The sequence below is a fragment of the Artemia franciscana genome, chromosome 19 (genome assembly GCF_032884065.1).
Source record: "Artemia franciscana chromosome 19, ASM3288406v1, whole genome shotgun sequence".
Taxonomy (NCBI): domain Eukaryota; kingdom Metazoa; phylum Arthropoda; class Branchiopoda; order Anostraca; family Artemiidae; genus Artemia; species Artemia franciscana.
Genome location: NC_088881.1, coordinates 17,773,847 through 17,845,935, shown reverse-complemented (window position 1 = coordinate 17,845,935; position 72,089 = coordinate 17,773,847). Strand labels below are relative to the sequence as shown.

Genomic DNA, 72,089 nt, shown 5'->3' with positions numbered 1-72,089 from the left:
AAAAAATGGAATTTTGATACAAATAGACACATCAAAAGGATCAGATTTTTATGTTGGTTTTAAATCTATCGGTTTCATCAAGTTTAGTCCTTCTCATCGAAAGTTATGAGCCCGAGAATATTTGCCTCATTTTCAAAGAAAGGAGGAAACACTCCCTAAAAGTCATATAATCTTAATAAAAATTACACCATCAGATTCAGCGTATCAGAAAACCCTATTGTAGAGGTTTCAAGCTCCTATCGCCACAAATGTCAAATTTTGCCAGACGAAAGATCACGGATGCGTTTTTATTTGTTTGTTTGTTTTTGTCCCCCCAAGGGTGATTGTATCGACCCAATGATCCCAGAATTTCACAAGAGGGCTTATTTGAACGGAAATTAATAGTTCTAGTTCACTTTTTAAGTGGCTAAGAAACTGAAGGTTAACTAGCCCCCCTCCTACGCTCATTTTCTCAAACTCACCGGATCAAAATTTTGAGATGAGCATTTTGTTCAGCATAGTCCAACTGCCTAATAACTATGTCTTTGAGCACGACTTAATCCCCCACAGTCCCCAGGAGAAAGGCTGCAGGTTATGAATTTTGCCCATCTTTTACATATAGTATTCGTTATTGGTAAGTATACAGACGTTTATAGGGGGGATCTCTTCTGGTGGGTGTGGGGGATTTGGGTATTGTGGTAGGATCTTTCCATGGAGGAATTTTTACATGGGTTAAGATAATCTCTATCATGGGGCTGCTGGATATCCTAGCATTATTTAAAAAAAAACGATTGGAAATTCAATTTAAAAAACAAATTTTTCAACCGAAAGTAAGGAGTAACATTAAAACTGAAAACGAACGGAAATTATCACGTATATGAGTGGTTTCTTTCCTTCGTCAACACTTCTTAACTGAAAGTAAGGTGCGACATTAAAACTTAAGACAAACAGAAATATTTCGGTATATGAAAGGGGCTGTCCCCTCCTCAACGCCCCGCTCTTTACGATAAAGTTTCAATTGTTTAAAAAAAGAAGAGTTGTGGCAAAGAGTCAAGCTTTAGCATAAAGAGCGGGGCGTTGAGGAGGGGATAGCCCCTTTCATATACAGAATAATTTCTGTTCGTTTTAAGTTTTAATGTCACTCCTTACTTTCAGTTAAAACACTTGTTTTTTATTTAATTTTTGAACATTTTTGAATTAATGCATGTTTCGACTTTGGCTCTACGCAGATGAATAATTAAAACGAAATTTGCATATTAATTTATTTTTTGGCTAAATGGCTTTCTCATAGTTTTGATCGGGCAATTTTGAGAGTAAAAGAAGCGGGGGAGAAGGATATATATCATTAATATAATTTAATATATATTAATTTATATATATTATATAATATATATATATATATATATATATATATATATATATATATATATATATATATATATATATATTCATTTATATATAATGACTAGCTGTTGGGGTGGCGCTTCGCGCCACCCCAACACCTAGTTGGTGGGGGCGCTTCGCGCCCCCCCCAAGCCCCCCCGCGCGCGTAAGTCGTTACGCGCCATAATAGTTACGCGCCATTGTAGTTGTGTCCCTATGTCCCACCTGTGAATATAGATAGATATATATATATATATATATATATATATATATATATATATATATATATATATATATATATATATATATATATATATATATATATATATATATATATATGGTTTTAACTACGTAAAACTTGCGAATATACAACATTCTTTGCTGTCCCATTGTCTTTGCATATAAATAGATTGTCAGGTTTACCGACTCTTGAACATGCAACATATAATGGTCCATGGGAAAACAATCTGTATTCAGATCTATACCTCATGATTCTAATGATTGCCCTTGAGCTTTGTTGATGGTGATTGCTAATCGACCATTCCCTGTCCCGGTGTCCCGGTCGTCATTTACATCCCCCTGTTTCCCCCGGTGTCCCCGTTGTAGTTGTGTCCCTGTGTCCCGGTCGTCATTTATATTCCCTGTGTCCCGGTCGTCATTTGTATCCCTGTGTCCCGGTCTGTATATACATTCGTTTTTTAGTTTTGTTTTTCTCCTTTATTTTTTTCCTTTTTTTTCTTTTTTAGCTTATTTAGATTTTTAGATTTTTTAATTTTTTTATTAGTTTTTAGTTTTTTTTTCTTTTTAGTTTTTTTGTCCCGGTCGTCATTTATATCCCCCTGTTTCCCCCAGTATCCCCGTTGTAGTTGTGTCCCTGTGTCCCGGTCGTCATTTATATTCCCTGTGTCCCGGTCGTCATTTGTATCCCGGTGTACCGGTCTGTATATACATTCGTTTTTTAGTTTTGTTTTTCTCCTTTATTTTTTTCCTTTTTTTTTCTTTTTTAGTTTATTTAGATTTTTAGATTTTTTAGTTTTTTTATTAGTTTTTAGTTTTTTTTTTCTTTTTAGTTTTTTTGTAGTTTTTACCTTCTTTTTAGTTTTGTTAATTTTTTTTTTTACTTATGTCCTGGTCGTCATTTATACTCCCTGTGTCCCGGTGCTTTGTTGATTGCTAATCGAACATTCCTTTTGTCCTGGTCGCTTTCTCTTTGAGTGTCGTCATTTATTTTTTTCTTTTTTAGTTCTTTTAGTTTTTACCTTTTTTAGTTTTTTTAGTTTTTTAGATGAAATTTTTTTTAGTTTTTTCCTTTTTTCTTTTTAGTTTTTTATTGGTTTTTACCTTTATGTTAGCTTATTTTTCAGTTTTTTCCTTTTTTTTTAGTTTTTTTTTATTTTTTATTTTTTTTAGTTTTTTACCTTTTTTTAGTTTTTTTAGTTTTTTTAGTTTTTTAGCTTTTTTACTTTTTTTATTAGTTTTTAGTTTTTTTTGTAGTTTTTGCCTCTTTTTAGTTTTTTCAGTTTTTTTTTAGTTTTTTATTGGTTTTTACCTTTATTTTAGCTTATTTTTCAGTTTTTTCCTTTTTTTTAGTTTTTTTTAGTTTTTAGTTTTTTTTAGTTTTTTACCTTTTTTTAGTTTTTTTAGTTTTTTTAGTTTTTTAGCTTTTTATTTTTTTTATTAGTTTTTAGTTTTTTTTGTAGTTTTTGCCTTTTTTTAGTTTTTTTAGTTTTTTAGCTTTTTTATTAGTTTTTAGTTTTTTTTGTAGTTTTTGCCTTTTTTTAGTTTTTTTTAGTTTTTTAGCTTTTTTATTTTTTTTATTAGTTTTTAGTTTTTTTTGTAGTTTTTGCCTTTTTTTAGTTTTTTCAGTTTTGACGTCACCTGATCCAGTTTTTTCAGGTGACGTCACCTGATCCACGATCCACAGATCCACAGACAACTTATTTATATATATATAGATAGTTTTTTTTTTTTACTTATGTCCTGGTCGTCATTTATACTCCCTGTGTCCCGGTGCTTTGTTGATTGCTAATCGAACATTCCTTTTGTCCTGGTCGCTTTCTCTTTGAGTTTCGTCTTTTTTTAGTTTTTTCAGTTTTTTTTTAGTTTTTTATTGGTTTTTACCTTTATTTTAGCTTATTTTTCAGTTTTTTCCTTTTTTTTTAGTTTTTTTTTAGTTTTTAGTTTTTTTAGTTTTTTACCTTTTTTTAGTTTTTTTTTAGTTTTTTTAGTTTTTTAGCTTTTTTATTTTTTTTATTAGTTTTTAGTTTTTTTTGTAGTTTTTGCCTTTTTTTAGTTTTTTTAGTTTTTTAGCTTTTTTATTAGTTTTTAGTTTTTTTTGTAGTTTTTGCCTTTTTTTAGTTTTTTTAGTTTTTTAGCTTTTTTATTTTTTTTATTAGTTTTTAGTTTTTTTTGTAGTTTTTGCCTTTTTTTAGTTTTTTCAGTTTTGACGTCACCTGATCCAGTTTTTTCAGGTGACGTCACCTGATCCATCCACAGACAGACAGACGACTTATTTTTATATATATAGATATATATCATTAGGATATATATCATTTAATATATATTCAGGAATGGTATATATGGTTTCGATTAATCGTAATGGGAAAGATTATTGTGAAATCAAATTTAGGGGAAATTTTGAAAGATTACTTGAAACCCTTTGAAAATGGTGTTGGATGCTCCACCATTGGAATAGCTCTTGTCGTATACGCCCATCTAGGAGAGTTACAGCGCCCCACCTTGAACAACAAGGAAAACCACTTTTTTTGCATTTTTTTTTCTCACTGATGTTTCCTTTTTTTCTTGTTTTTTTCCAAACTGCTAGTGGGGTACTGGTACATTATAAAACGCTATTTAAGGACTCATCTGAAATAAGATTGTTATATCTACATATTTCTTATAAGTAACAAAATATAATATTAAATACCAAATACAAGTTTTGACAAAACTGTATCTTCACACAAGATTAGATATTTGAGTGTACGTATTGGATATTTGAGTGACTCTGTTGCCGGATTCCCTGTTGCTCGTTCTTCATTAGATCCAACTAACAAAAAGCTTGATCTTTTTTATTTTCTTCTAAGGAACACGATTAAGCCTTTGGGAGGTGACAGAACCGAATGAAAAGGTGAAATTTACGAAGCCTTGGGTTATATGAATGATTTTATTGTCTTGTATACAAATTTAAGAAAAATGAATGGATTTTTGGAGGTTTCAAGTCGCATAGATTAGGAAATAATTGATAACTTCACTTATCTGGGTAGTAATATTTTTGAATGTGATGGATGCATGTATAGAAGATACAATAGCCTAGGTACTGGCTGTTTTTCCACTGTTGAAAAAAGTTGTGAAGGCTATGAAAACATTCTGAGAACTACGATTAGAATATTGGAAGTCATGGTAATGACAATGGTCATTATGCCTTTGTAACGTTGGTACTTCGAAAGGTCAAGAAAGATTTGCTGAATGTTTTCTAGAGGCATTTTCTACAGATAGTCTTGGGTACTTTTTCGACTGACCGTAATATTAAACAGTAAGCTGTAAGGACAATGTGAATCGACAACAACATCTAGTGCAATAATGAAAAAAATGTTAAGATGGCTAAGAAACGGTTTACAGGATGAAGGATGACAAAATGCCAAAGAGTTTGTTTTTCGGCCATGCGTCTGGTGCCAAACAAAAAAGTAGGTTGTCCCCGAATAGGGGGAGAATGATTTAAAGGAAACGGTAGCTTTATGGGAAAGGGTAAGGGGTGAAGCTTTGAACGGATCTGGGGGGGAGCTTATGCAGCTATGTTAGCGTCTGTCGGCTAGAAAGAGAAGAATATGGATGAAATTTTAAGAAAACAGTAAATTTAATGAAAATATTCTTACAAAAATACGCTTCATTTAATAACCAAAGATACACATTGGGATATATTATTTTACACTGAGTTAATCGACATAATTACAGACGTTCTATTGTAAATCTTTTTGCACACTTGACATTGGTCCTGGGAAATTTTTTCTTCTGCATTCATTGGCTCTAATCCACTCTCTAATTCGTTCCTTCTTGGCTGTGTGGTCCACAGTAGTTTCAATTCCAAACTGTGTCAATGTTCGTAACAGTTTATTCTTTTCTTCTAAACAACTATGAACACTCATGATGGAAAAGTTTACTGACATACCGTCTGGCGTAAGAGTAGCACTGGCATCATAAACACCAAGACTCGAGTACGAGGCTCTGTGTTTAGTAAGCCATTTATCTTCGTAATACTTATGGAACTCCTTGATGGTTGTGCGACGCGTGTCATCTGGTTCAAAAACTTTACGGAAGAATCTTTGTAGTCTGGAGGAAAAATCTTTGAAAGGTGTTGGTATTTTATTGGTCTTTCGTTGTTGCCAATCAAAGAATGATGAATACCTACGGTCATTGGATTGGTCTGCTTTCTGCCATGGCAGCGATCCTGTTAAACACACAAAAATCAGTATCCCAAATTGCCAGATATCGTGGGAGGTATGGACGAAGTATCCTACATTAAACGGAAGTGTTGCAACTTCCGGTGGGCAGTACGTTAATAGTTCATTTTTACGTGCAACTTGTGCTCCAACTTTTTTCATGCTTCCAAAATCACACAGCTTTACAAGTGTAAAGTCAGTACGGAAAACGAGGATGTTATCCATTTTTAAGTCTCTGTGAGCCATGTCTTTGCTGTGGACGAAGTCCAGTGCGGAAGCAATTTGGCATAAAACACGCTTTGAGTTTATCTCGCCTGAAAAATAACCATATTTAAAATTTTAAAGATTTCCTCCTTACTACGAGAATACATTTATTTGGAAAGCTTGACTAAACATATTAACCTATGTTATGCAATAACTGCAAGTACTAGGCACCGAAGTATCGAAGTTTCGGCGATAACTGGTTTCCAATTATAAGCAGTTTGTAGTAATGAAACGTAATATGAAAAATTAAATAATTCCAAAGTTAAACTAACTTAAATAATTGGTTTTGAATGTACTCTTATCCTCAATAACTTAAGTGTACTTGCATAAGAAGAGTACACAGTAAACAATACATATAGCACACTTTAACGAGCCACTAGGAAATGCTCCACAGTTCCCATGCTCCAGAGTTAGGAAACGCTCCAGATTTTCAATATTTATCATTTTAATCATTTATAGATTCGAAGTTTACCTTGAAATCTACCTTTGATTACCTTGAAATCTATTTCCATACATCTTTTTAAGTAAAAAAAAAAAAAAAAAAAAAAAAAGATTGGTTTTAAGAGAAGTTACACACACGATTCTGCTTTAAGAATGAAAGTCACATCCTTCTTCTAAAATAAATCCTAATATCACTTTAGTTTAGTAGCAAACTTAGAAAATTTGGAAGTTCGAATTTACACATTCTTTTTTTAAGTAAACCTCTACTTATTTTTTTACTCTGATATGTGGATATGGATATTGTACTCATTTAAAGGAGTTTTGGTGGTGATGGTGATGACACCAAAAGGATAAGGAACAACTGAACGGTTTCCATGGATTTTGCCAAGGAACAGTCTTGGATACTCATCTGACTGACCGTATACAAAGCAGCAAGCTTTGCAAAAGGTATGTTTTCGTCCCAATTTATAGGCTAGCACATTTTACGGATTCCTGGCAGGGGGCTAAGAGTGAACCATTGAAATGATTAGAAGAACTTTTAGGAATACTGTATATTCCATGTATTATAATACCAGAATACCATGTTTTATGGAATACATGGTATTCCATTAAGTAATACCATGTCTCGCGTATTTATTTTTGATTGATTCAGTATTACTCATTTTTGGAGATGAAAGTTTCTTGCTTTGAAATAAAATAATCCCCATAGATAGTCCTCCAGTTTCTGATCTTAACGGAAGTTTTTTATTAACCTTTTTCTCTGAAAGCTAATTTATTTCTGGATTCTTGTGTGTTTGTGTTGTTTTTTTGTTTTTTGTTCTTTTTGTTTGAAACCGTAAGCGTTCAACGTTTAGCTCGCTATATTATTCATATTTATTTCTATTATTGTAATTCTACTACACTAGGTCTCAAAGACCCACGACCCACTGAAGGCGTTTGGGTGTTTGTGGGAAACTGCAAGTAGTGAAACTTGTTCTCTAACCCATTGTTGAAGCTGTTGGTCAATGATTCTTAACAAATGGTCAATAATGCCTCATTAAAGTGTATTGGAACTACTGGAAAGTAAAAGCATATAAAGAACTTAGAGCAATGATTCAGAGCAAATTTTTATCCAAAAGCCTAATAACTTCATTATTTTTCTATTTGCCCTAAGTATAAGAGATATATAGATAAATGCGATATCGAAGATGTTTTACAGTGACAGGACCTAAAATACCTTCATTTAGCTTTTATGGAGGTATCCCTGGTTTAAATCGCACTTTATCCATCAAAATTAAAGCTGAACTAATCTGATTCAGTGGCACCAATAAAGTGGAAAGATTTGCACCCATCTCTTTGTATTTTGAAAATACCTTTTTGTGGTATTTTGATCGAAAAATGCCCTTGTTTGGAATTTCCACAGAGAAAATAAAAAATAAAATTGCCTTTGTAGATTGTGAAAAATAAATCCCCCTCCCCCAAAATTTTAGTTAATTGGTGTCCCTAACCTGATTAGCAAGATTGATAAATAATAATTAAAATGAAGACAACATAAGAAGAAAGCTGCTTAACCCAACATAAATTTTGAGTTGCACTTATAAATAAGATTTAAATGACGTTAACTATTTCTGAGACTACAGTGGCTAGTCGCGATAAAATGAAAACATGTAGAACAATGAAAAAAATAGGACCGTGAAAAACAAGAAAAATGAAATCTTTTTTGACCAAAATTTGTTTTGTTCAAATATAAAAAAAAATGAAAAAAAAGTTCTTGTGGACAAGGTACAAGGCGAACTTAAAAAAATCGCTAATTAAAAAGGAAAAAGCTGTCTCTGAAGTAGATTTCTACTCACCGTAACTTGAAGAAAGGTCTCTGATTTATATTTTTGAACAAAATTCGATTTTTCAAGTTTTTTGAATATGTACATTTCAGGTTAACTAAATTTCAGGCAAATAGGTTAGAAAATTTTCATATACATAATTCTTAAGCTGAGTATGCGTGAATCAGAGAAGATAAAATGAAGTTCTGGAAATATTGAGTTTGAAATGGTATAATTGGACCACAGGATGCTATTCCAGTTATGAAAGATATACCAAATTAGGACTAGGGGGAAATATCCTCAAATACAATTTTGGGCTTGCAAGAAATATAAATATTTCATTATTGCTGCTAGTTCTGAGGGTGAAACCTATGTTAAAGGTTGGATATACGTAGCCAAATATCAATACAAGGAGACCTAAAAAAATAGCAAAGATTTTTGTTACACGTTTTTTTCTGCTTTTTAGCATCTATTTGACAAAGAAGCTTTAATTTTTCTCACCGTCCTCACTATTCTGATGAAAATGTCTTTACAATTGTCCAATCTACGGTCTGTGATTTCTGTCTTTTTTTCTTCGAAGAAATAGGAGTGAAGTTAGGCAGAAGCTGGTCAATGTCCATGGTCAATGTCAATGTCCAGTTAAGAGATGTCCATGATGATCGCTTATGAAAATTCTCGCTGAATCAGTGTCGCTTATTTTTAATGCTGTTTTTGGCAGAAAATGAGAAAATCCTGTGTTTACTTTGCCTACGTCTGTTCAGCTTGGTTTGTCGGGTTAATCCTTCCAGAGATGGATTCTATCCGTTGGCAGATTGTTTACCTCCTAATGCAGAAATAAACAATCAGATGATAAGAACAGTTGAATAGATTCTTGTTCTTGTTGACTATGTGTGTATAACGAGACAATCACACAAGCTTCCTTGCTGAAACCAATCGACTTTTTAATTGAAGGATAGCTGTTTTTAATAGGAAATTATTTAGGCTTGGCCCAACACATTTGTTTCATCTTTCTCAGAAAAACTGTCAATCCTTTTCTGTAGTTTCGTAAGCAGAGAACTAAGCTTTTGGTCTCAATTCTTAAGACCTGTTGAATTTAAGCATGTAATTTTAAGTAGATGTGCATCTGTTTTGGATTTATCTACTACCTTTTTATAAATCATTCAAATTTTCAATTATTTTCTTGGTCTAGTTAATTTTAATGGTACGTAAATTCAGTAAATATAGCATACAAGACATCATGATTTCGAGATTGATTATAATCTAAATTGAGAAAACAAACACAGTGAAATTGTATTGGCAAAAGTTTCACGGGGTCTGAAGCTGCTTCATAGATTTAAGCATGTTTTTGCTGTTTCAGTTTTGAAAGTTTTATGTAATTCACTTGTTCATCCTTACATTGTTTAAGGTTGCTCTGTTTTGGCTAGGAATTGTGTTGTTAATTGAAGCGGATAAAGATTATGCATAATAAAGCGTTGCGCTTCTTCAGGGATTTTGAAGCATGTGAACATACAACGAACTGTTATTGCCGTTTTAATATATTAAATGGTGGACAGTTGAGAGATTATCGGACTGGTATTTTGGTGTATCGGTATTTAATGAAATTAGCACCTGATTATTTTCGAGATCTTCTTACAGCGAATTCCTTGTACCATTCTTATGCTACAAGGAAATCCCGCCACAAACAAATTTGTATAGACTTTCCCGAGAAAATCTGTTTTTTTTTGTCAATCCAGTCGTTAATTAAAATATTTTTTCTTTTATAAGAAAAAGGTTAAATGAAATCATTGGTTCAGAAAGAAGAGTCAAATGCTCACAGCTGCTTAATGACCAGTGTTTCAACATCAAAAACAGTTTGCTTTTCCCTAAAGGACAGTGTGCAACTTCATTTTTGTGTTTCCATGCCATTTTTTCATATAGCCTTTTGATCATAGAACATGCTACTGGTGAGGTGTTTCCGTGGAGCAGGCAATAACTTGATTGTAGAATAAGTATTTTTTCCGCTCATGCGCTTAAAAATTTATGTCTGAATTAAAAAGGGTATAACAAAGTTTTATGCTATTAGATATGCAATTATTCTACCGTTTTTACTTACCCAAGCCATTTTCTCCTATGTTTGATGTTAAGTCACCGAGAGGTGCATACTCTTGAGCAAAAATATAATGTGTCCTTGTTTCAAAAGCAACATCATATGTATCAATCACATTGGGGTGTGGGCTAAAGAAATAACTATAGTGTAATTCTCGGAAGAAATCTTTCCTGGAAGTCGTATCCTTTTGCAAGGCCTTGAGAACAATTTCCTGGCGAGTTTTCTTATGTTCTGAGAGATATACTTTGGCAAACCACCCGGCTCCAATTGTTTGTATGACGTCATATTCATCCTCAAGTTCCACCTAGAAATCAGATGGATTGTTAATCTGGAACAGTCGAAGCGTTTATAAGTCCACAATTGGAAAAAAAAATAACAGGCTTGGGGTTATTATGTTTAAGTGTCTTCGGAACAAGTTGATAACTGTTTACCATAGAAGAAATACTCCAAAAATATTAGAAAAACCTTACCCACCACTTACGATAAATTTGGCCAGGTTTGTTTAACTTTCGTATTGGAAAATTAAGATGGTAAAGTGCATCAATAAGAGCCAGATAAAGTCTAAGAAAAAAAGTTTTATTTATGGATAATAGTTTTATTTAAGACAGTTTTAATTAGGGAAGAATTTATGATGTCTCTTCAAAAAGCGACAACAATCTTTTTTAGGCTATAAGATTTTCGAGATGGAAAGAAGATTACAGTCCTATACTAAAGCTTTATTTTAGCAACACCTCCAGTTTTTTGGAAAGTCTGCAGATGAGCAACAGTGGTTTACATAAGACCCACGGAACATGTTTTCTTTAGGCTTGTAAAGGGAGACTGAACTTAAACAAGTTACTTCGTGTCTTACTAAAAATTTTAGAGCGTGCAGCATATTGAGCGAACTAGAATTTGAAAATATTTTGTTAATCCGTTGAGTTTGATATTTTGTGAGTACCATTAAACTTCATCCTCATTGCGCTGAATTATTTTCGAGTTTCTGGCAAAACTGTTGGTATTATTTCTCACTTTCAATAAAGCACAAATAACGGGTCAGGAGATTTCTGGTCTCCTTTTGCGTTTTGACTCTTTATTTACTCAAATTTTTAACTAAGCATCCTATCTCTTTCTGTTTTGTTTGTGCTCAATGGTGTCAATTCACAAAATTTGGGAGGGAAAATGCGAAGTGATTTTTATTTTCAAAATCTATATATTTTGTTCAATACCAAAGAAAAAAAATTGTCAATGAAAATACAAAAATGGTATTGTTAGAAATTTAAGGATGGGGGACAAAGCTAGGGAGAGGGGTTAACTGACCCCTATTTTCGTGCTGTTTTTCCCCAGAATAGAACAAACTTACACTCTGTTCTGATGCTGTCTTTTTCCCTTTTCATAGTTTTTCTTTAAACAACAGAACGAAGTAGGGTAGCCAATTTAACTTACCCGAGCAGTTCTTTTTATCTGTGAATTGGAAAATCAAAACATTAGTTGAAATTTACAATTAGACATTTAATGAAACTTAAAGCTAACAGTCGATTAAAAAAAATAAGCCCTTTCAACTGAAAGTAAAGAGGAATATTAAACTCAAAACGAACAGAAATTATTCCGCATATGAAGGGATTTCCCCCTCCTCAATACTTTGCTCTTCATGCAAAACTTCTTAGTACTTTTAGAAAAGCTTCCTATTCTAATTAAACGGCCCTTGTTTTTCAGGAGTAATTCTAAAGAAATTGGGACAAACTGCCAAACTTTAGCGTAAAAACCAAAGCTTTTTATTCCGTTATGAAGAAGCAACCCCTTCATAAACGGAATTATTTCTGTTCGTTTCAACCTTTAATGTTGCCCCTTGCTTTCCGTTTATAAAAAGTTGTTTTCTTTATTTAATTTCTAATCGTTTTTCAAATAATGCCGGTAAATATAGCACATCCTCCATGAAAAACTCCCTCTCTTCAAAGTCCTCCGTGGAAAATTGCTCGCACGTAAAATACACCCCCCCATAATATTCCTTCCTGGCAATTCCAACCTCGCTGAAACCCCCTCCCCCACTCTGTTAAATTCCTTGCAGAAGATTCAGCCTAAAAAATTCTTCTTAGCATACTTTCATGTGAAAAAGGCTTTGAGTTCCAATTGTTTTCTCGATCACTCCAGAAATCCTATTTCCGTGGAAATTGTTTCCCGGAAATTAAAACTCACTGAAAATTTCCCTCGGTCAATTCCCCTGGAACATATCGACTTGCAAAATGATTGAGTGAAGAGAAATAAGACAAATAAAAAGAATTTCGCTTAGGAACTCTGTCGAATCTCCCCAGTTTATAATTTACTCAGGAAAGTTCACTCCCGGAAATTTTCCTCTATACGGAAAATTTTCCCCATGAAAAATAAACCGATACACAAAATCACCCCCTATCTCCCCTATCACCCACAATATCTCCAAAGGCATTGTTTCGGGACTTTTCGACTATACTGAACAAAATCTTCAAATTTTGATGTGAGGATTTGGAGAAAAAAGTGATGTGCGAGGGTGGCTAGTTGCCCTCCAATCTTTTGGTCACTTAAATGGGGCACTAGAAAATTTAATTTCCATTGAAATGAACCCTCTTCCCATGTTCTAGGACCATTGGTTCGATAAGATCACCCATCGGGAAAAAAAACGAAAAAAAGTAATAAACGCGCATGTGTCATCTTTCTTACAAAAAAAATACAAAAGTCTACATTTTTGCAGTTAGGAGCTTAAAACTTCTACAGTAGGGCTGTCTAATGCGGTGAATGTGATCGTGTGATTTTCATAAAGATTTTTTTACTTTTACTGGGGGTTTTCTCCCTTTTTAGAAAATCCGGCAAATTATCTCAGGCTCTTAGCCTTTCATGGGTAACACTAAATTAAATGAGTCTTATATTTTTAGAATCAGCTTAACAAGCCAATCCTTTTAATGCCTCTATTGACATCGAAAATCTGTATTTTCGAGTTTCGGTTACTATTGAGCTGTGTCACTCCTTGCTTACAGATCGTTTCCAGGAACTGTTTGATGCGAAGGTTGTTAATGCGAAGGTTGAGCTGTTTCTTGACTATTCAAGTTCCGTGTCTTAGAACAGTAAAAATCAAACCATTAGTGATAATAAACTGCGATTGAGAGCAACCCTATTCACTTCCAATCCAAAAAAAGAAAACAAACAAACAATAGCTATTAGCATTTATTGCGAAGTTTTAAAAAAGGGGAGATAGCCCACCCAAATGAAGTATAATCTTGATGCAAACTAAACAGTCGAGCTCACCATGTTTGATATCCTAGAACAAATGCCTTAGAAAATATTACTTTTCTGTCTATAATTAAAATGAAATGAATCAAATAGTTCGCGGTAACGAAGTGTAAATAAAGAGGCAATTGGCTCAATAGTAACCGAACTTCTGAAAAGAAAGACTAAAGAAAATAAAAATAAATACACCAAAAGAATCAGCTCATTATGCTGATTCTAAATATATAAGATTCTTCAAGCTTAATGTTATCCATCAAAAGCTAAAGGCCTCAGAAAATTTGCCATATTTTCAAAAAAAATGAAGAAACACCCTCCCCCCCCCCCAAAAAAAAAGCCAAGGAATCTTAATGAAAATCACATCGTTGGATTCAGTGTATCAAAGAACTACACTTCAGAAGTTTCGAGCTCCTAAATACAAAATATTTGGAATTTTGCATTTTTTTAAACAGTTCGTGGTAACGAACTGTAGAAAGGAGCGACCTGGCTCAATAGTAACCGAAAGTCTAAAAAACAGAATTTTGATACGAATAGTTACAACAAAAGAATCATTTTAATGCTGATTTTAAATATACAAGTTTCATCAAGTTTAGTTTTACCTATCAAGAGTTACGAGCCTGAGAAAATTTACCTTATTCTAGAAAATATGGGGAAACACTCCTTAAAAGCGATAGAGTCTTAACTAAAATCACGTATGTCAGAGAATCCTACTGTAGAAGTTTCAAGCTCCTATCTACAAAAATGTGGAATTTTGCATTTTTTGCCACAAGACAGATCACGGATGCGCGCTTATTTGTATTTTTTTTTCAGGGGTGATCGTGTCGACCCAGTACTTCAAGAATGCCACGAGAGGGCTCATTCTGACGAAAATTGAAGTTCTAGTGCCCTTTTTAAGTGACCGAAAAATTGGAGGGCACCTAGGCCCCCTCCCATGCTCTTTTTTCCGAAAGTCACCAGATAAAAATTCTGAGATAGCCATTTTATTCAGCATAGTCGTAAAATCCAAAAGCTATGTCTTTGGGGACGACTTACTTCCCCCGAGTTTCTGTGGGAAGGGCTGCAAGTTATAAACATTTCAGGGGGAAAACGTTACAAACGTTTTTAGGGAAATTTTTAGCTGGATGGAGGGGGTTGAGGGGAGGGGGTTATGTCGGGGGAACTTTCTATGGAGGAAATTATCATGGGGAAAGAGAATTTCCATAAAGGGAGCGCATGGTTTCTTAGCATTAAAAAAAATGAAAAATTTAATATGAGAAAGTTTTTTCAACTGAAAGTATGGAGCAGCATTAAAACTTAACGGCTTTTGTGTTTCAGGGATTGGGATAAAATTTAAATTTTAGTGTAAAGAGCGAGGTATTGACGAGGGGATGAACCCCCTCATATACGTAGTAAAAACATACGAATACAGAAGTTCGCTACGGAAGCTAATTCGTAAGTTACTTGCATTTTTACTAATAAAAACGTTCGTAAAAAATAAAAGTTTTAGTTGCCTTTCTAGATAACAAAATAATTCGGGGGTAACTAGGCCTCCTCTTCCGCTTCTTTTACTCTCAAAATCGTCCGATCAAAACTATGAGAAAGCCATTTAGCCAAAAAAAATTAATATGCAAATTTTCTTTTAATTATTCATGTGCGTGGAGCCAAAGTCGAAACATGCATTAATTCAAAAACATTCAGAAATTAAATAAATAAAGTTTTTTAACTGAAAGCAAGGCGTGATATTAAAACAAAACAAACAGAAATTAATCCGTATATGAAATGGGCTATTCAAATGTGCCCTCCTCAATGCCTCGCTCTTTACGCTAAAGTTTTTTGCTGTTTTAAAGAGCAGAGTTGAGAGAAAGAGTCAAATTTTAGCGTATAGAGTGGCGCGTTGAGGAGGGAACATCCCATTAAATACACATAGTAAATTCTGTTCGTTTTAAGTTTTGATGTCACACCTTACTTTCAGTTAAAAAACTTGTTTTTTTTTAATTACCGAAGGAACATGACGCATGGGTGTTTATAAGCTTTTTTCATTTTTTTTCCATGTTGATCGTACCGAACCATTGGTCCAAGAACATCGAGAGAGGGCTCATTTGAACGGAAATTCAATGTTCTAGTGCCCCATTTAAGCGACCAAAAGACTGGAAAGTAACTATCCCCTTTCCCATGCCTCTTTCCCCCAAAACCCGTCATATAAAAATTCAAAGATAGCAATTTTGTTCAGCATAGTTGAAAGATCCAATGACCATGTCTTTAGGGGTAACATGAATCTCCACAGTCCGTGGGGATAGGACTTTCAGCTATAAAAACTTACCCATTGTTTACGTATAGTGTTTGTTATTTGGAAGTATACAGAAAGTTTTTGGGAAGGGGGAATTTTTCCCTTGGGGTGGGTTCCCATGAATGGTGGGTTGATTTTTTTTGTCTTACTTTTTCTTTGCCAACTCATTTTTTCATGTGGAGATGTTCTGGGGGAATTATCCTGGGGCTTTTTTTTGCGTGTTTATATTTTCGGCAAAATATTTCTATGGACGAGGGATTACTAAAGCCATCCAAAAAACAAATAGAAATTAAAGTTATTTTTTTTTTCAAATGGAAGTATACTAAGGAGAATATTTTGGGCTAAATGGTCGACAAAAAATTTTACGGGGGGGGGGATTTCCACTGGAAATGGAACTGTCCAGAGGGAATTTTATGAAGGGGTTAGGTGTATCTTACTTGGGAGGAAATTTCCAAGAAGCAGTTTCCCGTAAGAAGGGGAATTTTTCAAGGATGACGTGCCAGATTTACCAGTATTATTTGAAAAACAACCAGAAATAAAAATAAAAAGATATGTTTTTTAACTGAAAGTAAGGAGCAGATTAAAACTCAAAACGAACAGTAATTGTTCTGTAAATGAAAGGATTGTCCTCCTTCTCAATATCTTGTTCTTTACGCTTAAGTCTGTTTTTTATCCCATATTTTTAAACGGCTGCTGAATAGGAATAGACTTAATTAGATTAGGACGCTTATTTCAAGGAGCTAAAAGCTTTAACGTAAAGAGCAGGTTGTTGAGGAGGGGGCAACCTCTTCATCTACGGAGTAATTTCTGTTCGTTTTGAGTTTTAATGTTGCTCCTTGCTTTCGGTTAAAAATAAACATGTTTATAGATTTAATCTGGGTTGCAGTGGTAGCAAGCAATCAAACAATTTGTGGGAACAAACTGTAGTCAGGAGCGACCCGGCTCAATAGTAACCGAAACTCTTGAAAATGGAATTTTGATACCAATAGTTATATCATAAGAATCGCATTTTAATGCTGATTTTAATGCTTTTACATTATGGTTAATTAAATAGTTCATGGTATCAAACTGTAGTAAGGAGCGACTGGGCTCAATAGTAACCGAAACTCTAAAAAAACGGTATTTTGATACCAATAGTTATATCACAAGAATTGCATTTTAATGCTGATTTTAAATATATAAGTTTCATCAAGATCAGTTATACCCATCAAAAGTTACGAACCTGAGAAATTTTGCCTCATTTTAGAAAATAGGGGGAAACACCCCCTACAAGTCATACAATCTTAACGAAAATCACACCATAAGATTCAGCGTATCAGAGAACCGTATTGTAGAAGTTTCAAACTCCTATCTACAGAATGTGGAATTTTGCATTTTTTGCCAGAAGACAGATCACGGATTTGTTTTTTTTTTGTTTGTTTTTTTTTTGTTTTTTTCCCAGGGGTGATCGTATCAACTCAGTTGTCATAGAATGTTGCGAGAGGGCTGATTCTAGTGGAAATTAAAAGTTCTAGTTTAAGTGACCAAAAAAACTGGAGGGCCTCTAGGCCCCCTCCCACGCTCATATTTCCCCAAAGTCATCGGATCAAAATCCTGAGATAGCCATTTTATTCACCAAAGTCGAAAACCTAATAACTATATCTTTAGGGACGACTTACTCCCCCGCAGTCCCCGTGGGAGTGGCTGCAAGTTACAAACTTTGACCTGTGTTTACATATACATATTACATATACTGGGAAGTGTATAGACGTTTTCAGGTTTTTTTGGTTTAGGGAGGAGAGTTGAGGGGGGGGGGCTACGTGGGAGGATATTTCCATGGAGAAACTTCTCATGGGGTAAGATAATTTCATTGAAGGGGGCGCAGGGTTTTCTAGTATCATTTGAAAAAAACAATGAAAAAATAAATATGAAAAGTTTTTTCTACTGAAAGTAAGGAGCAGCATTAAAACTTAAAACAAACAAAAATTATTACGCATATGAGGGGTTTACCTCCTCGTTATACCTCACTCTTTACGCTAAAGTATTTTTAGTAATTTCTGCTATTTATTCTACGGCCTTTGTGATTCAGAGGTCATTCTTAAGGAATTGGGACAAAATTTAAGCTTTAGTGTAAAGAGCGAGGTATCGACGAGGGTTGAACCCCCTCATATACGCACTAAAAACATACGAATATAGAAGTTCGTTACGCAAGTTAATTCGTATGTTACGTATGTTTTTTACCAATGAAAACGTTTGTAAAAAATTAAAAGTTCTAGTTGCTGTTTTAAGTAATCAAAAAATTGGAGGGCAACTTGGCCTCCTCCCTCGCTCATTTTTTCTCAAACTGTTCCGATTAATTGCAATTAATAAATATGCAAATTTCGTATTAATTATTTATGTGCGGAGAGCCAAGATCAAAACATGCATTAATTCAAAAACGTCCAGAAATTAAATAAAAAAACAAGTTTTTTTAAATGAAAGTAAGGAGCAATATTAAAACTTAAAACGAACAGAAATTACTCCGTGTATGAAAGGGGCTTTTCCTCCTCAACGCCCCGCTCTTTACGCTGAAGTTTCTTACTGTTTTAAAAATAGAGTTTAGAGAAAGAGTCAAATATATACGGAGTAATTTCTGTTCGTTTTAAGTTTTAATGTTGCTCCTTACTCTCATTTTAAAAAAAAAAACTAGTTTTTATTATTTAAATCTAATAAGAAACGATCATGTCCCATAGTAGAAAACAAAATAGCCCATAATCCCTAAGACTAGAGTCAGATCAGAAAAATGGAGCTTTATCAGTGCCTTTTGTAATTGAAAGTAAAATAGTTTTTAAAATAGAATTAATTTTTATGAAAAAGTGCATTTTCCTATAGCGCTTTAATACCAAATATTATCATCATTATATTGCAAAGGAAGATCAAAATATAATATAATTAAGAACGAATTCTAGCTAAGAGTAAAATAAATCATCATATACCTTATTTTAGACTCGAGCTATTAACCCTACGATTATGAAACCTACGCTCTGCCGACTGAGTTACCGTGGCTTTTACATTATGGTTAATTAAACAGTTCGTGGTAACAAACTGTAGTAAGGAGCGACCGGGCTCAATAGTAACCGAAACTCTAAAAAGCGGAATTTTAATATCAATAGTTGCATCAAAAGAATTGCATTTTAATGTTGATTTCAGATCGGATTCAGCGTATAAGAAAACCCTACTGTAGAAGTTTGAAGCTTCTGTTTATTTGTTTTTTTTCCAGGGGTGAGCGTATCGATCCAATGATCCTAGAATTTCGTGAGAGTGCTCGTTTTAACAATAACTAAAAGTTCTAGTGCCCTTTTTAAGTGACAAGAAATTGAAATGCACCTAGGCCCCCTCCCAAGCTCATTTTTCCCAAAGTCACTCTGGTCATTCTGACCAATTAGTCATTCTAATACAAATGGTCATTCTGTTCAGCTTAGTCGAAAGCCTATTAAGCATGTCTTTGGGGATGACTTAATCCCCTACAATCTCCGGGGGAGGAAATGCAAGTTACTAACTTTGACCATTGTTTACATATTACATATTGGAATTTAAACTTAAAATGAAAAGAAATTATTCCGTATATGAAACGGGTTGTCCCCTCCTCAATGCCTTGCTCTTTACGCTAAATTTTTATTGCTTTAAAAAGCAGAGCTATGCCAAATAGTCAAACTTTAGCGTAAAGAGCGAGGCGTTGAGGAGGGAACAACCCCTTTCATAGACAGAAAAATTTCTATTCGTTTGAAGTTTTAATGTCACTCCTAACTTGCAGTTTAAAAAAAAACTTGTTTTTTTTTTATTTAATCAAACAGTTCGTGGTAACGAACTGTAGTAAGGAGCGACCCGGCTCAATAGTAAAAGAAACTATAAAAGGCGGAATTTTGATACTAATAGATATATTTAAAAAATCGGATTTTTATGCTGATTTTGAATATATAAGTTTCATCACATTTTGTCTTACTAATCAAAAGTTAAGAGCCTGAAAAAATTTGCCTTGTTTTGGAAAATAGAGGAAAACACTCCGTAAAAGTCATAGGAGATCCACGAAAATCAAACCATCGCATTCAGCGTATCAGAGAACCCTACTCTAGAAGTTTGAAGCTCCTATCTACAAAAATGTGGAACTTAGTATTTTTTGCCAGAAGACCGATCACGAGTGCGTGTTTATTTGTTTGTTTGTTAGTTTGTTTGTTTTCTTTGTTTTTTTCCCAGGGGTGATCTTATCGACCAAGCGGTCCTATAATGTCGTGAGAGGGCTCATTCTAACGGACATTACAAGTTCTAGTGCCCTTTTTAAGTGACACAAAAAACTGGAGGGCACCTAGGCCCCCTGCCACGCTCATTTTTTTCCAAAAGTCAACGGATCAAAACTTTGAGATAGCCATTTTGTTCAGCATAGTCGAAAAAATAATAACTTTGTCTTGGGGCTGACTTACTCCACACAGTCCCCGTGGGATTTAATTATTCATTTGTAGAGAGCCAAAATCAACAAGCATTAATTCAAAAACGTTCAGAAACTAAATAAAAAAAAAAGTTTTTTTAACTGAAAGTAAGGTGTTTATGATTCAGGGGTTCAAAAGAGCTATCTATTCTAACTAAACGGCCTTTGTGATTCAGGGGGTCATTCTTATAGAATTGGAACAAAATTTTAACTTTAGAATGAAGAGTAAGGTATTGACAAGGGGGCGAACAAAAACCAAAACTCAAAACGAACAAAAATTAACATGAGTACGGCTTATAACCTCTATGCCTTCTCAATGCCAGAACACAATTTGCACTTTGCTCAAAATTAAATTAAAAAAATTTTTTGTTAACTGAAAGTAAGGAGCGACATTAAAACTTAAAACGAACAGAAATTACTCCGTGTATGAAAGGAGCGGTTTCCTCCTCAACGTCCCGCTCTTTACGCTAAAGTTATTTAATATTTATAAAGTAGGATTGAGAGAAAGAGTCAAACTTTAGCATAAAGAGCGGGATGAAATATAAGTCATGAAATATAAGTTACATATATATTATTAAAGAGAGGCAAAACTTTTAACAAGGCACTGAATTTGAAAGACAATTTTTTTTTTTTTTTATTTATCTTCATCAAATACAAAACCAAAACACATCTTTCACAAAATGCTGACATACCAAGAAAAAATTTACAGTTTTAAAGACGTACGGCAATAACAAGTAAAAATATACATTCCATTAAAAATCACAACATAACCATAATCAACTCAAACTTCAAATCAATCTCTCTTATTAAAAAAAAGGAAACACAATATTTATTCACCACCACCCCTCCCCCAATGACTTTTTTTCTTGTTATTTATCTAGGGGTGATCGTATCTGGCCATTGTAGCTCAATATCACATGTGGGGGAATTTTACAAGGTATTAAATGTCCACAGGAGAAATTTTTTGCTCGGGCAACTTTCGGGGGGGGCGTCTATGGGGTAATTAACTGGACGTCTCATGTACTATTTTTTATCATTTGGTAGAAAAGCGGAATTTGTACTCTAGAATTCTTTGTCCAACAAGGTTATGATCAGTGTCAAGTACATTAAGCAACAAAATGATATTTATTTTCGTTAGAGCTTCACTAGAATATTTCTGTATTTTTGAAACATATCAGGGCTTCGTTATTGCTTTTTATCTTCTTTTGGTAATGATCTTAGACATTGGCCCTGAGATAAATCGGATATTGGAAATACTATCTTTTGATGTTGAAAGAGTGTCAATGACGTCACCCTGTGACGCCAGGAGCTTTAATTAATTACAGCCTTATGCATAGAAGCTTCTTTCGCAACAAACAAGGACGCCAGAAAAGTTTTCTTGGAAATATTAGTTTCTATGGAGATGATGAATCTCTATGACACATAATGAGCAAGATGTGCTATGACATAGAAGGATGAACATATTGCCTGTAATAGCACAATTAGTTAATTCGCTCTGTTTCAGTCTTATAGATAAAAAAAATAAAACATAATCTCTTCCTACCACTTTGATAGTGCTTAGAAAAAGCTCAAATAATCCTGCTGAAAAATTGGTTACACTAGGGGTCCTTTATGATCTACTACTACTACTACTACTACCACTGCTAACTCACCGCAGCTTCAAGCTGCCTGAGGTCAACACAGCTACTCATGTCCCTCCTCCATCTCAATCTATTCAAAGCCTCCCTCTTTATACCCTCCCACGAAGTTCCCATTTCCATTATATCTTCCTTTACGACATTCTCTCATCCTGACGGTGGACGACCTTCTTTCTTCGTTTACCCTTAGACTATTGGCCGAAAAGAACAATCTTTGGTAGTCTGTCATCCTTCATCCGCAAAATGTGCACTAGCTATCTCAACCTTAATCTCGTTACGACCCAAGAAAGCGGGATTGAACCACACTTTTCTTAGAGCCTACTGTTTCTTGATCTACTTCTACAAAAAAAAATCGGACAGGGATTTTATGACATAATACCGTGTTTGTGTGGGTGCAGTTGTGCAATGATTATTGTGCATTCAAAATTGAGCGAAACTACTCAAGATGGAAGAATCAAAACTAACCAAGAACAACTTGGAAACAAGAAAATATTCATAGACTAGATAGATTGCAGAATGATATTTATTTTGTAATCTTTTACTCAATCAAGAAAGTAATAATCGCCGTTTTTGTCAGGTAAATAGGTACATACTTTCCATGATTTGGACACGAAGCTATATTAGCAAGAGCCAAACAAATGTTTGCCTCGTTGTCTAACAAAGGGACCTCTTCCGATTTTGAACTTTTTGTTGTTTCGTCATTGAAAAGACAGTGTTTTCTCGAAAAAAAATACCAACGTCGTATATATAGGGATCACAGGCCAACTGTAGATTCAGTAACATTTCATTTGCAATTAGAGGAACAGAACATAAATTAAGCAACATTTCATTTTTAATTAGAAGAAAAAAGGATTGCACCACCTTCATTAAAATTCAATGCAGTACTAAAGAAGGTCAGTTAATGAACCCTCTAAATCAAGCGACTGGAAACTTTTAGTGACCCGAAAGTTATTATTTTGTTCAGTACAAATATAATTTGTTTTAATTCTAATATTTCAGCATCCCTACGATGAGATGACTGACTATGTCATCGAAATATTTAGAGCTTTTGTATATATCTGTTTCACTGTCTAATTAAAGGAGCTATCCCTATTTGGAACTCTTGTTTATTTCGTCATAGAAAAGGCAGTGTGATCTTAAAAAAAATCCAAAGGTAATATCTGCACACTAGAACTATTACTACTGCTGCTACTACTACTACCACTACTATGAATATTACCGCTACTGCTACTACTACCACTACAACTATACTGCTTCTGTAGCAAATATTACCAAGGCTGAGGGTATTGAAGGAAAATTTGAGAGAATACAAAGGGGAAAGATGCACAATATACTATATGTGCATCCAGATTTTTGAAAGGGTGACAGGAACTGGTAAGGTATTTAGTTGGAACTTCCAGAAAATGCCTAAAAGGGAAGATCAGCTAGCCAAAGGGCCGTGTGTGCACGAAACTACCAAAACTACTACTACTGCTACTACTAGTAGTACAACTAATCCAACTACTACTTCTATTGTAACCACTGCTAGCTCTATGAGTATTTAGATGAAAGTTTCAGGAAGGGTTGAGGAGAAAGTTCAACTAAACTAAAACACACAATGGATATACAGCCGTTTTGATATGCCGCCCTTTGAAGAACCGTTTTCTTCAAAACAGTCATAAGTACTAACAACTATGACTCTGGAGATGCCATACCCCCACAGGCCCCAGCGCAAGGAAAAAAAATTGTAATTTGTCAATTTTTTACATACAGGATTTTTACATGAGGAATGTTTACAGTCGATGTGTCTGAGAAGTCTAAGGGTGTATAGGTCAAATTTCTGGGAATGCTGTGGGGTGTTTTGACCTAAATCAAAAGAAACTGTGTGTATCCAGGTCATCAAAAAGACATATCTGCAATATCGAAAGGACTACTCATGACTGTGACTGGGATTACTTGTGACTGTGACTAATGTTATTTGCAACTATTTCGGAGAATTTTAAGGGGGGAATTGAACAAAATCAAAACAAAGTGTATTTGTGGTAATTGTCCAAAGGGTGTATCAGTAACATCTCAGGACGGCTAAAGGTATCAAGCTGTAACTTTCAAGGCATGTTCAGGGGTTAATCAAAAGTAATCAAAGGGCGTGTATCCCCTCCTCCAACCCTCTTATATGTGCCGTCCCCAACACTGTTCTAGACTTTGGAAACAATTTTATTCAAAATAGTTAAAAGGTTTAGTAACTCTTGCTCACTTTAGAAACAATTTAATTTAAAATAGTCAAAAGGTCTACAACCCTTGCACGGAGCAAGGGTTATTAGACCTTGTAATTTAAGAATGCCTAATATTTTAAGAATGGCTAAGGGTATTAAATTGAAAGTTTCAGGGCCGCTACTACTAATAACACAACTTATGTAGGTGTGACTACGATTGTGACTACTCGTCACTGCGACAACTTACGACTATGACTGCAACCACTCGTGAATACGCATACTTCTAATTATGGCTACTTTCAGTAACCTTTGTGAGCTAGTTGGACAAATTCAAATACACTATGTGCAGGCTGACTGTCAAAAAGGTGCATCAATAATTTGTAGGGAAGGGCTGAGGGTATTAAATTGAAACTTTCAGGGCATATTGAACAGTGCTTGGAGGGTAAAGGACATTTTTCGTCTTTTCTAGGTGCCCCCTTCAATGATGATCTAAGCTCCAAAATAACCACTCTTATTCAAATCGGTCAAAAGATCTAATAACTATGCATTTGAGGATGCCATGCCCCCCACAGTCCAGGGACAATGACTGTAAATTATGCCATATGCCTATTGTTTACAAGCATCATTTATCAGAGATAAAGAGCCAATATTTATAATAGTAAAGAGCCATCAGGGTTCAGTGTTCTATTTTTTCCAGAGGCACTTTATATGGGAAAGGGGTGCTCATATAAACTTTTTAGGGGGCTCAATTTATTGGAAGTTCTAGTATCCTTATTAAGAATCAAGAGTCATCAGACGACAACAAGCCTCCCTTCTTTATACCCTCTTTTCCCCAAATGTGTCCAATAAATTTTTGAGATAGCCATTTTATTCAAAATTGCCCAAAGGTTAAATAAAAATACCTCCGAGGTTGAAACCCCTCCCCCCCCAAGCCTAGAGACAAGGGTTGTAAGTTATGTAAGTTGTCATTTGTTAGCATTTAAGGTTTTTACGGGAAGGGTGGCCGCATATATTTCGAGTAAGGCTAATTTCATTTGAAACTGAAAGTTGTAGTTCCCTTCTAAAGAGTCAAAATTGATCGGAGGGCCACCTGACCCACCCCACACCCTTTTTTTCCCGAATGCTTCTGACCAAAACTTTGGGATAGGCATTTCGTTTGAATCAGTGCGAAGGTCAAATAACTAAGCTTCCAGATTTAACACACACACCCCCCCTCTCACTCCACAGGAAAAGTGCTCTAAGTAATGCAAGTTGCTCAGTGTTAGCATGTAAGATTTTTATGAAAGTGATTGTCGTAAAAACTTTGGAGGAAACTCGTTTGGTTGGAAATCAGAAGTTTTAATGCCGTTTTTAAGAGTTAAAAGTGATTTCACAAGGTAACCAGCCCCTCCCCACGCCCTTTTGCCCAAACCTATGTAATTAAAATTATAATACACTCCTTTTTTAAAATAGTCGAAAGGAAAAATGAGTATGCCTCTTGAGTTGAAAAAACCGTCCACAACTCCCAGGGCAAGGGCTGTAGGTTAGTCAAGTTGCCCATTGTTAATATGTAAGGTTTTTATGGAAGCAGAGGTTGTGTAAGCTTCGGAAGAGACCCATTTAGTTTGAAATTGAAAGTTCTAGTTCCTTTTTAAAGAATTAAAAGGGATTGGAGGGCAGCCAGCTACCCCCAGCGTCTTTTCCCTCCAATAGCATCTAATCGAAATATTGAGATAGTTATTTTATTCAAAATATCCTGAAGGTAAGATAATACTGTCCTGGATTTGAAACCCTCCCCTTACAACCTTGGCAAGGTCTGTGATTTACGCAAGTTGTTTATTGTTAACATATAAGGTTTTTATGGAAGATGGGATCGTGAACACTTTGGAGGAGGCCCATTTGACCGGAAATCAAAAGGTTTAGTGCCCTTTCTAAGACTCGAAAGCGATCAGAGGGCAACCAGCCAACCACACAGCTTTTGTTTCCCCAAATACATCAGATCAAAATTTTTGAATATTCATTTTGTTCAAAGTAGGTAAATTGTATAATTTGCGATTATGATAATGATGATTATGTTTTTGCCCCCTCATACAAAAAAAAGAGCGAGCGGGATAATAAAAAAGTAGCAAAGGAAAAACAAAACGCTTCAGCACCAAAGAATAAAATGAAACAATAGTTTCTCCATTCCCACTTGTTGAATAGATGTAGAAAGAAAACTCAAAACAATGTCTTAAGACGCCTTTTTTCTGCACTGTTATCATTAGATGGCACAACGACAATTTGGTATACCATTACAGAGATCTGAATTTTAGTCTATCAGTTTGTGTAAGCTAATCCCATAGCGGTGATGCATAAAGAAAGTGATAGAGAGCAGACGCTGCATAAATTTTTGCAAGAATCTACCTGTTCAAGGTAAATTTTAGAGAGACAAGCTTCCCGTAGCTTGAGTAGACATTGAGGGTAATTTTCTCACTTATTAGTAAACTGGAACCTCTGATAACATAATCGTGTGTTATTCCCAGGTACTGCGTGGATTTTTCTGGGAAAATTTTCAGTCATATATGTATGATCACTACAATGCTACTTGCATGCCAAGGAAGAAAATCCCAATGGCTTCATCTTTAATGCAGTGAGTCTCAGACCGACACATTCGTATTCAGTTAACAGGTGGTCAGTATTGTCTTGTAGAAAAGCAATGGTACAGCTTAACGTCAGCAGGTCGTCAGCTTGCGAAAGCAGGCTGGGGTCGCACGGATTGATACTGAATTCTCCTGGAATTTTTTTTGTATTCTTTATTTTAGGGTATTAAACAGGGTAGGATTTAACACAGATCCCTGCTGAAGGCCTCACATGAGTCTAATTGGTTTGCTAAGGTGATCTACTGTCAGTCTAACTTTCACAAAACTGGCCGAATACCAGAAAAACAAAAGGTCTACGACGTGAGTTTTCACATTAAAATCGAATAATTTCAGGACAACATGTTTTTCAATTGAAAAAAATTCTTATTTTCAAAGGTTTTGTTTTTCAGTGATTCCATTTCTTTTCTATTTGCAGATGAAGAGGCCGCAATCACATTCATGCTGATTTTAAATATATAAGTTTCATCAAGTTTAGTCGTACCCATCAAAAAGTTATGAACCTGAGAAGATTTGCCTTATTTTCAAAAAAAAAGAGGGAGGGTTACGTGGAAGGATCTTTCCATGGAGGAATTTGCATGGGGGAAGAGAAAAATATAGATGCCTCAAAATTTTGTTTGGATGTTTGTTTTGAGAAATGACGGGCGTGGGAGGCTGGATGCCTTCAAGTCACTTTTTATTCTTAAAAAGGGCACTATAACTTTCAATTTCAAATTAAATGAGCGCCATTTAAAGCTTATCCGACCACCCAATCCATAAGGACCTTAAATGTCCCCAAGACATAATTTATAATCCTTTCCTTAGGGCTATGGGGGTTGTGTCAATCCTGAAGGCACTGCTATATGTTCTAAGGACTATTTTGAACAAAACGGCTATCTCATCATTCTAGTCAGATGTGTTAGGTGAAAAGATGGGTAGTCAAGGGGCCTAGCTCTGTTACATTCCTTTTTTTGACTATAGCAACGAAATTTGTTGTGTAGCACGCACATTTGCGCAATTGTGGCACTTTGGAAACTGACCGTAGTGGCATTCCTGGTTAGGCATTGCCCCCACGAAACATGTAAAGATCACCAAATAGGATCCAATCGCCAAAGAGCAATTGAGTTTTGAAAATTAGGGGAAAACTCAGAATCATTGACCTACCTAGAGAGACATGGCTTTGATTTTGGCACCAAAACTGGATTGTTTATCAACAACTGGTTAAAAAGATTGATGACTTGACATTCTTTACTAAAAATCAGAACTTGTTAATTGGAACCACATGTTTTTGAGCCTAACACATTAATTCATAGGAAAAGTGTAAACTGTTAAGCAGGTTGGTTGAAAAAAAGGGAAAGAATGGAAACAGATTCACGCCTTAGATGTAATTCGTAAACAAAGTTTGTCTATGCTAACATGCTAATTGCTTATTCAAGAACAGGCTTAGACACAAGAATTAACGTCTGGAGGAAGATTGAAGTAAATAAAAAAATTACATAATTTGTATGAAAATGATGATAAATTATTGGAGATATACAAACAATTTCGAGACTTCAGGGCGGCAAATGGTCCCAAAGGTGTCCCTCCAATAGCCTACGAGTTAAGTAAAAACTAACAGTTGGGGCCCGATCCTCTTGATCATCACATAAATATCAATTTCCTCTTATATATAGATTAACCTAGAAAATCACTTCATTTACACGTTAAACTCTTGTAAAGGCTAGCCTGTTTTCAAAGTAGTAATTTCGCAAAAGGGAATCAACTGGTTTGTACCGAAGTTACTTTTATTTTTTAATGGGCTAGCTAAATCTTACATTAAAATATAATTTACGGGCAAAGCAAATTCAATTTTGGGTCCCCTTTGATTTTATTGGCCAACGGCGTTACGTGACGGTGAAAGAGGCAACCTTACCTTTTTTATTATTATAATTTTTTCCCCAGACCCTCAATATTATATGGACGGGACCGTCTTAGAAACTTCGGAGGGGGCTCTTTTTATTGAAAATTAAAGAGTTTAATTGTGATTTTTAAGAATGATATCTAATGAAGGGCACGTACCCCCAAACACTTTTTAGCTGCCCTTCCCCAAAGACATCCAAATAAAATTTGAGTTTGCCATCTTGCTCAAAATATTTTACAGGTCCAATAATTAGGCCTCGTGGGATGAAGATACCTCTCCCCCTGATAAAATGGAGCAACGGCTGTAAGTTAAGATAGTTTCGCATGTTGAGATATAGGTTACGTCATTGGGAAAGCTGAGTATATCTGATGATGGGTTTCCAAAAATGCTAAGGGTATTAAGATGAAAGATTCAGATAATGCTGAGAGATATGTTGAAATGAGCCAAAACAAACTATTTACATACAGGTTCTCAAAAGGGCATGTCACAGTATCAGTGTAAGGGACATATCTATAGTAAAGGCCACACGGCTCCAATATTTTATTATTCATTATTTGTTTATCTATTTTTCCCAGAGGCACTTTAAATGGAAGGAGTCGTTGCATAAACTTCGGAGGGACTCATTTGATTGGAAATCGGAAGTTCTAGTGCCCTTTCTACAAGTCAAAACTGATAGGAGGGCAACTAGTCCTCCTGTACCCTTTTTTTACAAATGCATCTGACAAAAATTTTGAGATAGCCATTTTGTTAAAACTAGTTCAAAGATCATATAACAAAACTCTGGTGTCAACACAACCCCTCAGCGTCCGAGGGTAGGCGTTGCAAGTCATGTCCATGGGGCGTATAAGGTTCTTATTAAAGGGATTAAACAAAAAAAAACAAGTTTTTTTTAAATGAAAGTACGGAGCGACATTAAAACTTAAAACGAACAGAAATTACTCCGTATTTGAAAGGGGCTTTTCCTCCTCAACGCCCCGCTCTTTACTGTTTTAAAATGTAGAGTTAAGAAAAAGAGTCAAACTTTAGCGTAAAGAGCGGAGCGTTAAAAGGCCGTAGAATAAATAGTTGAAATTACTAAAAATACTTTAGCATAAAGACGAGGTATTTATCTCCTCCTAAATACCTCACTCTTTATGCTAAAGTATTTTTAGAACCCATCATATGCGTAATAATCTCTGTTCGTTTTAAATTTCAATGCTATTCCTTACTTTCAATTGAAAAAAACTTTTCATGTTTATTTTTCCATTGTTTTTTTTATAGTAATGCAAGAAAATCCTGCGCCCTTTTCATAGAATTTTTCTTCCCCCATGACATATTCCTCCAAGGATTCATCCTCCCACATAGCCCCATCCCATCAATCTCACCCCCCAAACCAAAAAAAATCCCCCTGAAAACGTCTGTACACTTCCCAATAACCATTACTATATGTAAACACTGGTCAAAGTTTGTAACTTCCAGCCCCTCCCCCAGGGATTGTGGGGGAGTAAGTCATTCCCAAAGACACAGTTACTATGGTTTTCGACTATGCGGAACAAAATGGCTATCTCAAAATTTTAATCCGTTGACTTTTGGAAAAAAATGAGCGTGGGAGGGGGCCTAGGTCCCCTCCAATTTTTTGATCACTTAAAAAGGGCACTAGAACTTTTCATTTCCGTAAGAATGAGCCCTCTTGCGACGCTCTAGGACCACTTGGTCGATACGATGACCCCTGGGAAAAAAAACAAAAAAAAAACAAACAAACAAACAAATAAACACGCACCCGTGATTTGTCTTCTGGCAAAAAATACGAAATTCCACATTTTTTTTAGATAGGAGCTTGAAATTTTTGCTTAGGGGTTCTCTGATACGCCGAATGCGATGGTGTGATTTTCGTTAAGATTATATGACTTTTAGGGGATGTTTCCCCCTATTTTCCAAAATAAGGCAAATTTTGTCAGACTCGTAACTTTGGATGAAAAAGACTAAATTAATTGAAACTTATATATTTAGAATCAGCGTGAAAATTCGATTCTTTTGATGTATCTTTTAGCATCAATATTCCGTTTTTTTAGAGTTTCGTTTACTATTGAGCCGGGTCGCTCCTTACTACATTTCGTTACCACGAACTGTTTGAACACAGGGCAAAGTTTGTAACTTGCAGCCCCTCCCACGGAACTGCGCGGGAGTAATTCCCCAAAGACATAGTTATTGGATTTTTTGACTATGGTGAATAAAATGACAATCTCAGAATTTTTATCTGGTGACTTTGGGGAAAAACTGAGCGTGGGAGGGGGCCTAGGTGCTCTCCATTTTTTTGGTCACTCAAAAAGGGCACTAGAACTTTTAATTTCAGTTAGAATGGGCCCTTTTGTGAAATTATAGGACCACTGAGTCGATATGATCACCCCTGGGGGAAAAAAATAAACAAATAAACACGCATCCTTGATTTGTCTTCTGGCAAAAAATGCAAAATTCCACATTTTTGTAGATAGGGGCTTGAAACTCCTACAATAAGGTTTCCTGATACGATGAATCTGATGGTGTGATTTTCGTTAAGATCGTACGACTTTTAGGGGGTGTTTCCCCCTATTTTCTAAAATGAGGCAAATTTTCTCAGGCTCGTAACTTTCGATGGGTAAAACTAATCTTGATGAAACTTATATGTTTAAAATCAGCATTAAAATTCGATTCTTTTGATGTAACTATTGGTATCAAAATTCCATTTTTTATAGTTTCGGTTACTATTGAGCCTTCATACAGTTCGTTACCACGAACTGTTTGATGCTCGTATAAACATCAGAGAGGGCTCATTTTGTTGGAAATTGAAAATTCTAGTTAACTTTTTAAGAGTCAAAAGAGATCGGAGGGTATCTAGCCCCCCCCCCCAAGCCCTTTTAACTAAGAACCATCTGATAAGAACTTTCAGATAGCCATTAAAAAAATGGTTCAAAGTTTATATAATGAAAACTCCATGATCAATACAATTCCTCAGGGCCCCGTGGCAGCCGTTTTAAGTTATGCCGTGGGGGTATATATGGTTTTTTGAAGGGGTGCTCGTACAAACTTCAGAGAAGGCTCATTTGATTGAAAATTGAAAGCTCTAGTTCAGTTTTTGAGAGTCAAAGGAGATTGAAAGGCAACTAGTCCTTCCCTCCCCCATACCCCTTTTCCACTAAATCCATCCGATAGAAATTTTGAGATTATCATTTTGTTAAAAATAGTTCAAAGGTCAGAAAACAAAAACTAAGGTATCAATACATCCCCCCAGGGTCCTGGGGCACGCGTTGTAAGTTATACCCTTGGGGCGTATATGGTTCTTATGCAAGGGATACTGTATAAACTTCAGAGAAGGCTCACTTGGTTGGAAACTGAAAGTTCTAGTTCCCTTTTTAAGATTCATAAGAGATCTGAGGGCAACTATCCCTTTCCCTCCCTTCTTCACACATCTTTTTTCTCCAAGCCCTTCCGAAAAATATTCGAGATAGCCATTTTGTTTAAAATAGTTCAAAGGCCAGATAAGAAAAACTGCAGTGGCAATACAACCCTCCAGGGCCCATAGGCCAGGCGTTGTATGTTATGTCCCGGGAGGTATATGGTTCTTATGAAAGGGGTGATCGTATAAACTTCAGAGAGGGCTCATTTGATTGAAAATTGAAAGTTGTAGTTAACTTTTTAAGTTTCAAAAGAGACCTGAGAGCGATTAGCCCCTCTACGTCCTTTTTTCCCAACCCCATCGATAAAATTTTAAGATAGCCATTTTTTAAAAATAGTTCATAGGTCAGATAAGAAAAATTCTTGTGTAGAGACAATCCCCCAGGGCTCGGGGACAGGCATTGTAAGTTATGACCTGGGGGCGTATATGGTTCTTGTGGAAGGAATGTTCGGATAAACTTCAGAGAGGGTTCAGTTGATAGGAAACTGAAAGTTGTAGTTCACTTTCTAAGAATAAAAAGAGATCCAAGGACAACTAGCCCACCCCCACACTCTTGTTTTCCCCCAACCCATTCAACAAAATTTTGACATAGCTATTTTGCTAAAAATAGTTCAAAGGTAAGATAATAGAAACTCCAATGTCATCACAATCCCCAAGGGCCCGGCGGCAGGCGTTGTATCCTGGGCGTAATATCCTGGTGGTGTCAATGGTTCTTATGAAAGGATTGCTCGTATAAGCCTCAGAGAGGGCTTTTATGATTGGAAATTGAAAGTTCGAGTTAAAAGAGATCAGAGGGCAACTAGCCCCTCTGCGCCCTTTTTTTCCTCAAACCCATCCGATAAAAATTTCGATATAGCAATTTTGTTAAAAATAGTTCAAAAGTCAGATAAAGAAAATCCTGGTATCGACACAGCCCCCCAGGGCCCGGGGCAAGTGTTGTAAGTTATGTTCTGGTGGCATATATGGTTCGTATGGAAGGAATACTTGTATAAACTTCGGATAGGGCTCATTTGATTGCAAATAGAAAGTTCTAATTCAGTTTTTAAGAGTGGAAAAGAATTTGAGGGCAAGTAGCCCCCCTAGCCCTTTTCCCCCGAACCAATCCGATAGAAATTTTGAGATAGCCATTTTTTTTTTAAATAAAATAGTTCAAACATCAGATAACAAATACTCCGGGGTCGATAAAACCCCCAGAGCCCGGAGGTAAGTGTTTTAAGTTATGCCCTGGAGGTTTACAAGGTTTTTATGTAAGGGGTGGTCGTATAAAATTCGAAGGTGGCTCATTTGATTGGAAATTGAAAGTTGGAAGACGATTGACCGAAAAGAACAATCTTTGGCAATCTGTCATCCTTCATCCGCAAAATGTGTCCTAGCTATCTCAATCTTAATCTCGTTACGGCCCAAGAAAGTGGGATTGAACCACACTTTGCTTAGAGCCTACTGTTTCTTGATCTATTTCTATAAAAAAAAAATGGACAGGGATTACATAATACCGTGTGTGTGTTGGTGCATTTGTGCAACGACTATTGTGCATTTAAAATTGAGCGAAACTACTTAAGACGGAAGAAACAAAACTAACCAAGAACAACTCGGAAACAAGAAAATATAGATAGACTAGATAGATTGCAGAATCATATTTGTTTTGTAATCTTTTACTCAATCAAGAAAGTAATGATCGCCGTTTTTGTCAGGTAAATAGGTACATTATTTCCATGATTTACTAAGTACCGCACCTCAAGTGCACTTTATAGGTAAAAAGTATATATATCTACCATGATAGGGCATATAATAATGTGTTCTCAGAAAACGCTACTATAATTGAAGTAATACTTGGTAAAATGGTAGTTGTCAGGGATGATAAATTAATTGAACAAATAATGGGAAAAAAATCAATCTTCAGAAAAAAACTATATTCTTTTCAATGTTGAGAATTTCACTGGGGTGGTAAAAGGTCCTTTAGGGTTAGCCTTGCCCAATCGTACCCCCTGCTGACCATGCCCATGCCCGAGCAAACGGAGGGACACAAAGAAAACCGACGAAGCCAGCTCACTCAAAGATAAGATAAATTAGTCTTTATATTTTACACAGAATATTTTTGAACTATAAAACATGCATTTGCTTTACAAATCCGAAAAAGATAGAGAGAGAAAAAAACATAATGAACAAACGGAAATGTTACTTGATGATACCATGCGTGGGACACGAAGCTATATTAGCAAGAGCCAAACAAATGTTTGTTTCCCTGTCTAACAAAAGGACCTTTTCCTATTTGGAATTAAATAAAAAAAAACAAGTTTTTTTTAAATGAAAGTAAGGAGCAACATTAAAACTTAAAACGAACAGAAATTACTCCGTATATGAAAGGGGCGTTTCCTCCTCAACGTCCCGCTCTTTACGCTAAAGTTTGACTCTTTCTCTTAACTCTACTTTTTAAAACAGCAAAAAACTTTAGCGTAAAGAGCGGGACGTTGAGGGGGAAAAGTATCAGGGGAAAAACCCCTGATCCTGGGGGACCGAGGGTCCTGGGGGGTTGTATTGATACCTTAGTTTTTGTTTTCTGACCTTTGAACTATATTTAACAAAATCATAATCTCAGAATTTTATCGGATGGATTTAGTGGAAAAGGGGTGTGGGGGAGGGAAGGGCTAGTTGCCTTTCAATCTCTTTTGACTCTCAAAAACTGAACTAGAGCTTTCAATTTTCAATCAAATGAGCCTTCTCTGAAGTTTATACAAGCATCCCTCCAATAAGAACCATATATACCCCCAGGGCATAACCTAAAACGGCTGCCACAGGGCCCTGGGGGATTGTATTGATCCTGGAGTTTTCATTCTATAAACTTTGAACCATTTTTTTTTTAATGGCTATCTGAAAGTTCTTATCGCATAATGTTTAGTAAAAAGGGCTTGGGGGTGGCTAGCTACCCTCCGATATCTTTTGACTCTTAAAAAGTTAACTAGAATTTTCAATTTCCAAAAAATGAGCCCTATCTGATGTTTATACGAGCATCCCTTTCATAAGAACCTTATACGGCCCATGGATATGACTTGCAACGCCTGCCCTCGGACCCTGCGGGGCTGTGTTGACACCAGAGTTTTTGTTATATGATCTTTGAACTAATTTTAAAAAATGGTGCAGGAGGGCTAGTTGCCCTCCTATCAGTTTTGAATTGTAAAAAGGGAACTAGAACTTCCGATTTCCAATCAAATGAGCCCCCCCAAAGTTTATGCAACGACTCCTTCCATTTAAAGTGCCTCTGGGAAAATGGGAAAACTGATACTGTGACATGTCCTTTTGAGAACCTGTATGTAAATAGTTTGTTTTGGCTCATTTCAACATATCTCTCAGCATTTTTGGAAACCCATCATCAGATATACTCCGCTTCCCCGATGACGTAACCTATATGTCAACATGGGAAACTATCCTAACTTACAGCCGTTGCTCCATTTTATCAGGGGGAGGGGTCTCGTCACCCCAGGAGGCCTGATTATTGGACCTTTCAAATATTTTGAGCAAGATGGCTAACTCAAATTTTAATCGGATGTCTTTGGGGGAAGGGATGCTAAAAAGTGTGTGGAGGGTACGTGCCCTTCATTAGATATGATTCCTAAAAATCACAATTAAACTCTTTAATTTTCAATAAAAAGAGCCCCCTCCGAAGTTTCTAAGACGGTTCCTTCCATACAATATTGCTTAGAGAAAAGGAATAATGCATTGAAGCCTTGCTATTCTTTACATATGCAGCGCTATTGCGCTACCTGTAATAATTGCGAGTCAGTGGCTAAAATAATAGGTTCAACTTTTTTAATTTATTTTTAAGTATTGTTCAAGGATTAAAAACTCATTTTTTAATATTCCAATGACTAACTAACTAATAGCTCTCGCACGAATAGTGATTCATGAAACGTCTTTTTTTAATGAATCGCTCAATCGTCTAAAATCGCTTGAGTAGTTTCATGAATCGTAAAATAATTTTGTTTCTAGGAAGAGTGTTTCAAACCATGACCAAAATGTGTTGGATCTGTTTGGACTCAAACTCTACCTGTGTCACCTGAGTTAACCAGTAGATTACAAGCCCCTGACATCTCATATAAGGGTTCTGTTGCTCTTTCCTCTTCGGATTATTAGAAATCATTACCTGTCGTAATGGGAATTCTCGGACTCTGTGAATACTGCTATTCCTTCGAGACAATGTCCCCATGATTTCAGATTCAGTCCGTAGGATACCAGAATTTATACTAAGATACTTGGTTCTCTCCAAGCATAGGAAAATCGCACGGAAAATTCAGATGTGCACATGCGTTTTTCCTTGTGTCTTAAAAATGATACATGAGTTTTCGGGATTGTTAGAATATATTTTTGTGTGAATGCACTGGTAATGAGCATGTTAAACTACAACGTCTGTACTTGTGCTAAATTTTTGCTTTCTAATGTATAAAAAAAAGTATTTTTTTAATGAAACTTTTGTTTGTTTATTCAGATTTTGAAATTTTCCTTCTAGATTTCAACCGATTTAAAGACTTTCAAACAGCTGGATCTGTCCATCCCTAGTGAGGTTAGGTCTCAAACTAAAAATGATAAATTGTTAGGGTTATAGCTAACACATTAATTTTCTTGCTTAGCTTAAAATTAAAACAAACGACAATCCAAGCGCACAGAATAATTTTCTTCAGGGTTTGGTAATCTTACTCCTTATAATTATTAAGTGGGAAATACTCGTAGCCAATGACTCATCTACGTGATGTTTTGCAGAGATTACCTATAACGAGCGCTCCTCCCCTATAGCCTACAATTGGAACAAGGAGGTTTCAAATCCTTACAAGAGAGCAAAATTTTTTTTCTTGTTTCACCTGTTATCTAACAGGCCCTGCTATAAGCAGGATATACTTCTGCCAAAAGATACTTTTGTATTTCTAAGAACCCCATCGGGATTTCTTTTATAACGAACAGTTAACCAAGCATTAGCTAAGATAAAAAAGTAACAACTAAATTTGGTTAATGGCAAAAAGGGAACCCTATGAGAGGTGGTACGCACAATACGAATCTAATCGTAACAAATACTTTGTATATATTTTTTTTTTTTTTGTATCTGAAGTACGCAATTGCTATATTATGTTGTCTAATGGTTTCTATTGCAATAAAAGCAAAAACCAAGATCCAGTGAGGAAGAGAAACTGAAACGAGAACAGAATCGGATCTAAAAAATTTCTAGGTTTAAATGTAAATGGACTGACGCAAAAAAAGAGAGACAACAGCTTTTAAGAGAATTCTTTATGAAAGAAAGTAAAGAGTTACAAATAGATAATAAATGCTTGAAATAGTGTCGGTAGTGTAACAGTGGTATAGAAACCTCAGTTTGAGCCAATAAAAGTTAGAATCGAAGAAGAAGGAAGCATCATCAGTTGCAAGATAAACAGAAGAACATAACTCAATGTATATACTCTATACGGATCCCAAAACAAGAAAAGCAGAGTGCAATTTTTCCGGTAAGATATTGCTGTATTTATCCCCCAAAAATACTGACGAATTGATACTGCTTGGAGATTTTAACTGCATAACAAGTAAGAAAGAGTCCATAGTCCATGGTTGAGCTAATAAATGGACTAGAACTGGTGTATGTCTAGGAAGAACTTAAGAATATAAATATCTTTGCAAGAATGAACTAGATACGGGAACGTGAAAGTGGAGCAATACTTGATAGAGATTACGGATTAAAAATACCTGTACAAAGCACGACAAGCACAGAACCCAAGATTCACTGCCAACAACGCAGTGTTAGTGAGAAATGCAAGGAAGAGAAAGAAATTTATATTGAAAATGAATACTGCAATTCAAAGAAGTGGTGAATTTAAGTCAAAATAGGGAAAATACTGAATTCGATGAAGGGAAAAAATACCGACTTTCTACCAGAATACTGAAAACGCACAGTAAAGTTTAAAATTACGCAAAAGGATTATCGAAAACTGACGACGACACTTATTTGCAAAGAGGAAAAGGGAAACCAATCAAAAGAAACGAGTCTTAAAAGAATAAAAAATAAAAACGAGGAAATAACTGAGAAAATTGAAGATATCCTGGAAGAAGTAAAATTCTTCCACAAGAATGTATTTGCAAGAGAGACGGAAGAAGAAAAAGAAAGAGTGAATGAATTTTATCAGAAGATTGAATATAATCAACCGAAAAAGGAAGATAATGTTAAACTAACGGCTAAAATAAGAACAGGAAAAGTGAAAAAAGCTATAATGGAGACGGATCACTGCATTGCCTGTAGTAAAAGCAATAGGGCTTCAATGTTTCATTTTCCTTTTCCCTTGAGGCTTTTCATATCGAAGGGGTGGTCGTATAAACTTTGGAAGGGGCTCATACGATTGGAAATTTGAAGTTCTAGGGCCATTTTTAAGAATCAAAGGTGATCGTAAGGCAACGCCCCCCTCCCTTGCCCTCTTTTCCTCAAATCCATCTAATCGCTATTTTATAATAGTAATTTTGTTCTAAATAATCCAAAGATAAAATAACAGAAACTCTGGAGTCAACACAACCCTCCAGAACCCAGGGGCAAGTATTATAAGTTATAACCAGAGAGAAACAAGATTTTTATGGACGGATTGTAGCATAAACTATGCTGGAAGCTCATTTAATCGAAAATTGGAAATTCTAGTGCTTTTTTTAAGATTCAATATTGATCGGAGGACAACTAGCCCCCCTCTCAACGCCGTCTTCTCTCTAAATGCATCCAATCGATATTTTGAGACTGCCATTTTGTTCAAAATAGTCTAAAAACCACATAACAATAGGGTTGACTCGGCCCCTCAGAGCCCCTGGACTATTGTTTCAAGTTGTACTCCGGGGCATATGGGGTTTTATCAAAGGGATGGTGTATAAACTGAGTGTGTGTATATACACACTCACAAGGGGGCTCTCATTCACACACACAAACACTCATAATTATTCACTCGCACTTATTCAGTCACTCACGCACTCAGACTCATGCACTCTCTCACACTCGCTCCCTCACACTAGCACTCACACCCAGATGGAAGAAATGGTTGCATAAAACTTCGGAACTGGCTCATTCAATTGTAAATCGGAAGTTTTAGCGTTCTTTTAAGAGTCAAAAGTGATCACAGAGCAACTAAGCCCCCCCACACACACACGCCCTCTTTTCTCCAATTACATCCGATCAAATTTTTAACTAGTCGTTTTGTTTTAAATAGTTCAGATATCAGATAACAAAACTCCAGAGTTGGCACAACCTTCAGAGCCCGGGGGCCTAAAAGATATTTATGGAAGGGGTGTTCGTATAAACTTTGGTTGAGCTTCATTTGGATGTTAATTGATAGTTCTGGTTTCCTTTTAAGAGTTAAAAATGATCGGAGGACAACACCCCCCCCCCAACCCAAACGCATTCTGTTCCCCAAATGAATCCCGTTATAATTTTTAGACAGCCATTTTGCTCAAAATAATTGACAGATTATTCTACATCGCCTCCGGGGTTAACAAAGCCCCCCCCCTCCCATCCAGCCGGGGAACAAGGGTTGTAAATTGTACCCTGAGGACAAATAGAGTTTTCATGGAAGGGGTGGTTCTATAAAATTCGGACGAGGCTTATTTTATTGGAAATTGAAAGTTCTAGTTCCTTTTTAAGAGTAAAAAGTGATTGGAGTTCAACTAACGGCTTTCCCCACACACTCTTTTCTCCAAATGCATTCAATCAGAATTTTTGATAGCCAGTTCAAAATTTCCCGCAGGAGTATATAGCATAGGGTCATTCTCCAACAGAATTCCAGGTGGTCTCTAAGTCTTGTTCTATGGTTATGCAGGGTTTCTTAGGGTCTTACACGGCATTTTCAGGAGATTACTCTCCACTTGGTGCACCTTTAGAGCATTTCATATGGAACCAATTTTCAGGGGGCTACTCGCCAAATGGTGTGCATATACTGAATTTTCTTGGGTCTTATCATGCATTGTCAGGGTGTTACTCGTCGCTCTGTATACCTTTAAAGCATCACCTATGGAACCCATTTTTAGGAGGCTACTCACCATGGCGTACCTACACTCAATCTCCTAGCGATCGTGTACTGCATTTTCAGGGGGTTACTTGACGAATGGTGTACATGTATTGAATTTTCTAGGGGTGCTACTTTGCATTTTTCAGGGGGGTACTCACCATATGGTGTACCTTTAGAGCATTTCCTAGGCACCCTATAAAGCATTTATAAGGGTTATTCTTCAACATTGTACCTATTATGAAGTTTTTAGAGACTCAACGTTGAAGAAAATAGGCGTCGACAATGAATAAACCAAAAATAAATAGACTGCCTACCCCATACAGACATTAAAAAATATTACCTGACCCCTGACCTTTCTTTTTAAGATGTCAATCCTTCTTGGAGAGATATTGAATTACAGGTTTATTGAAAGTAACTGGAGATATTTTGTTTTTTTTTCAATTATTAAGTTTTAACGGATTATTTCTTATAATTTTATGATTTTGAGATTTCGTCTTTTTAAAGCGAAGTCCCTAGGTCCATATTTTTGGGGTACTGACCATTTCAAGGTTTGAGGCCTGCCATGCTGTTCGAATTTCTTTAATTCACGCTTTTCTGCTCATATCTTACCATTTATCAGCTATTTAATGTTTTTTTACCGTTTAGTAGGTTTTAGCTTCTCATTTTTAGTACTTTTATAATTTTAGCGCTTGGAATTTGGTTTTTTTTAGTTTAAGTTTCTTGTTTCCTTATATTTTCAAAAAAGGTATTTAAAATCTAGTTTTTTCAAAAATTAGTGTTTTAATTTTGCTTTGTTATTTCAACTTTTATATTCCATCTTTTTTTTTCTTTTTTGAAATATTTTATGTTCTTTCGGGGGTATACAGAGAGTTTGACAGTTTTGGAACTCACATTGCTTACTTTTCTAGGTTTACGGAGGGTCTTCCCTTCACTTAATTTCAAAGGAATTGGGGCTAAAAGTGCTTTTTGACTTATTTAATTCAAGCCTTTTTGCTTATATTTTACCATTCGTCCACTTTTTAACGTTTTGTTTTCCATTCAATAACTTTTACGTGTTTGTTTTCCATTCAGTAACTTTTACGTGTTTGTTTTCTGTAATTTTCACGATATTAACATTTCGTCTCTATAAGGGGAAATCCTAGGTCAACGTTTTCAGGGTTCTGACCCTTATAGATTCGAAGCCTACCGTATTGGAATACGGTAATACGGTTCTTTCGGGGGTATACAGAGAGTTTGACAGTTTTGGAACTCACATTGCTTACTTTTCTAGGTTTACGGAGGGTCTTCCCTTCACTTAATTTCAAAGGAATTGGGGCTAAAAGTGCTTTTTGACTTATTTAATTCAAGCCTTTTTGCTTATATTTTACCATTCGTCCACTTTTTAACGTTTTGTTTTCCATTCAATAACTTTTACGTGTTTGTTTTCCATTCAGTAACTTTTACGTGTTTGTTTTCTGTAATTTTCACGATATTAACATTTCGTCTCTATAAGGGGAAATTCTAGGTCAACGTTTTCAGGGTTCTGACCCTTATAGATTCGAAGCCTACCGTATTGGCTCACTTTATTTAATTTAGGCCTCAGATTTCACTGACAAATTTCACGGCACCTTGTAGTTAACATAGCACAAAACTACCCAAAGACCTGGAGAAACAGGTTTGAATATGACATTATTATTGTGATTTTTGCTCGACACACGGCAGGGCAAAAGAACAATTGTTAATTCTGCTCATTTTAACATGAACTTGCATTAAAATATTAAAATATGTGAAGTGGACAAAATGGTTAAAATTACCAAGGATCAAAAAGATGCAGCTAGAAAGTATAATAGTAAAATAACGTACTGTCATGTTTATAAATTGAGAGGGAGTAGTTTATCCGAAATTATCCCAGATAAAGATCAGAAAGGTGCCACATTTAGTGATAGAGAAAGAGCTAAGGAGAGATGGGCAGAACATTTTTAAAATGTGCCAGACCAAGATAGAGTTGTAGAAAAAGATTCAGAGGAAAATTAAAAGTTTGTGATACATTGGATGTCAAAGAAGATTTTTTGTGTGGGATTGGCAAGAGTACTAAAAGAATTAAGAAACAATAAGGCCCCAGGTGCTGATAGCGTGGTAAATTATTTTTTAAATGTGGTGGCTCTGCAGTTAGAAATAAGTAACTTAAGATTACGAATATGATTTTTAAAAAAGAAGTACCTAGCATAGCAACTTTTGGAAAACCCTAATTAAACCATTGTAAAAAAAAAATGTGATAAGAGTGAGTGTGGTAACTACAGAGGCATTAGCCTGGTCTCTGTAGGTAGCGAATATTTTAGCAATGTGATACATTTTAAACTGAGGGATGCTGTAGGTTAGAGAGAGAGAGAGAGAGAGAGAGAGAGAGAGAGAGAGAGAGAGAGAGAGAGAGAGAGAGAGAGAGAGAGAGAGAGAGAGAGAGAGAGAGAGAGAGAGAGAGAGATAGGTTTATTTAAGCAACATCGTAGCTAACAGCTAATTTGCGTTGCTTCACTATGCTAAATAACAATTTAACACAAAAAAAAAAGAAAAAAAAGAAGAAAAATAACAGTGGCGAATAACAGCTTCAAAATCTTCTGTTTTGTTGCACAGCGATCTAGTGTTGCAAACGAGGAAGTCAGGAAGGCCACGACGAGCGTTGAAAGTAACAGGTCTTAGGATGGGAGGCGGCTCATTGGCATAGTCGTTAATGGGCAAACTGTCGAAGCGTTCGATTACGGGTAAGTCTTGATACTCGATTCAGTCGGTCTGCCTACATTGGCGCGGGTGTCACTTAGAGCGGATAAGTTACTCGGTTCCACTAGGGGATTCCTCCTCTCAGAGACGCGTTTACCACTTCTGCAACCGCGACTCGTTTTAATGGGAGTCTTAGAAGTAGCTCTCTGTGAACAGTGCTGGCATCTATTAGAAGATTAAAAGTCACCAAGTTTGAAAAAGTAGATAGCGCCACCGCATACAGGGGTGAAGAGGAGAAAAGTGCAATTTTAGGAATGGTTGAGGATGTGTCGAACAAATTTTCTCTCTTAGTGTAATAATTAAGAAGTGCCTGAGTTATCAGACACCTTTAGTCCTCAGTTTTATAGATTATGAGCAAATGTTTGCTTCTGTTGCTAGAAGTGCTTTAGCGAAAGTCTTATTCTTGCTTGGTATTTCGTAAAGATTAATTAAAGTGATTAGTGTTATGTACGAGAATAATACTGCTACGGATGAAGTACGAAATTAGGTTAGCAGCTGGTTGTATATTAAACCAGGAGTTAAGCAGGGTTGCACTATATCTCCCTTTCTATGGATCATTTTGATGGACTTTGTCCTAAGGCACACAGGAATGACAGTGAGAGAGCTTGGAATCTAATGGGAAAATAAACTTTTCCTGGAATCAGGTTATGCTAATGATTTCAGCATCCTAAATGAAATTGTGAGCAAAATAAATAAACTTTTAGAGGTTTTGCGAGTTCAGGATGCTAGAGCAGGTTCGAAAATTAATGTTAGCAAGACAAAGTCACTAAATCTAGGAATAAGTGAAGATTCAAAAGTGACGTTGGGTAGTGAAAATATTGATGAAGTACACTTAGCTTGGTAGTATTATTAATAGAGACGATGGGAGCAGAGAAGATGTTAAAAGTAGTTTTTTTTAAAGGCGATAAGTCTAGACTGCTTTTCCTGCTTTCCGTTTTCCATTGAAATTTTTCAGAAAAAGTTTGGTATGACTGCGCTATAGACTTATAAAATGTAATTTAACAATGTGTCTCGCATCAATATATATGTTTTAATATTTTTACGCATTAAAATAATCTAAATACTTTTAAATATGTGCTGTGCACACACAGTTTCTCATTCAGCGTTCCGATCAGCTCAAGATACATTTTGTTTTCTTTTTACAATAAAAGAAAAAATTAACATAAAAACAAATCAGCATCCTTAAAAGGACTGTGCAAGCGTCATGGCGAAAGCCATGGTGCGCCCAAAAATGTTTTCGAATGAGGCAAAGAAAATCGCCGAGTAGAATACAAATTTCGGCAATCGTGGCATTCTAGCAATCGAAATGGCAACCGTATTTATGACGAAGAAGAAAATTAAATCTAAAAAATCTTCTAAAAAATGAGCAAAATCTGACAGGTTAGTATTAATCTATGGCTTACAATAAATCATCTAGACTTTTTTGTGTTCCAGCATACTATATATTAAACTTTTTGTAAGCTTTAATTTTCTATACATTATTCAGTAAAAGATTGGACTAAACAAAGCTTAGGCCTAATTATGACACAGTCTTAGTTATAGTCTAGCTTAGAAATTTATTTTTGGCTATCTGAGAAATTGCTTAGTCAATTTTCCTATTACCTGAACAATTGTTTTGGGTCATGAAAAATATTGTTAATAGATGCATTTCGACTTTTTGAACATCTTTTCTCTCTTGCAAAACTACCACAAACTCACTGTTATGGAGTTATTATATACTTGCACATTAGGAAGGGGTGGGGGGGGGGTAAAGCATAGCATATTTTGGTAAAATTCTAGTCCATTGACTTCTTGCTATCTTTGAAAGTTGTTGGGCTAGTGAATTAAAACTTTCAGGGATGTGTCTACAGGCTAAAATATGTCCCAGGAAGTTATTTTGAAGTCCCTAACTATACCCCTTCCCCCCTCCTCTATATAATGCAGCTTTTTGTGCAATACAGCTTATATTTTGGTCAAATTTGATCCTATATTACTATTAAAAGTATAAATCCTTGCTTAGCTTAGAAAAATTCAATTTTTCACTGTTTTAAGCTACTATATTCTATAATTTGTTCACCAGCATTGAAAAACAATTATTACCTTTTATTGTATAGTTCAAGATGGAATGTAGGCATTTAAACAAACCCCATGTTTGAAATGTCTTATCTTTAAATGGCTTTACACAGGGGTAATAGACATAAGACATTGAACTTTAAGGGATTTCTCACTCAAAATTATGATTATTTGCTACAATTGGGTATAGCTTATGTTACATGTGTGTCAATAACATCTATTTTGTAAATCATAACAGCATAGAGAAAGTCAATTTCTTCAAGAAGGCCCAATAATGATTCTTGGAAACCTGAAGAGAGGCAAAACAGAAATTTAGTGGGAAAAAAGCACAAGTCCTAAGTACATGATTGACATAACTGTAACAGATATGCTCTCTTTGGGGGAGTTTGTGGGGCAGGTAGTTCAAAAAATTAGAAAGATGTATTTGTAACTTACAAACAGGCAATCAGATCTTAATGAAGTTTGATATTTAGAAGAATCTTGTGCTTCAGAGCTCTTATTTTAAATCCTGACCAGATCCAGTGACATTGAGGGGAGTTTGATGGGGAAACCAGAAATCTTGGAAGACATGAAAATTGAGGTATCTTTATCTTGCAAATGGGTGTTTAGATCTTAATGAAACTTGATATATAGAAAGATCTTATATCTGAGATGCTTATACAGAAATTACTCCATATATGAAAGGGGTTTTTCCTCTTCAATGCCCCACTTTTTATGCTAAAGTTTGACTCTTTCTGCTAACTTTACTTTTTAAAACAGTAAAATATTTTAGCTTAAAGAGCAGGTTGTTGAGGAGGAAAAAAACCCTTTCATATGGAAAATCCTTCAATTGCTCCAAGTTGTAATTTAAGGTAAGGTATACAGAGTAATTTCTGTTCAGTTTAAGTTTTAATGTTGCTCCTTACTTTCAGTTAAAAAAAACTTGTTTTTTATTTAATTTATACCATAGTTTTATATATATATATATTTAAAATTAGCAAAATAAACCAAAATTAAGCCCTTAATAAACATTAATTACAACATAACTATCCAGAAAAGAAGTTTTACAAAGGAAATTAGAGAACCATATTGAACTTAAGACAAGCATCAATACATTCCTATAATATTTAAAGCTCAATGTTTTGTGAGAAACTAGGAAAGGAAAAGATATAATTAATGAGAAAAATCAAATAGTTGAGAAACTGAGAATTTTGTCAACCAGTAGCAAAGCATGAAGACAAAAATCAAGCAAATATTTCAACAAGGACCTCTGAATAATGGAAGTGTTTTCAAACAAAATGAAGTGGTGAGGGTTATTGTGCATGTGTTGGGCCAAGGCAGAATCAAAATTCTTGGGTCTTTGGTGTAAACTATGACTTTGTTGATTGAATATTTGTGTTTCAACAACCCCTTCTCCCAATTGTTGGCGTTTTACCAATATAGAAGATTTGGAAATGTTACACACCCTTAAAATTTGAGAACTGGTATCTTTCATAGGGTGGTATCCAGGAAATTTTCATGGGGGAAGAGGTATTAAAGATTTTTTGAGGAATGTTTATAAAAAAAAAACTATGAAATGCATGAAAGACTTGTTTATATTCTTTTTGTTATGTTTTTATGAGTTGGAGAAAGATTTTGGACTTCCTACCCTTTAGCCCTCCTGGATAGGGCTTGTTTTTTCCTAGCCTATTTGAATTTAAAGGGAAAAGATTGTATTAATTTTCTCACAATCTCCCACATATTTACATTCTCATTCAAACAAATGGTCTTCTCAATATTTGAACTCCACTTTAATTACTCTTTTGAATACCAAATGACACATGGAAAGGTAATTACAAGTGACATAACAATTCCCCTGGAAACCAGAACAGCTTTTCAGGATCTGAAAGGAGCTTTTGATGAAGGTATAAGGTAATTTAGCATTCTTATTTTTAATCGTCACCTGGAACAGATGGAATTCCATTCAAAGCATGGAAGTAGTGTAGGGTGAGTACCACTCCAATTTTGAGTTTAATATTTTTGGAATTGTTGTGTAAACCTAATTGACCTGTAGATTGGTCTAGATCTATTTTAGTTCTATTTTATAAAAAAGGTGATAGGGCATTGTACAGTAGTTATAGAGGAACTAATTTAGGTTGCAGAGTAAGTAAGCTTTTTAGCAAGAAATTGTGTTCTAGGTTAGACAAATGGTTAGATTCACAAAGTAATATGATAGATATTCAGGCAGGGCTCAGGAAGGTTTATATTTCAATAGATTTCAATTGCTATTTATATTGCAAGTGTTGTTTGAAAAATATACCAGAGGCATGACAAATAGGCTATTTGTAGCTTTCCGGGATCTGAAAGGAGCTTTTGATGAAGTTGTAAGGTATTTTAGCATTCTTATTTTTAATATATTTGTGAAAAATTTAAAAAAATTTAACGTTACTTCTTTGTTTTCACTTGAATAATCCGTTTTTATGGCACTTGATATTAACCAAGTGACTTATAGCAATTGCAAATTCTGTTGTTTTGTCAATTGCAAATTCTGTTGTTTTGTCAATTGCACTCAATAATGACTCTCAAAAACCTGAAGAGAGGCAAAACAGAAATATGAGACCAGTGGTGTCAATTACAGGAGGGACAAGGGAACCACCCCATACTCCCCCTCTAGATTTTTTTATATTTTCATTGAAAATGCCTTTATTTGTGTTTTCTTTGAAAAAGAACAACAAATCCCCCCCTGCTATATTTTCAAAATGCATTTTACACCTCCTAAATTTTGTGATTTGACACTGTCTTAGACAGGATCTCTCAATTCAACAAACACAAAGAAGACTTATGAACAACTTACAGATTTGTTAGCAATCTTTAATGATTTTTCCATCATTATAAATTTTTCACAAATATATTAAAAATAAGAATGCTAAATTACATTATAACTTCATCAAAAGCTCTTTTCAGATCCCAGAAAGCTGTTCCAGCTTCCAGGGGAATTGTTATGTCACTCGTAATTACCTTTCCATGTGTCATCTGGTATTCAAAAGAGTAATTAATGTGGAGTTCAAATATTGATGTGTCTACAGGCTAAAGCATGTCCTGGGAAGGTATTTTGAAGTACCTACCTCTACTCCTTCTCTGTCTAGAGGGTCCCGAAATTTGCCCACATGACAGGTATATAGCTATTGAAATTTTGACAGCACAGCATTTTACCTTAATTTTCAGTTATCATTTTTTTCTCTGACTTCAGTTCTGAAAATGCAATTCTTGTTATTTGAGTAGAATTTTAAGCCATATCAATGTTTTTTTCAAAGTTTAGGAAATGTATTTGCACATCTTTAAAACCTTATAAATTGGGATTGAGGAAAGTTGTGAAGCTGAAAACAATTTTGTTGTACTTAATTTAAGTAGAAGATCTATTTTGCAAGGTTTCACTTATATAACACAAATTTTAAAGGTCAGAGCAAGAAAGAGTAGAGGTATGTATTTCAAAATTCCTTCCTGAGACATATTTTGGCCTGTAAACCCATCCCTGAAAGTTTCATTTTCTCAACCTAACCCTTTTCCAAGATAGCCAAAAGTAGCTAAAGTAGAATTTTGCCAAATTTTGTTTTTTCAAAGTATCAGTAGGCAAATTTCTAAGACTTAGAAATCAGAATATTGTTAATATAGAAGCTTAGCAATATCTTCCCAGAGTATGATTTTAACCCTGGATGCATTACTGAAAGTTTCATTTTTCCTAACCTAACCCCCTTTCCAAGATAGCAAAAAGTAGCTAATCTAGAATTTTACCAAATTCAGAATGGAAAAAAGAAGTGGTTAAATTCTCCATTTAAAGTTCTTGATTCTGGGCTACTTGATTCCTATAATAATAATAATCATATACCACATGCCTTGTAATAATAACCAATTCACTTTCCTAATAACAATTACTTTTTCTCAGAAGGGAATACAGTAAAATTCTGAAAACAACTTTTAAAAATTATACAATACATATGTATGAATCACTCCTACAAGAACTTAACTCTATTTTACCCCTTCTCTTCCCCTAGTATGGAAATATATGGCTCTTATTATGGTATCAGTGAATAATTGGGCTGTTATGAAAGAAACTTCTGAAAACGGGCTCAAAAAATCCTAAAATACTTATACCATTCCTAAATGCCCTTCACTTTATTGCCCCACCCTCAACCTAATATGCAAATACATAGGTCAAATTATGAATTTCCCATGTATTTTGTCACACATCACTCTTTAGTTTCATATTAATAGGCCCACTTGTAAATAGAATCAATATTGACAAAACTAAGAAGCAGAAAATGCATAAGAAATGTATAATCTGGGCTATACATTTGCACTTTAGGGGCAGGTGGTAAAGTGAATTGGTTTTTGTGAGTGACATAGTGTAAGTAAGTAATCTAGGGTTTTTACAAGTTTATTTTCTTTTTTATCATTGATACCTAAATTATATATTTTTCATGTGTTCTCCATGTGTAACTCTTTTCTTCAAATAGATTTAATGGCCCATATATAGTTCAATAGATATATAAAACCTTAAGGAAAATACTGAAACAATGAAACTTACTTTTAGGATGACTTTATTAGTCAGTTTGCATTGTTTCCTTCCATTATTATACACCTTTTGAAATAATTTCAAAACTATTTTGGTAAATTGCACACTCAGTGACACATGAAGATAAATTGAACACTGAGAAGATAACCAGTTTAATATAAGGGTCTATAATGTAAGACTAGATTGGTGTAATTGAAAAATACATTACTAGGGCTGTATATAGAGCCATCAGGAAGAGGGAGGGATCATTTGTGAGTGATTTCATCAGTATGTTTTGAAAGAGCATAAAAAAGGAATCAGTTTGTGTGACCTCCTTGTCCCTGTGTCAGTTATGAAATATTATACATATTTACTATGTTGTTTAGAAACCCCACCACATCCAGTAATCTATATTTTATAATCATTTTTAAGTAATAAATTTATCCAATAATTCTACTGAAAGCTCTTAGACAGAGTTGTCTTCATGGGTCAAAAATGAAGCAAATGCATTTTAACTAAAAGACTTGATGCTCCTCAGAATGATAAACAACAAAAAATATATTGTTTTGGCCATATCTGGGTCAATCAAGGAGGGTACAGTGTATTGTCTGAAGAGCAACCATGATATTTGGATGGTTTCTAGGTCTCTTTCCTTCTATTCCAATTCCTCCTAGACATTTTCCACCCAGAAAATCCCTCAAAAGACAGTTCCCCAGGAAACCCTCCTCCCCCCTATAATATTTATATTATAGAAAGAAATGTTGGACGAGGTTTTAAGAAAGGTTGGGCAGGTTTTTTTTTGTAAATCAGTCCATTAAATCATGGAACATGTTACCTGACTATGTTGTTTCAAGAATAAATGTTACAGCTTTGGTTGGAGTCTCTTTTTAGGAAAGGCAATATGTAGAACCATAATATTTATGGCATTTGTAAAAGCTGCTTTACTAAGTGCCCCTAAGAAGTGTGTCATGATTTTGTCTCTTTGTGCATTCTGTTGTTTTTGCTTATCTCTATAATGTGCTCAGCCTATGGAATTTATTTCTTATTGTGGTACCAGTATGTGGATTGTATAACTAACGAGATAGATGAAGTTAAGGCAGTCATGGCCCTAAAGCCTGAACTGGATATATTTGCCTTTACTGAAGTAAAGCCTAAGTGGACATCAACTCCTCTGACAGAGATGCAAATACATCTACCTGGTTTCAAACTTCTTACAATTTTTGCAAAACAGGAAAGTAGAGGAGTTGCCATTTATGCAAAAGTATCCCTTCAAGCAGTCTGCACTTTTGATATAAATGGTGAGTATGAACCATGGGTAGAAGATGTATGGGTAACAATTAACCTGCATGATAGCCAACTTGTAATAGGATTTCTGTACAGGAGCCTTAGTGCCACCTGCCAATTGAAATCAATAAAAGCACTAACCAGCTCTGTTGACCAGATTATGAGGATCAATAATGAAAATGTAATCATAACATGATACTTTAATATGTCCCAGGTGCAATTGCCATAGGGTTATGCTTTAGATTAAGAAGCTGGTCTTATTAACCCATTCCTTACATGCCTACAAAATAACTTGTTGTACCAGGCAGTTAATTTTCCAACTATTTATAACCATGGGCAAATCTAACTGTTTTTTTACCTTGTATTAGTAAGAGACTCAGGAGCCTGAACTGTCATTTGGAGCAAATGGTCATATTGCTATTGCTTGGCAGCTTTGGTTGTTTTCTAAGAAAATCAGTATGTAAGACATGTGTATACAAACTACAACCAAGTTAGGCAAGAATCATCAAAAGAAGATTGTTCATTCATTGAGAGTACAGATCCTCCTGAATCATGGAGTAAAGTGAAAGAGATTCTTTTATTATCTTGTGACAAACATGCTACAACTATGTGACAAGAGCTCTTCCGTTTCTTACCCATGATATTAAACAAGTGATCAAGAAAAAGAAAAAGCAGTGGAAGAAATATAAAGATATGCCAACACAGGAAAATTATGATAAGTTTCAGCAACTCTATAATAAGGCTCAACAGCTTTCAAGAAAACACACGAGTCTGAAGAAGTAATTGCAGATTATTCCAAATCAAATTCCAAGAAATTTTGGAGTTATGCTTTCTTGCAAAAACCCAGAAGATAGTTAGTAACTGAGCTTTCTGTTGATGGAATATCTATTACCAGCCCTAAAGACATAGCTGAGGCACTATTGAAATTCATAAAAGTTGTAAAACAAGTGTCTCACCTGTCCTGATGCACCTCATCAATCTTTCTCTGATCTTGGAGTCTTCCCAGAAGCACGACAGATTGCATGACTGGTTTCTCGTCATAAAGGAGGGAAAAAAGATGGCCCATCGAATCAAAGACCTATTTCTATTCTTCCATTTTTCTGTTATATGAGAAAGTGGCAGATGCCCAGCTGAGCTTTTATATTGAAAAGAATAAAATTCTAATGGAAAACCAATTTGGGTTCAGAAAAGGGTTATCTACAGATATGGCAGTTCTGAAATTGGTTGATTGGATTAATGATGCATTTGAAGCTGATCTCATAACTGGAGCCGTGTTTTTGAATATGAAAAAAGCGTTTGATATGGTAGACCACTCAGAGCTTATTCAAGCTCTTGACTTGAATGGGGTGAAGGGTTCAAGCCTGGAGTGGTTTTCATTTATCTGCACAATTGGTAACATATAGTTCAGATCAGAACGGATCATTTTTATCTTCAAAAAGGAATAAAAGAGTGCAGGGTCCCACAAGGGCCAATTCTGGGACCCCTCCTTTTCATCATTTTCACTGATTGAATTTTCACTGAATTTCTAACTTTTTCTCAGTAAAAATTGTTAATCCTAAACTTTTCTAAAACTTGTTTCATGATATTTTCTAGATTTTGGTCAAGTGCTGGAAATTATCAAATCATGGTTTGAGCAAATGTGATAAAAAGAGTAGCAGCAACAAAGTATTTGGGGGTTTTAATGGAGGAAAACCTGTCGTAGAAAAACTATTCAAGTGCAATAGCTGAAAAATTAAGCAGAGGCCTTGGAGGGATGCAAAGAATTAAAAATCTTAATTTTCCAACTAGGTATAACCATGGGCAAACCCAACAGTTTTTGACCTTGTATTTGTAGGAGGCTCAGAAGCCTGAACTGTCATTTGGAGCCAGTGATCATATTGCAATTGCTTGGCAGCTTAGATTGCTCACAATAAATATTCATGCTATATTTAGAATGATACAATTCTTTTCTTCCTCGAAATAATCATATTAAATTTTAAGTACTTTTCTTTTAGCCTACTTAGCTAAATAGAAGCTTAACACACCAATGGATGTGCCTCTTTTTAAATTTGCTAATTGCTTCCCTAACAAATTTTATCTTGAGCCCTTAAAGTGACATTGTCTATCGTATTAGAAAATGGTACAAGAAATTCTAAACCTATATCTATCCACTCTATTTATTCTGATTATAGTTTTCAGTTGCACGACCCTTTTCTTCAATATTATGTCACAGCAAACATTAATCAATCAGCAAAATGAAAAAAGTCGTGCAATTCTTAAAAGTACTGTTAAAATTTGTAGTGAGATGTATATTTATCTGTCTTGGGGGGGGGGGGGTAAAGAAGTAATTCGCTTTTATTTTTGAGATAATTAATATCTACGATTGTTTTAGTTTCCAGAATTTTCATTACATATTCTCTACTCAAAAATAATAAAGAACAAGGGACCACTTTAAGGGTCCTTTTCAGGCCTTTAATAAAATTAGCAAAGGACATTAGTATATTTTGGAACAGTATAAAACAATGCTTAGTGGCGTGTTCCTACCCCACCTAGCTCAGTCAAAATTCAAAATTTACAAATGAGGAAGTATTCATGATTATCTTAAGGTAGTTTTTCATAATTTCCCATGAATGCCCAGACTAGGATAGGCTGGGTGGGGTCTCTGTTCTGTCATAAGCTCCTTTCTCTGTTTGTATCCCCAAAAGAGAAATCCTGTTTGCATAGTGGTGTCAGGGTGGACCTTTACCAAGTTTGCCTAACCAGAACCATGACTGCAGACAGCACTGCAGGGCAGTGGTATCGCTTGGGGAATGGGTAAGGGGGGCAGTTGCCTCCAATAATTTGGAGAAGAAATATTATGTAGAAGATGCCCCTTGACTCTCTGGATGTGGGCCCCTCTTGCCCCTCCCCCCAATAAAAATGCTGGAGCCACGCCCCTACTGCAGGGTGCCCTTGAGGATGAGAAACCTCTTCCTTGCTAAGTTCTCTATTATGGGCTGCCTCCCCATAGTAGTATAATATTTGTTGGCATGGACATATAATGAGTCGAGGAGAATAGACTGGATTGTGCAGGGTTTTAACTCTTGTTGAGAGAAGAACATCAACAAGTTTGGAAAACCATGTTGTGACCAAGATGGGCCTGGGATTGAACAAAACCTCTGTTTATACTGGAGGTCCCTGGAACTTCTTGTTGACTGGTTCTGAGCCAGTTTAAGGTCTTCCTGTAGACTTGAGAATATGTATTAGTCCCTTTCCTGCACTGGTTCAGGACCCATGAACAGAACCCAAAAAGCTTTTTATTCTAATTAAGTAGATTTTTGTATTTAATTTCTGATAGTTTTTTCAAATAATAATGGGAAGTTCATATCCCCTCTTCATGGAAAACTCCTCCACTAATAGTTCCTTCATGGAAAGCTCTTTCTGCATAAAATTTTCCCAAACAATTCCATCCTCGCTGAAAATTCCCCTGGGAAATTTTGTGCAGACAGTCCCGCCTGAAAAATTCTCCTGAGTCTACTTTCATTTGAAAAAAGACTTTTTATTTCAATCCTGATTTTTTTTTTCAATGCATTTAAAAAATCTTCTCCTCCATAGAAATTTCTCCCAAAAATTTCCCCTCCCCAGTAGAAAGTTTTTCCTGTATAAGATTCCCCCATGGATAATTTTTCCTGTGGAAAACCCCCAGACAGTTTGAACCCCTCAGAAAATTTCCTCTTGAGCATCTCCAAATGTAAAATTGAGCTCCCAAAGAGAAAGTAAGACAAATAAAAATGAATTTTGGCTATGGGTTGGGGGTATATCATCCCCAGAGGAATAGTTATTGGACTTTTTAACCATGCGGAACAAAAAGGCTATCTCAAAGTTTTGTTCAAAGGACTTAGGGGATGAAGGGGGTATGGGAGGGGGACTAGATACCTTTCTAGTACCCTTGAGGATACTTTCTTTGTCTGTACTCATCTCAAACATGTTTTTCCAGTTGTGGATCCTGGTATTTTCAGAGAAGAGTCAGTTAAAATTGAATCTATCCAAAAAAAGAACCCATATGAATGATTTTCAAAGAAAGCAAAGTCCCATACTCCCCCCTTCTGAAAACAAAACTGTGTTACAAGGCATGTTTTGCTTCAATTTGAAAAAAAAAATGCAGCAACAAACCCTTACACAGAGCAATTTTTTCTGGAAAGACAGTCCCTGCTCAAATCTCTATTCAGGACATTTCCCAGCCAGTTTCTACCGTAACTCCTGTTTACTGCTGTACCTCTAGATGTGAAAAAAACTTTGTTCCCTAAAATCTGGAAACATAAACAAAACATCCTGCTAGTTTCCCTCTTCACATCAATTGGTACAGGCGTTGCCCATCTTATGTATTTTTTCCATAGTTTTTTTGTTTGTTTTTTTCAATTCCCCTTTTAATATTTTGTGTATTTATAATTTGTTGTTTGTGTTGTTGAGTTTAATGCTTAATGAATAGATTTTCATTCCGATAATTTAATTTTTGTCATTCTTTTGCCAGTTTTTTAGTTTTTTTGTGCTTTTTGTGTGTGTCATTTTTTATTTCTTGGCCCAGAAGTCCAAATTTGGCTCCTTGGGGCTTGAAACAAATTTATTATCTATCTTATAATGAAATTCATGGAATGAAAAAAAATTCTGTCAGACAAATCAAGGGATTTGGAAACTATGTTAGGGCTATGAAATTGGCCTCAGTTAGCTCAGTAAGGAAACTAGCCTCAGAGAAGCAGAACTTTGTTGGTTTACAATTTCTTTATAGCCTTAGTCAACACGTCATAAACAATAAAACGAGGCAGCAGAAGCTGGATTTGAAATGCTAGTGCTTGATGATTCAGAAGTCTTATGGTGAGTTCATGGCACAGCTGCTCTAGATAGGGGAAAAGACAAAGTCTTTGTAAAAGAGAAAAGTGCCTGAAGTGGGCAGTGACTGCTGATGGGGGCTTCTTAATGATGGGCTTGTGCAGCATTTTCAGCTGTTTTAATTCCTTTTTTGCAAAAAGAAGGAAAGATTGAATCTGTCAAATTATTTCAATCCCAATTTGTATTGATCAATGTGTTTCAATGTGGCGAGTACATTATTTTTTTTTTGTAGAGAAAAGAATTCAAAAGCAGAATTGGACTGACATTCTCCACAAGAATCAAAGAAAAAATAAAGTTGAACTTGGTCATGGGTCTTACCAAGAAGTTGCTTTCACTGTTAGATCTGGATTGGACTAGTTGTTGGTAAAACTCTCCAGTGCTCAACTTCTATTAGGAGATAGATCAAGGAAACTGATCCGAACATTATGCCTTTTGACCCACTGAGTTTTGCAAAAGTGGAACAGCCTTTTTTTGCATGGCAGAACAGATGTCAGCACAGATACTAGTGACTTAGTTTGTTTGGGGAAGAGTATTAAAACAACAATTTCTTGCAAATACTCATCTAACAGTGGAATTACGTCTAATTTGGAGGGTTTCACCAGGCAAGATTTAAATATTGTGAAGCCTGTGTAAATGGTGAGGGGATGCCTTGCTTATGATTTTTTATTGAGCACCCATGTACAAACCAGCCACTTCGTTATATCCATCAAAGCCAATTCAAATAACTTGTTCACGCCCATCCAAACTGTACTGATAGTCTAATAATTTGCTTTGTTTGTCTTACCCCATTCTGACGATTTGCAGTTTGAAGAACTTCTATCCAATTCTTATTATAGAAATGACTTGTAAAAAAAAGCTGTTCTTTTGAAGGTTTGATCACTCGTGTCACTGGCTAATATTGTAAAAAAAAAAAAACTTCAGTGTTTTTCACTACATTTAAAATTGAGTCTTCAATAACGTTGCTGAGACCCGTGCTTGCAGTTTTTAGCTGTTGAGTCGCAGTGCTCCTGCATTTTTATGTTTCTGCAATCTCACGCCATCATTCTAAACCCCTTAGTACTCCTTCATTTTCAGTACTTTCTGTAAATAGGTCATTTTTTTGTAATGACCATGCAGGGTTAGTTCATTAAAACCACAAAAATATACAGCTTGGATGATAAGCTTTAGCATCTGTTGGTTCTTAGTTCTTTTCTTGGCGTTTTGGAAGTTCAGCTGCTGGTCAATTGGAATGCAAATTCCTTCTTGTACTATTGGAAAAAAAATTGGATTTTGTGATACAGATATATCACACTGTCTTTCATCATTATGCTTGAAGTCAGCAAGAGCATATTGATGTAAGTGTGCAGCTTTGAAACTAGGGCTGAAGGATACAAGTCTTTACCATTCTTGGATTCAGTAATTGAGCAACAATATTTAGGGAATATGCCTTCTTTTGAAGGATTGAACACTTTTGTTGCCACTCATTTTGGATACGGTGAAGTTTTGCCACTATACCGTCTAAATACTGCTTGACTATTTCGTGACGTTCATAGCCCTGTCCTCGCGCCCAAACCAGCTCAGTGACCCAGCCTGGCAACACTGCACATCGATCGAAATATAGACAACTGTGAACAATGATAACAAAGGCACGCCAGAAACCAGCTTGTCGAACCATTGTTGCAACACTGTGCAGTGAACCAAAAATTTAAGCACGCACCTTTAGGATAGAAATACACCCTCTCTGTGGGAATAAATAAAAAAAACCTAAAACGTTCAACACAAACTGAGCAGAATGTACACTAAAAACACTGCCTTTGCCTCATGCTAAATTAGTATACAAATATAAATTCAGGCACTAGCACTGTGCAGGGTAACAATAACGAAAATTGAAGGTTTTATCATAAATGTTTAGATGATCTAGAAAATTTTAAGCTCATCTTTACCATAACTCCAAACTAATACGACATTGCCCATGAAACGTCTCCAAAACAAATGGTAAGAAAATATGAATTTAAGTTCCAATTTTTAACATGTTTGACGTGAATATTTGCAAGTAAACATGATAGAGAGGCTTCCATAGGAAGACCCCTTATTTGTTGGTAATAAGAATCGAAACCACAAAATGCATGGAGTATTTGTTACACAATTTAACCCAATGCATAAGAACATGAACTACTGGTTCTTCCATTAGCTGATAATTGTTTTCAATTTTATGTTATTATAAGTGTTCTAGTTCTGCAACATCTGTTTTTTTTTTTTTACAGGGGAATGATGCCAAAGCTGGTTAGGCCTAATATTGAATTTTCTGAAATATTGATGCTTTTCAGTTTTTTTATGAGGTTTAATGAATATTGTAGAAGTGAAGCAGAAGTTAGAATACAGTAAATAAACATTTTCCAGTTTTGCACTTTTGTGCAAGCTACAATAGGTCTTAGGGGGTGCCTTTTTTATGAAGTTTGGGTAAGTCATAGAACTTCGGGCAAAAAACACTGCAAGGGAAAATATATTGTATAATTATGGAGTGATCCTGTCATTTTGACTGAGAATATTCAATTCTTTTATAGCCATTTGAGTAAACTTTTGTTATCTTTCTTTTGATTAAAATATTAATTTTGTTATGATAATGTATTATTCAGGGGCGTAGCTACAGTATTTTTATAGGAGGGGTAAGAGGGGGTGTTTATTAAGTAGGTGCTATTGAAGCTGTAGCGATGAAAAGTAACCATTAAGCAAACACGCTTCTGGGTGAATTTAAAAACATTACGCAATGCATTATAAACAATAAACACACATTAAGCAATCATATATAAGTGCTGGTGCTTGGCTTTTATTTCAATTGTCAGCAATGAGCTGCTGCAGACGACAGTAGTATAGCGTAAACAAGCTTTGGGGTTGGGCGGAGGTGAATGTGGCAGAAACTTGAATTAAATGAAAGTTGGCGGGGATGCCAAAAGGAAGGGAAAATTGACTCCTAGAAATTGAAAATTTCCTTCCCCTTTGTATCTTTGTTTAAAAACTGAATTCTGTAAAAATTAAACACAAGTTTTTCTTGTGTAGATCAGGGTATGGGGGTATACATTTCTGGAGGTGATTACACTGATTATCGTTTTTTTGTCTTTAATTCTCTTCACGAGCAAAGCTCGGTCTCCTAGTCATTCATGATAAAACTGATAACAGTAAAAGAAGAGAATGGATTGGTACCGCTTATACACCCACACAAAATGTCTAAATTGTGAGAAAGATATACGTATTTTGTTTAAATTTACTTAATTCTATTCTCAGCAGACATTTCGTACATCCCGCTGATGTAGAGACAAATGTCCCACAAGTAGCGCTGGTTTTGTGTGAAATGTGGCTGATTTCGGTCATAATTCTTAGCACAGTTATGTCAGTTTTTATGGCTCTTGGTATTTACCAAGTGAAATATAGCGATTGCAATTTCTGTTGGTGCGTCGGTCTCGGTTTTGTTACTTTGGGCACTTCCAGATAAGCTAGGACGATGAAATTTTTCAGACGTATCAGGGACTAGACCAGATTAAATTAGAAATAGTCATTTCCCCGTTTCGACCATCTGGGGGGTGTGGGGGGGACGGTTAATTTTGAAAAATTAGAAAAAATGAGGTATTTTTAACTTACGAACGGATGATCAGATCTTAACGAAATTTGATATTTGGAAGGATATCGTGTCTCAGAGCTTTCTGACCAGATCTGGTGACATTGTGGGGAGTTGAAGGGGGAAATCTGAAATCTTGGAAAACGCTTAAAGTGAAGAGATCGGGATGAAACCTGGTGGGAAAATTAACACAAGTCCTAGATACGTGATTGACATAACCAAAATGGATCTGCTCTCTTTGGGGGAGATGGGGTGGGGGGATTCGGAAAAATTAGAAAAAATGAGGTATTTTTAACTTACTAACGAGTAATTAGATCTTAATGAAATTTGATATTTAGAAGGCCCTCGTAACTCAGACCTCTTATTTTAAATCCTGACCAGATCCAGTGGGGTTGAAAAACGCTTAGAGTGGAGAGATCGGGATGAAACCTGATGGGTCCTAGATACGTAATTGACATAATCGGACCGGATTCGTTCTCTTTGGGGGAGTTGAGGGGAGGACCTAATTCGGTAATCCGGAAAAATTAGAAAAAATGAGGTATCATTAATTTATGAACGGGTGATCAAATCTTAATGAAATTTAATATTTAGAAGGACGTATTGTCTCAGAGCTCTTATTTTATATCCCGACCGGATCCGGTAACATTGGGGGGTGTTTGAGGGGGAAACCGGAAATCTTGGAAAACGATTAGAGTGTAGAGATCGGGATAAAACTTGGTGGGAAGAATAAGCACATGTCCTAGATACTTGATTGACATAACCGGATCGGATCCGCTGTCTTTGGGGAAGTTGGGGTATTTGCTAGTTTAGGCACTTCTAGATAAGCTAGGACGATGAAAGTTGGCAAGTGTATCAGGGACCAGACTAGATTAACTTAGAAATAGTCTCTTCCCCGATTCTACCATCTGGGGGGGGGGGGGTGAGTGAAAAAGATAGTTGAGAAGAATTTTATTGCCGATAAAACAAATGATTGTTCTTCTCAAGTATGGATTGTGGTCTAGGGGTATAATTCTCGCTTAGGGTGCGAGAGGTTTCAGGTTTTAATCGCGGATCACCCCAATTTTTACATGAAGAAGATCCGGAACTTGATACGTTATCAATATAGCGATCGCTGAAAGTTGGCAGGCGTATCAGGGACCCAATCAGATTGACTTAGAAATAGTCGCTTCCCCAATTTTACCATCTGGGGGGGGGGGGGTTGGAAGGACGGTTAATTTGGAAAAATTCGAAAAAATGAGATATTTTTAACTTACGAACAGGTTATCGGATCTTAATGAAATTTGATATTTAGAAGGACCTCGTGTCTCAGAGCTCTTATTTTAAATCCCGACCAGATCCGGTGACATTGGGGGGAGTCGGAGAAGGAAACTTGAAATCTTGGAAAACGCTTAGAGTGGAGAGGTCGTAATCAAACTTGGTGGGAAGAAGTTCTTGGCTCTTCTGACCTCGTCACAAGTGCCATATGAGCTGTTGGCTCTTGTTTTAGAGCTGGTTAAATTAAATATTTGGAAAAGTGAAAACAGAAAGAAGACAGTGTGGTATTTTACATAGAGGCATTTCTATATTTATGGTTTAGTATGTGAATCCGAGTCATAAGGAATAAAATGTTATCGGCGATTATTAGGCATTTCAATGGCAAATAAGAGAATAGGAGTTTCAATTAAATACTGGCAATAGAATTTCAAACAATCAAATGATTCTTAGAGTGGATTCGCCTCTACCAAATTCCATGACCAAACTACAAACTATTTGACCTGTCTAGTCATAACACGAATATCATTATAGAAAGCAATAAGTCTTTTTTTTCAATAATTTCTTTTTCAATCAGGAAAATATGTTCACTGCATATATTCCTCCATACTCTTCAATGATTCCATTTCTGTTCTATTTGCATATTTAGAGGGTGTGTTCATTTTCAATTTTGAAAGTTTTAAAGCAAGAGAATTTAATCTTAAACTGAGAGATTTTAGGAAATAAAAGCACCTCAACTATCAGGGGGGGGGGAATAACCTGAGCAAATGTGGCGAAACAGGCTCACATTTTTATTTGATGATAAGGTTTCAATGGCAGTATATTTGGAAAAATATTAGTCACAAACATATTATTAAGCGTAAGGGAATCCCATTTTTTTCGTTCTCCTTATGTTAAAAACGAGCATGGATTAATTTAAAAAAAAATAACTACTCAAAGTAACGAGAAAATTTGACACTTAAAACGAGCTTTTAAATAATTTTAACGCTAGTTAATAAATTATGCTTTTTTTAAATTATTGGAGGCCCAACTGCCCCTCCCCCCCAACGAGACACTGGTTTTATTCAGGACTGCCGATGAGTTGCTAATCATGGGCTCAATGACTATTAAATAGTAAATCATTTTTTCAACTGAAATTAAGAAGCAACATTAAAACTTAAAACAAAGAGAAATTAGTCCGTATCTAAGGGGGGCTGCCCCTTCCTCAACCCTTGCTCTTTACCCTAAAGTCTTAAATAATCATCATCAAGCAGTTTGTTGTAATTAACTGTAAGTAAGGAATGACCCGGCTCAATAATAACCAAAATTCTAAAAAACGGAATTTTGACACCAATAGATAGATCAAAAGAGTCGGCTTTTATGCTGAGTTGTTTTATTTTTGTTTTTTTATGGGCGATCGTATCGATCCAGTGGTCCTAGAATATCGTGAGAGGGTTCACTCGAACGGAAATTGAAAGTTCTAGTGCCCTTTTTAAGTGACCAAAAAGATTGGAGGGCAACCTGGCCCCGTCCTCTGCCTCTTTTCCCAAAGTCGTCCGATCAATTTTTGAGATAGCCATTTTGCTCATCATAGTTGAAAGGCCCAATAACTGTGCCTTTGGATATGGCACGACTCCCCCCCCCCTAGTCCCAGTTGAAATGTCTAAGTCGTAAAAGTTGCCCTTTTTTACACTTAGTATTTGTTATTGTGAAGTATGTATGCATTTTGAATAAGGAAGCTGCTAAGTCTTGTTTAGGCTTGGAAGGTATTAATAATAGAATACTAATTGCTCATTTTATGACTAAAAAGTTTAGGGTATCAGTTATAGTAGTATATGCCCCCATTGAACCAACTGATGGAGATACTAGTGACTCAGATGAATTTTACTTACAGTTACAGGAGCAAATAGACAGGGAACCAGGTAGAAATATGGTGTTTTTGCTAGGAGATTTTAATGCCCAGGCTGGTAGGAATAGGGATAGATGGTATCCTAGCCTAGGTAAATTTGGTGTAGGAAAAGAAAACAGTAATGGCTATAGGCTTTTGCAATTTTGTAGGTATAACAACCTAGTTATAACCAATACGGTGTTTGGTCAACAGAAGACTAGCAGGATCAATACAAGATACTAGGGTGTATAGGAGTGCCGTTATTGATGTTAAAAGTAAAGATCACCATCTAGTAGTGTTTAAGGTTAATTTAAAGCTGAAATTTCGGAAGGATAACTCCCTCCCGGAAAACTATGATGTTGGTAGACTTCGGGATGAAAATTTGAGAAAAAAATTCCAGGAACAGTTGAGTACTAAGCTTGATAGTTCAAAATTTGACAATGTGGAAGATGGATGGAATAATTTCAGAAAAACAATTTGTGAAGTTGCTGATGGTGTCCTAGGGAAGAGTGCCAAGACTGCAACTAGGAATATTAGTGAAAAAGCTTTAGGTTTAATAGAGAGTAGAAGGGGTTTGTATAAGAATTATCTGAGTGATAGGTCGTATGAAAACAAAAGGAATGTAAAGAAAGTGGAGAAAGCATTAAAATACGAACTAAGGAGATGTGAAGTGGAGGCGATGGATAAAATTGCTGAGGATCTGGAAGATGCGGCGAGACGGCATAATAGTAAAATATTATACTGACATGTTAATAAATTGAAAGGGAGTAGCCAATCCAGACTAGTCCCAGTTAAAGATAGAAATGGGGCCACAATTAGTGATAAGGAAAAAGTTAAAGAAAGATGGGTGGAACATTTTGAGAATGTGCTAAACCGAGATACAGTTCCAGGAAAAGATATAGATGAAAATGAAAAAGTTTGTGATACCTTGGATGTGAAGGAAGATTTGTTTAGTGAGGAAGAATTAGCGACAGTACTAAAAGGATTAAAAATAATAAGGCCCCAGGTGCTAATAGTATGATTAATGAGTTTCTTAAATATGGTGGCTCTGAGGTTAGGAATAAGCTACTGAAGATTATAAACATGATTTTTGAAAAAGGGCAAGTACCCAATAATTTTAGGAAAACCTTAATTAAACCACTGTATAAGAAAGGTGACAAGAGTGAGTGTCGTAATTATCGAGGCATTAGTCTGGTCTCTGTAGGTAGCAAATTACTGAGTAATATGATACTTTTTAGACTGAGACATGCTGTAGACAAAGTTTTAAGGGAAGAACAATGCGGTTTTAGAAAAAGTAGAGGATATGTCGACCATGTTTTCACTCTTAGGTTAATAATTGAGAAGTCCCTTCGTTGTCAAATACCTTTGGTCCTCGGTTTTATCGATTGAGGAAGCTTTCGATTCTTTTGATAGAACAGCGTTAACAAAGGTCTTGTCGTTATATGGTATACCTGAAAAATAGTGATTTGCGCTATGTACGAGAATAATACTGCTGCCGTTAAGGTAGGAAATGAGGTTAGCAAATGGTTTTGTATTAAATCAGGAGTTAAGCAGGGTTGTGTTCTATCCCCCTTTATATGGATCATTTTGATGGACTTCGTCTTAAGGAGCACAGGAAAGGCAATTGGAGACCATGGAATCAAATGGGGAGGAAGAACGCTCCTTGACTTAGATTATGCTGATGATTTAAGCATATTAGATGAAAGTGTGAGCAAAATGAACGAATTTTTAGAGGTTTTACGAGTTCAGGGTACTAAAATAGGCTTGAAAATTAATGTTAAGAAGACTAATTCACTAAGGCTAGGAATAAGTGAAGATGAACAGGTGACATTAGGTAACGAAAAGATTGATCAGGTTGGGAGCTTCAGTTACCTTGGTAGTATTATTAGTAAAGATGGTGGGAGCAGTGAAGATGTTAAAAGTAGAATAGCTAAGGCCCAGGGTGTTTTTTCACAGTTAAAAAAAGTTTGGAAGAATAGAAAGATAAGTCTACAAACCAAGATTAGAATATTGGAAGCTACAGTGATGACAGTGGTTCAATATGGCTCTGAAGCATGGGCACTCCGAAAAGCAGATGAAAATTTACTAGATGTTTTCCAGAGAAATTGCCTACGGATTGTTCTGGGAACCCGGCTGACTGACCGTATTTCAAACAGTAGGTTGTACGAAAAGTGTGGTTTAATCCCGCTTTCTGGGGCTATAGTGAAAGAAAGGTTGAGATGGCTAGGCCACGTTCTACGGATGAAGGATGACAGATTACCGAAGATTGTCCTTTTTGGCCAACCGTCTGGGGCTACACAGAAAGCAGGTCGTCCTTGTCTGGGTTGGGAGGATGTCATAAATAAAGATTTAAAGGAAATGGGAACTTCCTGGGAGGGTGTAAAGAGGGAGGCTTTAAATAGATTAGGTTGGAGGAGGAGCGTGCGTAGCTGTGTTGGCCTCAGGCGGCTTGGTGCTGCAGTGAGTTATTAGTAGTATTAGTAGTAGTATACATTTTCGGGTGGGTGGAGGGTAAATATTTGCTTGGGGTTTTTCTACGGGGGAAATTCCTGGGGGGTGAACTTTTCAGGGGAAATTATACACTTGGGAACTTGTCAGAATTCCTATTCATATTATTTTTAAATGTCTTGCTTTTTTCCGTCTCAATTTGACGCGTGGAATTATTAAGGGTAAATGTCCGGGGTAAATTTTTACCGGGACTGAATTGTCTCGAGGATATTTCCACGGGGAGGGGGATTTCTCTGTGGAGGTGGGGTCACAGTTCCAGGTATCACTTAAAAATGATCAGAAATTAAAGCAAAAAAAAACAAGTTTTCTTAACTGAAAGTAAGGAGCAACATTAAAACTTAAAAACAATAGAAATTGTTAGCTCTATGAAGGGGATTGCCCGCTCCTCAGCATCATACTCTTTGCGCTAAAGTTTGAATTTTGTCCCAATTCTTTAAGAACGACTCCTGAAACACAAGGGTCGTTTAATTAGAACAATAGGAAGCTTTTTAAAAGTACTAAAAAACTTTAGCGCAAAGAGCGAGGTGTCGAGGAGGGGGCAATCCTCTTCATACACGTAATAATTTCTGTTCGTTTTATGGTTTAATCTTGCTCCTAACTTTTCGTTTCCCAAATCATGGCAAGAAATCCTTTCCTTACAGGAAAGGATTTCCTTTCTTTACAGGATTCCTTTCTTTACAGGAAAATGTAAACTTTTTCCTGGAAAATTACCTAAAAAAGTTTCCTCCCCACGGAAAACTTTCCCTATATACCCTCCCACCAAATTTCTGTAAATTTCGCAATAAAAAATTATATGTTAATATTGGGCAAGTTTCATAACTTAAAGCCCTTAACCCTGTGACTAAGGATGGTCAGGTCATCTTCAAAGGGATAGTTATTGGGCCTTTCAACTATGCTGAATCAAATAGCTGTTCCAAAATTTTTATCGGACGTCTTTGAGGAAAAGGGGGCGTGGAAGGGAGGCTATTTGCTCTCGAATCTCTTTTGTCACTTAAAATGGACACTAGAACTTCAGAACTTTTCAAATGAGTCCTTCCCCGATATTTATGACAATTGTTTGATCTTTTATTTTGTTCAAAAAGCCATTTATTTGGCTGAGTGACAATCTTTCCAGAATATTTTCAAGTTATTCAAAAAGTTGCTGAGATGCTAAGTTTAGAATTATTTTGTGCACTATTTAGTTATAATTTGGAAATGAAATTAGGTAGTATTCAACTTATTCTTGGGGTCAACTTATACGTGAAATTCACGTTGAATTTCCATGCTGAAGCCCAAAGATTTTATTCTTTTCTTGGGCGGGGGGGGGGGGGTTGCAAATAAGTATCGGTATCAGTCGGCTGGCACATTATGAGTATGAAGCTTCAAGATATATTGGCTATTTATTTTGATTTAAATTTCGCCCAGCTCATCAAGTTTCTTTACTGTGAACCATTCAAGTTGTGCCTGTGCATTAGCACTGATTGTTGCTGAAAGGTTATTGAAAATTAAATTTATTTAAAAGTTTTGTGCCTTCTGTATTTGACAACTTAATAGAAAAAAAAGTTCTTAAATAAACCTTCTTCTTTAATGATGTAGCTCTGAAATGTATTTTCTTCTTTTAGGTTCGAATCTATGACAATGGCATCGATTCTTAGGACGACAAATGACAGTCCATCACCAAGAGACTCTTCTGTTGCAAACGGTGTATTCTTTATGCAAAATGGTTGCGGATCAGTAGGAGACTATGATTTAAAAGTCTTAGAATCTGTAAAGAAATTCGTTGAAACTCGGTCAAAAAATGAAAAGGAGCTTGTAACAACTTTGACGTCTATTGTGAAAAATAATTTGAACAGGCTTAGCAAAAATGGTGATTCTACAAATAAAGTCAGGACATTTATTGACGATGCAGAAAGTCTTATAGCTATAGTGAGAAATTCATTTGAGTTAATTGAATCAACTATTCTTGATAAGATAAATCAGCTGATAGTGTCTGTTCGTGATAATAAAAAAGCAATAAATGACGAGTGCAATAGAATAATGTCTCATTCATACCTCCTTCAGTCGGCTCTTCAAAAAGTAAAAAATGAGTACTTGAAAGCTGTTGAAAACTATAATCAAAATCATGCCAAATATCAAGAAGTTTTATCAAAAGGTAAAGGGTCTAAACGCATTGATGATGCTAGAGACAAACTGCAGAAAGCAGCAAAAAAGTTGCATATCATTCACAATGACTATGTTTTGCTGGTATGCGAGGGTAATGCATTTAAAGAATGCGTAATTGCTTTAGCAGACAGTAAATTTCTTGATATACTTCAGCCCACTGGTGAGGAACTGCTGAACCAATGGCGCCAGATAGTAAGGGATCTTGGTTATAACCTAGAGTCAAAAAGTAAGGAACTTAGCTTCAGAAACTCAATGTCAAATCTGTTTGAATCTCAAAGCCTATGGGACCTGAAGCGAAATGAAATACTCAAATCTTTAGATTTTTCTTTTGATTCCTCTGTTTTTGAAAACTTGGATTTAAGCTTTCCCAGTGATAAGTTAATTATGAATGATCTAACTGCCCAACTTCTAAAAAACAAGATGGAAGAAGCCATTAATAAAGTATCTTCAATACGTAGTCAACTAAAAGAAAAAGAAGACTCTTTAAGCTTGTATAAAGGTGATGAATCTAATCTGACTATGAAATCTCGGAAGGTTGTAGACTCTTTGCGACGCGAAATTGGAGAATTAATGTGCACTGAGAAAATGTGTCAGAGTCAAGTAGAGTTGATAACAACTTGTTTAGCAGAGTTTGAATGTCGAGAAGCTCCTGTAGTACCCCAGATCTCTCCCCCAGTAAAGACTTTGCAAGAAGAAGAATGGTTTCATGGCGTACTTCCAAGGGAAGAGGTTGTGCGTCTTCTGTGCAATGATGGCGATTTTCTTGTGCGAGAAACAATGAGAAATGAGGAAAGACAAATCGTCCTTTCTGTTAGCTGGGGAGGTCATAAACACTTTATTGTGCAAACTACGTCTGAAGGCTTATTTCGCTTTGAAGGCCCTGCTTTTCCTACAATTCAAGAGTTGATAATCCACCAGTACCAATCTGGTAATCCGGTAACAACCAAATCAGGTGCTATACTTAAACGACCTGTTTATAGAGAACGTTGGGAACTAAATAACGACGACGTTGAACTTTTAGAAAAAATCGGAAAAGGCAATTTTGGTGATGTGTTTAAAGCTCGATTAAAATCCTCTAATAGAGATGTAGCCGTAAAGACTTGCAGAGTAACATTGCCTGATGAACAGAAAAAGAAATTTCTTCAGGAAGGTAGGATACTAAAAGAATATGATCACCCTAATATAGTTAAATTTATAGGGATTTGTGTCCAAAAGCAGCCTATTATGATTGTTATGGAGTTGGTTTCAGGAGGATCATTGTTAAATTTTTTGAGACTACGAGCGTCTGAGCTAACAGTACCTCTCTTGGTAGGTATGTGTCGAGATACCGCTGCAGGAATGGAATATCTTGAAAATAAAAACTGTATTCATCGTGATTTAGCTGCAAGAAACTGCCTTATTGATTTGAATAAAAGTGTTAAAATATCTGATTTCGGAATGTCAAGAGAAGAAAAAGAATATATTGTCTCTGATGGTATGAAACAAATTCCCATCAAGTGGACGGCCCCAGAGGCACTCAATTATGGAAAGTATACCTCGCAATGTGATGTTTGGAGCTACGGAGTTCTTTGTTGGGAAATATTCTCAAAAGGTGGTGTGCCATACAGTGGTCTCTCCAATGCAAAAGCAAGAGAGCTCATTGATGCTGGGTATAGAATGCCCCCTCCTGAAGCAACTCCTCATGAGATTCACCGTTTAATGGAAAAATGTTGGTGCTATGAGGCTGAAGGAAGGCCTCATTTTAACGAAATTTTAACAATTGTTACTTCAATTTATGAAAAGCTCACTAAAGACTGATATTTAATCTTCTTATGTGATATGCATGCTCGTATTCGTCCATTCACCCGGTTGTGTTTGTTTTCTTTGATTTTCCTGTTGTTATACGCCACTTGTCTCGACATTGTTATGATTTTTCTTGTATCTGTTTTTTGACATTTACTATTGTCAAGATCTTAATTTGCGGTGTGAAATCTAACATAAAAATAATTAAAAGTCATCCTTTCTTCTCTATGTTCATAAACACTGAAAGACGAAACTTAAATGAATCATCACTTTCTGAGTTCTTGTTGGTTGCCTAAATAATCAATCCGTAGTTGCTTAAACTACCAATCTCTGGATCGGCTAAATATGATGCATTGGAACTTTGTCTTGGGTATATTTGATTAAACTGAAATTTCAAATCTATAGCAATGCATTTTTTAGGGGAAGGGGGGTCGCAGGTTTTTTTATGGGGATGGATGGAGACAATCTGGAAAGGTTGCCTTTACCTGATCCTTGAAATTCCTGGTTCTCTGTATTTCTTCCCCTGTGTGGAAGTAAGTTTTTTTTACGAAGTAATGAAAAAAAATTAAAGAGGCACAAATTTAACAGGCGGAATCTTTGCTTCTCTCTGCCCTATTCTTCTCTAGTTGTCTTTGCTCTTTAAAAGCAATTATTTAGTGTTTTGACCAACAGGAAGCTAATTTTACTTCCGAATTATCCTAATTATCATAGCAAAATAATTAAATTTTAGCATTACTTACTAACTTTTTTTGTTAGTTGTAGAGAGATTAGTTGATTGGCAGTACGAAAATACTAAATTGCTGTGGTAGACTAAAAAGTACTAATAACTTAAGTTTTGACACAATAGTTTATTATGGACTCTATAACCTTGACCCATTTATAAAAAACCCACAATAGTTTGTGACTATCTTAACTTCTTTCTTTTTATATTAATCAGAACATTACAAAGATAACTTACCGTAGTAAATTTATTAATCCTGTTATGTGTGTTTTCTAATTTTTTTGGAAATCGGTTTTGCTAAGAATCTAGTGAGGTTAGATGTGGCTATTAAAGTTACCAAAAGTTTAAGGGTAGTTGTTGCTGCAGAATTACTAAAAAAAAAAATAAAGTTGAAATGCTTGCCTGCTTCATGAAATGGTTTTAGGAAGTTACTAATGCGACAAATGTGTGAAAACTTATGGTTTCAATTCGATACCTTGTTAAGACATGGTTCTTCTCTTCCCAAATATGATTGTTTTTGGAATTCACGTTGTTCTTTTCATCAAAAACGAGACATTCGAAAACGAAAATCAGCGTTAGCTGTTTGGTCACATTAGCAGCTCTGTTTGGTACACAGTTCTGTTTCTAAAAATATCAATGTACAACTATTTTTGGTTTTACATGAAAAAAAATAGTTCACGATTTATTAACAAAGAAGATAATTAAAACGTGCCAGAAAGTATATTGTTTCCAGCTAGAACTTACTTGTTCAAAAGTGTGTTGTTATCTACACGTTTAATTTTCAAGTAATTTACTTTGAACTGAGTTTTTTGTGTTCTTTTTTCTGCCTAGATCACCAAGTTTTGCCTTCTTTGTGCCTTTACTCTTAGCTTCGACCTTATCTGGTAATCATATACTTTTATTTTACGATTTGGCCTCTTTTTTACAATATTTGGCGATAAAAATATCGCAAGTAGCGATGGTATCAAAATTTTAAATAATATCTTCAAAATTGGACTTTTCTTCTAAATGCAGTATGAATCCAAACTGTAACTTGGAATCTTTTTTAAATTTGAAAACTATAAGGATGTAAAATAACTGAATTATATTAGATTCATTTAATCAAACTACTAACCTTAACTTAATTTAATAACTAATTTTAGTCTGTCAACGTCATTTAGATTTGGATTCAATCAGTTTGTCATGAAAGAAGAAACAAGTGCAATTAGAAAACAAGTCAAATAATTTACATAAAAAAAAGTGTTCGTTTACATATAACTAATTACAGTTTAAATTGTTGGGTAAACTAAATCCTTTATTTTTATTCATTTTGATCTTAAACTGTTTAAGATATACAAATATGTAAAAAAAAAATATGTCACTCTATTATGATGTTTTTCGTTAAAAAAAATGACCATAATAATGTAGAGTGAAGGCTTTTGCACTGCTCCTTGACAACTCACGTGATTCAAAGTTTTAATTCTTCTTTTTGAATGCTCCATAGTTCAGCTAATAAACATATATCACCTCAATTTTTTCTTCTATCCTTAACATTCGTGATTACAAATAAAGCGGGATAGGATAATTTGGCTCGTAGGATAATTTCACTCTCAGGAAAGTGTTGACTTTCCTACAGGAGTAAAACTGAATAGATCATTCAGAAGAGCGGAAAAATTCTGCAGCATTGTAAAAAAAAGCGTTTTTTTTTTTCTTACAGGATATGATAATTTTGTTCACAAGTCAGGTTGTGCAGCCTGATATCCAATTTTCCAGACTTGATAATTTTTAATAGTGTCTCTTCATGTTTTTTTATCCTTCTTGTCAAATAAGCTGTTTTTCTGTTTATTGCGCCCTCATATTTTCCTCTTTATTTGCTTGGGTTTTGGGAAAATTGGGTGGGAATCTGTGATATTAACAATGTGCCACTTTTTTACGCCGTTTTTATTGCCCTTTTTCAAGAGTATTATTTTTAACTAACCGTTGAGATTTACTCATGTTGTTATTAGTTTAATTTTGGGCCGGTTTGCAATAAAATTGTTACTGTGGTTGTTTTCGTGCTTTTAGTTTCTGATGAATGAAAATAGTCTTACTTGTAACTGTTAACCAGAATCTTCATCAATACTACAGTGACGTGCTGAATTCAAAATTGGCACGTCCATATAAAGTGGATTTGTAATGAAACGTTTGAGAAGGGCTGTTTGATCATATTCAAAAAGAGCAACCAACCGTGATTGTTCCCATGCAGTTGGATCAAAGTAAATTTAATTAAAACCGTTCAATAAAGATGTCACTGGGGGTGCCATCATTTGTGTAGATTCAGGAGGGAGATTGTCAAATGTTCCGTCTAAAACGACGCTTTTCAGTTGTCTATATTAGTAGAAAGGTGGCTTGGGTCCGTGTAAGAAGATTTGTATCTGTATGGTTTAACTAAGCAAGGCATTCATTTGTCCAAAAAGAAATATTTACTGTGGAAATGACAACTCTGAAGCAATAAATAGGACAAATTTACATAAAGAAAATCCAGGATTAAAAAATGTGCCTAATATGCGAGCTTTGATGATAAAATTAAGATAATATTTATTGTCCATATGCTCACATTAAGCTCTTCAAGTATTGGAATAGTGGTTTCCACTTTTAGGCTTTAACCAGGGTGCCCCCAAATGTATTTTATTGCTTTATGTTGAAACAAAATCTAGAACATCGTATTCATTAACGCCTCTAGCATAGTTGTA

At 35.5% G+C, this 72,089-nt stretch overlaps 2 protein-coding genes across 5 annotated transcripts; one reads left to right on the top strand and one right to left on the bottom strand.

Annotated features, from left to right (window-relative positions):
* Positions 1-5,196: 5,196 nt before the first annotated feature.
* Positions 5,197-36,295, bottom strand: LOC136039364 (serine/threonine-protein kinase meng-po-like). The gene is made up of 3 exons (XM_065723030.1): positions 36,200-36,295; positions 10,395-10,692; positions 5,197-6,112 (listed from the first exon to the last, which is right to left on the bottom strand). The coding sequence occupies exons 1-3, from the start codon at positions 36,260-36,262 to the stop codon at positions 5,319-5,321; spliced, it is 1,155 nt and encodes a 384-aa protein (XP_065579102.1). The 5' UTR covers positions 36,263-36,295; the 3' UTR covers positions 5,197-5,318.
* A 7,815-nt stretch (positions 36,296-44,110) lies between these two features.
* LOC136039362 (tyrosine-protein kinase Fer-like) lies at positions 44,111-71,406 on the top strand. Of its 4 annotated transcripts, none has more exons than XM_065723027.1 (2): positions 44,111-44,204; positions 66,335-71,406. In XM_065723027.1, the coding sequence occupies exon 2, from the start codon at positions 66,345-66,347 to the stop codon at positions 68,670-68,672; it is 2,328 nt and encodes a 775-aa protein (XP_065579099.1). In that variant the 5' UTR covers positions 44,111-44,204; positions 66,335-66,344; the 3' UTR covers positions 68,673-71,406. The 4 variants fall into 4 exon arrangements, 3 of the variants coding, with proteins under 3 accessions (XP_065579099.1, XP_065579100.1, XP_065579101.1); XR_010620427.1 differs by lacking the exon at positions 66,335-71,406 and adding an exon at positions 55,748-58,563 and having other exon boundaries at positions 44,132-44,204; XM_065723028.1 differs by lacking the exon at positions 44,111-44,204 and adding an exon at positions 44,234-44,280.
* Positions 71,407-72,089: the final 683 nt, after the last annotated feature.

Excerpts from the sequence above, each read along its gene's own strand:
- LOC136039362 (XM_065723027.1), top strand. The coding sequence starts at position 66,345 with ATGACAATGGCATCGATTCTTAGGACGACAAATGACAGTCCATCACCA.
- LOC136039364 (XM_065723030.1), bottom strand. The coding sequence starts at position 36,262 with ATGGGGACATTGTCTCGAAGGAATAGCAGTATTCACAGAGTCCGAGAA. Across the intron at positions 10,693-36,199 it reads GAGAATTCCCATTACGACAG|GTGGAACTTGAGGATGAATA; the intron begins GTAATGATTTCT and ends TCTGATTTCTAG. Across the intron at positions 6,113-10,394 it reads CATAGGAGAAAATGGCTTGG|GCGAGATAAACTCAAAGCGT; the intron begins GTAAGTAAAAAC and ends GTTATTTTTCAG.